General features: G+C 37.9%; 1 protein-coding gene across 1 annotated transcript; it reads left to right on the top strand.

Annotated features, from left to right (window-relative positions):
- The first annotated feature begins 10,109 nt into the window (after nucleotides 1-10,109).
- On the top strand, nucleotides 10,110-65,835 carry LOC139731181 (thyroid hormone receptor beta-like). The gene is made up of 9 exons (XM_071642410.1): nucleotides 10,110-10,200; nucleotides 10,997-11,047; nucleotides 35,479-35,594; nucleotides 36,840-36,981; nucleotides 53,575-53,788; nucleotides 60,448-60,565; nucleotides 63,426-63,684; nucleotides 64,262-64,389; nucleotides 65,713-65,835. The coding sequence occupies exons 1-9, from the start codon at nucleotides 10,110-10,112 to the stop codon at nucleotides 65,833-65,835; spliced, it is 1,242 nt and encodes a 413-aa protein (XP_071498511.1).
- Nucleotides 65,836-66,986: the final 1,151 nt, after the last annotated feature.

The following is a 66,986-nucleotide window of genomic DNA, read 5'->3' as shown; positions in this document are numbered from 1 at the left end:
TTGGCTCTGACGTCGCTTAATGATTGCGAGATCAAGACAGCGGGTAGAAGGTGCAAAACCCACAGTTTATTTATTGAAATGGGAGGGTATTTTATTTTATTACAAATGACATGTTGAAGTTTATGGATTGCTATTTATTGCTGTCAGGGTCGTGAAGTGAATATGGCCCATGCTTTTGTAATAACTACCAGGTATTAGCTATTCCAGTTTGTTGAAGAGTATTAAGATTTGAGGCATTACTGTGCTAAGAACCATCTTTTTCCTCTGGAAAGAATTGCAAAAATATGTCAATTATTGAGACACACAAATTGGTGCAGATGCACTGTTTGCCAAGAAAAATAGAACAAAATAAGGAAACCCCACCAAACATCAGAAGAAAAAATTTATGTAATTATATACTCTCGAGGAGCGAAGTACGAAATGTGGTTCTTTGTACTTTCACAGTGACCAAAGGAAGTTTTGTTTCTAAACTCCTCTAGTAAGATTGATTGGTCATGAATATTTGCTGTGTATTGTGCAGATCAACACAAAGTATTTTGCTACTGCAGCACGAGTGAAGCCAAGTTTTGTATGCAGATACCTGTTTCCAAAAAATATTACATTCCGTAATGTAGTCCATAATACGACATAAACTATGCAGGAGCAATGACTTTGCATTGTTCCCTACATCATATTTGTGTGGCAAAGTTTGTATTCTCTCCGTCAGAAACCTTGATGGATTATTGAACTACGCAAGTACGAGTGAGTAGGTGAAGTGCTGCAAAACAAGTTTTGTAGATGATAGAAATCTCTTCCACTACCAGTATGCATTTCCAAGTCATTTAATGTCATTTGAACCCTTCTTTTCATGAAGCCTATATTCTTTTAAGCACACCTACTGTGAATTTTCTTTAATGGTCATGAAAAAAATGTTTTGATTGGTAGTGCATTGGTACAGATGGATAATGTGTCAACGGTCTCTAACTTGTAAGTGTATTCTGCCAGACTGAAGACCATTTTTCAGATGGCTACATGTAGCATTCAGCAATGGCTATCACCAAAAACAAAACCAACAGCATATTCCAATCTGTGCATTAGCATCTCTATACCATTCATTGTTGAGGCATTTTAGCTTGTTCACTTGCAAATTATAAAATCCACTTGAGCTGTGCTCATGGAGGGCAATTTCCCTATACAGTGGAAACTCGATATAACGAGATGGTCAGGACCGAGTCATTTTCCTCGTTATAGCCGATATCTCGTTATATCAGTAGGCATAAAAGAAGGCATAAAATAAAGACATTAATTTGCACATGTGGGACTACCCATCATATTTCAATCAATACTGATAACTTGATATTGTGTGTGAGGGAATTACTCACCTTTATGGGTCAGAAGATGTTTTTCGCCAAGGAAATCCAATATCAAGAATGTGTCTCTTATTAATTGTAGATGTTTGAATTTGTAAATTTATATAGCTTGCGATTGTATCAATACAAGATCGTCTGTGGATTGGTACATGTATGTGGTTATCGTATGGGTGTGTGTTGTGTGGAAAGCTTGAATATGGTCTGCACAATGCTGTGTGTGCATGTGACACATTCTATATGTACATTATGACTGCGTGTGTGTGAAGACGGGGAATTCCCTAAGTAGAAGGCCAATAACAGCATCAGATTGCCTCACACCTGCTAAACGTCATGATGATGTCATGTATACATATAGCCGTCCCACTACATTTTCTGCGTGTATCAGTGTGCGTGCACACACGCACTTCACACGTACAACATGCAGTGCTAGCTGCGCTGGAGTGCTTAATGATTATGTGTGTACAAGACAGTTTTTGGCGCATGAAGCTTTACAATCTCGGAAGATGATAGCACAGGCGAAGTAAAGCTTTACCGAAGGCATTTTGCTTTACCTCGCTATAGCAGGTTTGATTTACTATGTTTTTCTTTGTTTGGAAGTCAAAAAATTTATCTCGTGATAGCAGTTATTTCGTTATAGCCGATCTCGCTATAAGAGTAGCATTTTACATAGACTTGTGTGGAAGGAAATTTGGGACCGAGAAAATTTCCTCGTTATAACCGATATCTCGTTATAGCAGTGTTCGTTATACCGAGTTTCCCCTGTATTAACCCTATCTATGCTAGGGACTTTGGACAGTGTGTACAACCCTATTGGGTTTTTCCGTGCTAATCGGCACTCTTACGTGCACAAAGGGTTATCGAGGGATAGTACACATTTACACAGTCTTGGCAGTTGGGAGTGTTGAGCACGTACTCTGTTGTATAGGTTGAGCCAGTGATGTACAGGATATCCTATAGGTATTATGCTCTTTCATTATACAATATATATGCAAGCCAATCAATTCTAATGCCCGATCTATTTTCTATTCTGTATTCTATGCAGGTGTCGTGTATGGAATCAGCTTCCTTTCTGTATACATGTAGGTGGAGTTAGCAATAACTGCCACATTTATGTAAATGTTGATGTATATTTTTGTGACAGAAATTCTACATATGATTATTGGTATAGTATATTTGTCATTCGTCCAGTGTGCCCATTTCCCTAATAGATTGATTACTTCTATGCAAATATATTTGATTATGCTAATGTAAATAGAATTCACGTATATATTGATTGAAAATGAAAAGGTGAATGTATCATATTCATATATTAGCATTCTTTCATCGGCAGGGCCGTATTATGAAACTAGGGAACAATTCACATTTTTTAAATCTTTTTTTTTTTCTTATTCTGATTGTACCTGTGAGAATAAAAACTGAGTTAGGATGCACTCCTGAAATGACACACTTTATCACTCTGCAGCACATTTGGGTACCAGGTAGGTTATCAAAGCAAGTCATAATGACAGTACAATTGTAATAGGTTTAGTACTACACATACTTATAATGTTCCTTGAAAGGGCCTGTGGAGACGTACGCTGTAGAACTATGATTGTCCTTTTTAAATTCTGTCAAAAGACTACTGATAATACCTTTGCATTCAGCAATAAGATTTACCACTAGCCTCAATAAAATGATAAGTGACCAATATTTTGCAATTGTCTCATGAAAAGAAAGGACCAAAACTTATTATAGTGTGATGTGGAGTTGATATGCAAAATTGAGAATTAGTCTTCATATGCTTGGATAACCTTAGTCTTCATTCTCCTTTGTCGGATGGGAATGTTTCAAGATACTTTTTTCTTCTCTTGAAGGGCGTAAACTCATCTTCAATCTTTCATTGACCTACGTTTCTATTTTTCTTTTTACAAGTTGATTACTTGGTAAGTACAATGATTGTGCAATATATGTGATATAACAATTCGTTTGTGGATTAGACGTCGGAATAAGTGAACTCATTCCAGAAACCATATGGAACACCGTTCTTGTGTGAACTGCAGAGGACACATACATACAATATTGATATTCTTGACTCGTGTAGATGAAGCTGTATATTATTATGTAGATAATGTGAGTTCTGCCGTCCGTCCTCTGACACTCCTGTTGAGTATATTCTTGCTTGGAACATGCTAATAAACACTGAATTTTGAATTACACTCCCTCTCTTTTTTGTTCATGACTTTCTTATTTTGGATGTCTTTTTAAAGGGATGGTATAGTTTTGGTTGAGATTGGGGCTTCAGGTTTCGGACATTTCCCAGTTATAATTCTAAGAGGAATTCAAAGTTTATTTGATGAAAATTGGTTTTGAAATGGCTGAGATAGTCAAAAACAAAGAGGTCATACAAAAAAAAAAAATGTGTTGCCTTTGTATATCTCGGCCATTTCGGAACCGATTTTCATTAAATAAACTTTGAATTTCTGTTAGAATTGTATGCTCTTTAACGTTTCATAGATGGTTTCTAATCATCTTGTAAAAAGTTAAAATCTGAATCCTCATCTCAACCAAACAATACCATCCCTTTAACCCTAACTAGGCTGGGCTATTTAGGTAGATGATGGAGGGGGGGGGGGGCCTCCCAGGCCCCCCCTCCAGATCTCGATCGCAACGAATATTGCCTATGACGTAATCTAAAATACCATGAAGTTAATATTTTTTTAATTGTCATTTATGCTAAATTATGCTAATTTATGCATAATGATGCATGAAATCAGACAATTTGGTGTAAATCACTAAATAAAGCTCAAAACAGGCACTTTTTTTTGTGAATAATATTTTTAGTGTCCTTAGCAAATGTAAGAGAAAAAAATTGTGCAATCAGACAAAATTTCTTTAGCATTTTATTGCTTTTTGAATTTCTTATGTATTTCTTTGTTTTTTTCGACTTTATGTTTTTCATTGTTTTTTCGATGAAATTTGTTGGCGACATTGTTCCGAACAAGAAAGTATGTTATTAATTGATTTTAATCAATAAAACACCAAAATAATCATGCTTTTATGAAATTTGCCTGTAAGCACAGTTTGCATTGAAATTGTACACGAATTCACGTATTTGAGCAATTTTTTGTCTGACATGCACGTACATATACATGCGCAACTTCGGAACCGCGCGCCCGGGCATCGCAAATTTGATGTCAAAAGATGCGGGAAACTCGAAAGAAAAAAGTCATGAAACGTCGCGGCGATAGCAGCTTTTCGCGATAGCGATACATCGCGCGGAACGTGGAGGGGGGGGGGGGCCTCATAGTGTCCCCCCTCCCACAGTAGGGAGAATTTTTGAAAATCTGTGTGTGAAAATGGCGTTTTCTTGCATCTAAAACATCACTAGTTTAAAAAAAGATAAGATTAAAAAGAAAAATGGTCCCCGGATTTTTTATTTATTTATTTTTTTTTTTTTTTTTGGGGGGGGGGGGTTGCAACCCCCCCCCCTCTAGATCCGCTTCTGACATTACTCTACTGAACATAACTATCCGCAGACTAATCTGACATCAATTTATAAAGAACTGTACTCCAAGATTATACCATAATATATGTTTTATTTGCGGAAATTAATCAGAAAAGTGCAAAAATCGGCCTCCAGGAGGGTTATACAGTTTAAAATATTTCCAGCACAGTTCAGTTCAGTTCAGTTCATTTTTTCTCCATCGCGACATAATCAATAACATATGCACGGTGTAAGTGAAAGTAGAGAATTTTAACATAAGTAGTCGATAAAAAGGGAATACACTATACTTTAGAAGGGGCTCATACAAATATAATAAGCATTACAGTGATAAATCAATCAGAGGACGGAGAAGGGTGACCCACCGAAGTAGATAGTGGGCCCCCAGTTGCAATATACAATGTACCTCCGAAAAAAAGGAAGATATCCATGGTCACCAAACCCAGTTGATATTGCTTGAAAAATTAGCCAAATTAAATATGAATACATACATAAGTTTGTATTGTTTCATAGGGGTGAATATACACCTGAATGAAACATCATACAGCTCTAATTTACCCTTGTGCTCATAATATTTGAGCATGGGATTGACCTTTGTTTTATCGATAGTATTTGTATAGGACATCATAACATACATTATCAAGAAAACATATGTTTAAATAAACACTTCTTTTCCGAAACAATTGCATCTCATAAGTATTTTTTGCAATAATTTTTTTCGTTGTTATACTTCCTAATGCTATATCTACACACAGATTTAAATCGAGGTAATATTTTTCTTACTTTACAATCATAAATTTCCTTTCTTACTAGCACAGGAATATAATTTAATGCCGAATTTGCCGATACCTGTCCAATAAAACCAAATATTATATACATTGTGAATAATTTTCCGCCGTAAATGTTTAATCCGCATTAGGCATAATCCATTATCCTATTTCAGCCCATAGTATATCAACATATTGACACTCACTCAAAAGATGTAGTAAAGTTTCAACGGTAAAAACAAAACCAAAACAAAACAAAACAAAAAAACATTTTTTTTTTTTTTTTTAAATCAACCAAATCAATCTTATTATGCGTCTGTCTATAATCAAAGGATGCTCAAAACAATCAGAGGGTTGCGGGAGACTCAACTCTCGGGACGACAACGCATAATTCCAAACTTCGATTCAATTATTGACATGATTCAACATCTTTCTAGATGGGAACATTGTTGAACATCTCATTTTTTTAGATCTTCTGATGATGAAGGCTTTTGAAATCCAAATGTCACTTTTTAATCAGCCCACCGACAATTCCCTCCCCCCTATTCAGGGTAACAGGAATCGCAGCAAGACCTCCATGGAAAACCAGCTATAGGCCAGTGCAGCTGAACATGGGTTATCCAGTCAACTTGTCATATGGAAAATGAAACCGACAAATGTACAAACAAACAATCAAACAAACAAACAAACAAACAAACAAACAAACAAACAAACAAACAAGTAAGCAAACAAACACAGGGATAAGCGAAAGCAGATTCATGAATGGTATAATGGACGTGGTTAGATTGACCTTTTCTAGACATAACATTATGGGATTATCATCACAGGACGCAAGGAGAGGACAAACAAGGAAAGGATAGATGAAATGTATATTATAGCAAGGAAGATGAAAAAGAAAAAAGAGGATGATGGAGCTGGTTACGGACAACAGCAAGTCGTAAAGCAGCCAGTGGTGACAAGGATACCCATCTCCTCGTGGAGCGGATTATAGGGTTGGCGATGACGAAGATGTTGACGTCACCTATGACGTAATAATGTTTGCAAACTCTCTTCTACCCATGTGTTTCTACGGTAAATGTTTTCCTAAAGCGTTTATGTATGGATTCAGCGAATGCGGAAATATTAGCGAAATTCGCAGTAAAAGGTTGATTGAACTCTGTGAATCTCTTCAAAAGTGATGACTTCTCGAAGGTTTGATGACCCCGGCCGTTCTGCCTCCGCCCATCGACCTCTTGATGAAAACTACAGCAATCTTTAGGTGACATCACCGGAGAAGATCGTTGTAAAGGAAATTATTTATAACAAGACTTTCGAAAAATTAACACCGTTTAGTGGGACCTTCAAAGAGCACATGCCCTATCCATTCTCGTCCAGAAGGCATGAAAATTGTTGCCATAACTTATTTTAACAGCGTGGCGAGGGGGTATACTTTCCATTAAAATAGAGAAAGAAAGAATATGAGAGAGAGAGAAAAAAATGAAAATATCAAAATTAGGGAGTAGTACGTTTATCATACGAAGCATTTTACAGCGTGATTGTAATGTAAACTAAAACATGTGCAGGAAATACGAACAAACCAAAGAAGCGAGGAAACAAATAAAGGTGCAACACTGTAAACACATCAACAAACATACACGACGTATAGGCCTACAGATCAAAGCATGATTGTTATGACTCGCATTCAGAAGATGGACATTGACGAGGTGAAACAATAGAGGGCAATATAGTGTTTGTGGACGCCGCGCGTGTGTGCAGTGTGGACCTTGGGAATTTGAAGAAGACCCCAGCTTATGATTGGTGTCATCACCATGGTTATGACGTTGACGACGACGACGACGACGATGATGATGATCATGACGATGGTGATGATGATGATAACGCTGTATGAAAGGGCTCGACACGAACATTTTTCTCTACTGGCCCGTTCTCTCCTGTGCCTCTTTGTTTAAATTCGGAATTTTTGTGGCCCGAAAAAGAAACGTACTGGTCCGAAATTGTAGGTAACATAACAATCGACTTTGAGCATAAGACCCGGTCGGGCCACCAAAAGATAACTCTTTTGGAAATTGTGTGGCAAAACACTGCATTAGTGACCCAAGGCCACTTCTAATGTCGAGCCCTGGTTCTGGTCACCATTATCATTATTAACATTTTTATTTTGCAAATGAAACCCAACTTTAGACCCAGCTTTAGTGGTTCGAAATAGCTCTAAGATGTGAGTTAGAGGTAGAAACAGTCAATGTAAAAATGTTTAAAAAATGTTAAGTATTGTTGAATATACAAAATGTGAACAGTAGCTGTGAAAAAATATTGTTTATAGAATAAACCGTCTATACAGTTATGGTTTCTTGAGAATGATAATACTGATATCTCCTTATATTTTAGGCTCTATTGCGAAATCTTTGTATGGTAGGATATTTGTGATACAACTGACCTCCACGAAAAGGTTTTGAATCACTGCTCCTAATGGTAACAATACCTTTAAAAGAGCAGCTTATCACAAGGGAAGGTCAGATTTTTCATCAAATATCATTACGTATGTTTATCGTGACGTCCCCCGCAACACAGAACATGTCGCGGAAGAGAAAATGCAGCAATTTTAATACATTTTATATCTAGATGAACCGTGGAGTTTGTTTTTCAAACTTGATTTTCGTTAGAAATCTTTATTCTACCAAAATCTCTTTTCTATTGTCATATTTTTGTTTGTACACTGTATTCTTGAAATGAAACGTTGCAGAAATAAATTGAAATAGAAATTAAGCTTTAGTTGGCGTCATCAGCGTCGCCATAGAACACAAATAAAAAGTCTTACTCAAATAATGTTGTTATAGATTAAAGTAATGATCAATTCATCGCAGGTCGTGGTTATAATGCTACTTTTCGCTGGCACAAAAATCTTGGCTCTTGTTTTCTAAAGCTTCAAAACTACACAACGGGTCTTGATATGTCGGCCTATTTCCTCTACTCAGATGAAATGCAATTAGGAGAGACATTTTTGTTGAAAACATTTTGCGGTAAATAGTTCTATGGTTCACTATTTGCGTCAGCAACGGATTTGAAGCCATCGTATCGAGTTCGTAGAGCGGAAATTCTCCTCTAGAGAAGTCACTAAAAGAAAAAAAAAAACTAGATGAAAGGAACATGCATGAGATGTTTGCAGATAATGGAAAAAGAAAGCGTTTAAGGTTTGATTCTAAGGACTTGTGCATTTTACTCTGGAAAATTCCATCGAATATGTGTATTGTACATAAGCCAGTTTGGGGTTAGTACGAATTTAATGACCTTTCTGGGTTTTTTTCTCTGTCAGTTAGGGGCACTTCACTCGTTTTCGGAGCGATATTTATTATAAGTTGTACGTAACAGTTTATGGGATCCATCAATCCTGTCCAAACAAAGAATGAACTTGATAGACCAGATGACAACAATGATCGGTCAACTGACACTTTGGGAAAGCATTCACTTTTTGCATTGAATGTACTAACAAATCTCTTTCTATTGATATTGCCAAATATCACTTTTGCTGTCAGGTGGATGTGCTGGCAAGCAGCATTTGTAAGGATTATATGAAAAATCATTACATCACAGATGTCTATCCCAGTGAATCTAAAAACAACATGTATGTTGTTACGAATGACCGTTTTTTCTGCTCATGCGCAAAGTGGAACTGCGAAATGGCTTATTACAATAATCCTACGACAGGCAGAAAGAAAACCAAGAAAGAAGGAATGACCTAAAGAAAGAAAGAAAGAAAGAAAGGAAGGGTGAGGAAGGAAGGAAGGAAGAAAGAAAGAATAATACATATGACGACACACATAAGAACATTAAAAAAAAACCAGATAAAAAGATATCGGGTCGATATAGGGCCCGCATCCATCTACATTATGTTCTTGCATGTATGACACTACTTCTAACATGAGCAAAATGTTTCCCAAGAAGGTTTCGATTGAAGTAGCTTCCTTCTAGATTTCTGTTTAATTTTGACTCTACTTCTGCGATGCTTGTAATATATTACATTACTGTTTTCTTTGATCTTTCATTATTATTATTTTTTACTACTCTATGATTGACCAATGCTGATGGTAATTTCATAATAGTAAGTTACCGATGTGCATTACTATGCGTATTGTTTTTAGCTTTATCATCACCACCATCATCATCATTGATCATCATCATCATCATCATCATCATCATCATTGTCGTCGTCATGAATGTCACGAAATGATTTTAGAAGGCAAGGAAATAAGGGAACAGAACTGTTCAAAAATAATCTTACTGAATTGGTATAAAACATAATCCGTCTCATCATCAAAATCGTGAAATGAAAAATACACCCCGGTAGTCCAACCATGGAGCTACTAGAGATTGTCCAACGTTGTGTTGTTCTACCCTCTATGAATCTTGGTGTCTGTATTAGTAGACTACGCATGTCCACGGTCAGCAAGAATACCAGATAGAGACTTGCGTAACATTGCATAATCACAAATTGACCTCATAACAACCCTTTCGGTCATGAGCGACGAAGCGATACAGAACATCGATATCTACGCGAGGTTCCCCGTTCTCTCTCAGAAGTCGTATCGGACTCCTACAATCGACACGGGTGCATAGTATTTCCGAAGGGACTGCGCTCAATGGTTTATGTTCTTATTTTGAAGATACATATCAGAAATATATTTGCTGCTACTTTTCGGGATTATTTTGGAGAAACATGATGTAATTTGTGACGTTTCTTTCTTTCGGAAGAAAGAATTTGTTCATGCCATCACTCTAGAGTAACATTCTTCCCCCTCTCACCCTTCAAGTGGATCAGTCCAGATCGGAGAGCGGCAGTGAGCTGGCGCATGGCTGCAGAATAGCATGCATACGATTCTCCAGTTTGATTGCGGCGAATCTCTGGTCAATTTTATAGTTGACGACACCACTATTGTGCTTATCTCCAAGACTAGCCACCTCATGTACTTAGCGGTCTGGGCACTGCTGCTGACCGCTCGAGTGGACGGACGGTTGATTGCCGGACAATTTGACCTGAAGAAAGAAAAGAGTATGGGGCTTGCAACTCGAGGATTTGGACTGTGATGGTGCAGAGCTTCAGCCCAGCGAGTGAAGCTTCTACGCTTTCCGAAACATCGCCGAGACCGTTCAGGAAAACTCGCTTTTTCATTTGTTTCAATGATCAGCACATATTTTATTGCATTTTAACTCGGCTTTGGACACCTCAGATATTATTATTTCGTTCTTGTAATCGTACTTATCGCATGAACAGCTCCTGGTTTGTCTCCAAAGATTAGAGTGGATTTTTGAACGATCCAACCTAAGATTCCCGCTTGGCTTGGGATTTCCTATTTCGCTTCTGAATTCTGCACCTTTCTTTTTACTGGACATTTCACCGTTTTTAGACGTGGTGAGCGGTTCTTCGTCGAGGCCAAAAATGTCCAAATTCAAACTAGGTAAGTTCATCCTCAACATATTTTTTTTTCTTCACATTTATTACATTTATGAAGATGTTCTCCATGCAGCGCGCTGTCCCACGGACCTGTGTTGAACATTACGCTGTTGTGATGTCAGTCAATGTTTTACGGCTTGTCCCCAACCAAGGTCTTTTCGCCCGCGCGTCCTTCGCCCAAACAAGACATGGCTATTGGGCGCGTGCCCGATTTGTTAGTCAGTCTGCATTTCGCGAAACAAAAGGTAGATTTGGTCTTCTGGAGTCCGCGTTTTATCTGGTTGACCAAGGCAATCAGTCTTGTCTGGAAAGTTATAAAATTACCTTGAATAAAATCTACCAAGCATGTTATGTTGGTTGGCCTGGGGCGGGATTGTGATGATGTGATGATGTTTGGCAGATGCGGTCTGAATACCAGTGCAATTACTTCAATGTTCAAGAGAAAGGAACTATTCTCACCATAGTCACATCAAACTGAAGCTGAGCATGTCCATGGCAACCACAGCACCATTTTATGTGCATTTGCAATGTTGTTTGTAAAATGGTAGAAGGAAACCATATAATTCCTGTGAATCAAGTATGAAAACATATACAAAGGTGCTTCATATTTATGTGTAAAAAAAGTTGGGTTTTGATTTGTGCAAGGTAAACCAAGGATGAAGTTGTGTCCATTAATTTCGAAATATGAATTTGAACATGCAAAGAGAAGTATATGATATATTACTATATGTCTCTCCCTCCATTGCATTTAATGCAATTTTGATGCAAACTTAAATGTTGATATTGATATTCAGGTATCAAAGTTTACTGGCAGGTATGTGCTGGTAGATGGTGAGGTAGGTGGTCAGGTGACAGTCACTAATCAGATTATTAGAACATCGGATTTATTCTGTCACATAAACTTTTACATGTTTAACAATACACACAGGCAAGCATGATAAAGTGCAATAGGAAACATGGTTACGCAAAATAAGACTTAGGGTATATACTTGAAGAGTTTGTTCGCAAAAACCGATAAGTCCATATTTGCCGAATGGAGATATTTGCGATTAAAGGTCAAGAAAAATAAAGATGATAATAAGAAAATTTTTGCTTCTTTTGACCATAACTTCAAAAATGTACCTTTATATGTAGTGACCAATATATCATTTAAAAGGTATTATTTTGTACTTTCATGACAGAGACCGTACTTCAAAATCTTCAAAAATGGACTTATTGGTTTTTGTGAACAAACTCTTCACTTGCAAGCATTCTTACAGTCATTGTCTTTCTTGGTGTTGCACTGTCACTTGTTCTTTCCCAGTCTATCCTGATGCTCTCCTTTAAAAAACTTTTTGTTCACATTTCGTGTAGGCTATTTAACTCTTTATGTGCCATGGTGGAAACCCCCTGTGTGCCACATTATTCTGAGACACCAACGAAGTAATGCGTTGAGAAAATATTCTGTTGTTCAAGTCTATAAAACTTTTACAGAATTCTGTTGAATTGCAGACAAAGTGAGCAAAGTTGTAGAGAAAATGCCAAGCTTTGCATTGATGTAAATTCTATGACAAATCTATAATTGTTTTTCTTTCAAATGCCCAGTAGCTACATTAATGTAAGTGTGTGACTTTTTGCACACAAAGTAGTGACAGAAACTTAGAATTTGCAAGGAAACTCAGTATGAAACACTGCTTCTTAGTCAATCACCAAATAAATATGCAAGCTATAGACGAGAGGAACGGAATCACGAGAAGCGCTTTCATTGTAATATGGCATTTGGCGATATATTGATCGGTTTGGGCGGGCTTGTGCGTTTGAGTGGAATATGCGAAGTTGGCACACCGTCGACTGAGTCGGATGTGCAAACGTGGCACATAAAGAGTGAACAATACTTACCATCGATTATACAGATTCAAATATTTACAGTGTTTTTTTTTCTATCCCTAACTCATATTTTAGAACTATTTTAAAGCACGAGTGCTGGGTTTTTGTTTCTTCTGCAAATGATAAATTATGTCTTTATCCCTCAGTTGCCTTGGGATATTTGAACAAGGGGCTTCGTAAAACAAGTAGAAGTAAGCAACAAGGCTACCATGTGAATTGCTTGTGACTGGACCATGAATTCTTACATAACTCCACTCAAACCGATATGGATGGATGGTTTGGTGGTGTGATCGGTGAATTCTGAGGCATTTTATTATTTTTTTGTGTGTGTTGAGGAATTTTATTTTCTGTTGCTCTTGATATGCCAATCTTTGTGAGTCTTAATCGGGTTTTGCCTGCAGTGCTTGGTTTAGTTATTAGTCTTTTGGCAATAAGATTGTTAAAGGGATGGTACATTATTGGTGGAGATGAGAATTGGGCTTTTAACTTTTTGCGAGATACCAAGAAAACACTTATGATATAGTACAGAGCATTCCATTTTAAGAGGAATTCAAAGTTTTTTTGATGGAAATTGGGTTTGGAATGACTGAAACATCAAAAAACAAAGTAAAACTAAGCGATCGTAATAAAGTGTGGGTCCCACACTTATTAGAATCACTCTTTTTGGATATCTCAGCCATTTCAAAACCAATTTTCATCAAATGTTGAATTCCTCATAGAATTACATGCTCTTTCATATTTTATCAGAGGTTTCTCATTATCTCACCAAAAAATGTTAGAAACCTGAAATTAGGTCTCAACCAAAACTGTACGATCCCTTTAACATCAAGAATGATTGTAGCGAAATTTTTATACACATATTAAAATTACGGATACATACTGTGACTTCTTCTTTTTCCTTTATCCTTTGTGTTTGTTGGTTTATTTTCAAGAATTCAACCATGATATCACTTACATGGGTGGTATCTAATATCCTTTTATGCTGTGCCACATTGAACGCAATATTTTCTATAGTAAAGGTACAGAAATTAAGAGAAAACATCATTGTACAGGTAGGCCATAAGTGATGAAAAGCCAAATGCCTATACATCTAATGGTGATCAGCATAGCAATGTAATGTTATTTTTTAGCTTATTGAAAGCATTGGGTAGTTTTTTTTCATGTGCAAATTACAGTGATAGAGACTGAGATTGCCATTCACATTCATTTGCATTCTTTCTGAATCAACTAGAGCATATTTGGTACAAGTAATGATAACAGTATGACATTAGGCAAACAACAATTTCTGTGACTAGGTAAGTTTCTAGGTAAATGGACTAGGTAAGTTTCTAGGTAAATGGCATGAATTTTCATGATTATGAGACCAGATTGTCAATAACTGTTTCTCCAAAGAAAAAAAAAAAATCCTTTTCACCAGCAATTCATGCTGCTGTAACTAGGCATCAAATCCCATGAAAGAGGTAGGGAAGAGTTGCCAAATACAATGTATTGAGAGTTGCAGGAGTTGATTTGGCGAGCATGACAATTTGGGTCTGAATTTGAAGACTAGGCATGTTTGCTTATTTCCCTGCGTGGTCATCAATGCAGAGGGGCCCCTTCAAGCAATAAAGGAAGACTGTCCGGTCCTCCAGAATAGACCTTAGCCATAGGGACAAGCCCAGGTCAAATGAAGTGTGTGCATTCAACAGCCAACTAATCCCTCCTCCCCTCCTCCCCTCCCCCCCCCCCCCCCCACCACCACCAGTTATGTAATGTTATGTAATAAGAAAAGTGGTGAACTCTGTAGAGGCAGGTGCAAGGCTGCAAGCATATCATTATTCTGTGAATATAGTTTGTGTGTGTGTGTGTGTGTGTGTGTGTGTGTGTGTGTGTGTGCATGGGGGGGGGGGTGGGTTGTGTGTTATTGTGTGTAAGGTGTGTGCATGAGTGAATGTATAAAGTAAGAGGATGGGAGAGGGGAGAGGGGGGGGGGGGGAGGGGATAGCTGTGTTTGTTCCACACATACCTCCAGAGTCCAGGGAATGGCTGGATGAAAATAGACAAAAAAGGAAATTCTCTTTTGAGTGGTCAAATAATAGGGTATGGGTCCATCATGGCCTTCGAATACAGCAGCTGCTAGCCTTGGATGGATGTGGGTAGGGAGGTGGTCTACCTCCCTCCTATGGGTGAGACCACCAATGAGGATGGTATGGATGGCTCTGGCCAGAAGATGGTGCACATTCTTGTAAAGCATACCCCACCCATTTCTCTCCATAAACAGACCATTTCCAGTTCCATTGAAGTTGAAAGAAGAAGAAAATGTCTGCACATATTGTGACCTCTTGATTTTTAATGTACATATTGCCAAACGTAGCTTCAGAGTTCTGCTCACAGGAATTAGGGTACCAGTATTCACATGATTATTATTATTTTTTTTCTTGCCAGAATAACACAGAGACGTTCATGAAGGACACTGTGATTATACCAGGGGAGCATGAAGATGCCATAGCTGATCACATAAAGATGTGATCAGACTAACGATTTACTGAAATAAACCAAAGAATGTTCTCCTGGCCTTATCATCATTACTTTTACTGGCAAATACCAACAGACATCTCTAGTCTTTTAAGTAGTATAGAAATGTATTGGAAGTCAATAAAGGCATACATCATGGTAAAGTAGAACCATTCTTTGGTACTTCATGCATTTGTAAGTTACTGCACTCCACACAAAATGACAGTTTACAAACTGCCTGTATATTGTAGTTTCAGATGTATGTATGCCTGTCTACCCATCAAGTACATTGTATGTCTGTAATTGTATGTTTGTGGTTGTATGTAAGTCTGTTCAATGGATGTAGGTCCTGTAGTGCATAGGCTATATATTTTTAAAATGATACACATTAAACACACATCGAATACACTCTGCAATGACCTTGGTGACCTGAAGATTCAACTCTCTTTCACTCCCTGTCTACTTGATCCTTGACCCCAAGCCCAGGTTACACCAACAATGGCCCAGACTGGATTTAATTAGTAAGATTAGCAGAAGCTGGTAGAAGCACCCTCCACACCCCCTCCTTTTTTTGTGTCAGAGGTGTGTGAGGACACCCTTTCCACAATCCTCTTTACCCCCCCTGGCATAATAAGATCAGATGCTCTTGAATCTTATGGGGGAGGTGATAACACAAAAGAGGGGAGGACTTGGGGAGACAACTGGAGTTCTTTGTTATGGCCAGGAGAAATTCTTCCTGACTCACCACCAACACCTTGTCTTAGGGCTGTTGGCTGTCGGAGGAAGCTTGCAGATTATGTAATCAATTTGCATATTAGACTGGAGAGGAAGGAAACCTCCCCCTACACCCAAGCCTAGCTTAGCCTCAAAAGCTGTGGCCAGCCAAGCAGAAGTTCAGGCGCATTGGGCTTTTGTGGCTGCATGGTTTCTAGAGCTGGCTGTCGATGCATAATTAATGAAGCTGCCATTATAGCGACCACAGTACACTTGTTCAAAGCGAATCCAGAGTGTTCATTGTGAGTGGCCATGGTCGACAGTAGTTTCATTACTACTACCAAATATTCTTGTCATTAAACAAACTGAGGCTGTGTTTCGTTTTTCAGATTTTGAAATACTGTAAAACGTGGAATGTTCGTGTGCATTTTAATGCAAATTTCGTGAAAGCCAAGGTTTGTGAAATAAAGATGCCTGCGAAAGTTCGTGTCCTCACATGCATTGAATGTTTAATAGAGGCAACTCGCGAAAATTTCATGCCGCAAAAGAGGCTATTGGCTCCAATTCGCGAAAATTTCATGCTGCGAAAATATCATGTTTTACAGTAATATCTTTCAAATTCCTTCCTGTCGTGCTTTACACCCGTATGCTGTCATGATGACTGTTTCATATGGAAATATCATGTTGAATTTGAACACTGAATTGCATTCACTCAGACTCTTGAAACTTAGTACCAAGATCCATGTTGGTCTTATCATGTCACAACTACAGCTCACAGCTTCTCATGCTGTATAGCTGGGCAGGCTGGTAGGCCCATGTTACTGTTTGTACTGACTGCTATAGTAGTTAGTACTACTGCTGTAAGTCTGCTTCTGAGATTGAGAAAAAACAAAACAATATCAATATTGAGAAAAAACAAAACAACACAAAACAAAGTAATTTTCTTGAAATGTAAAGAAGATACTTCTTTTTCTTTAAAAAAGAGTTGAAAAAAGGAACAAACAAACAGACCCACAAATCATTGGACAAAAGTTTGACACCAGTTTCAGACCCACAATTTTTTTTTTTTTTCTGCAGGAAAGATCTGCAATACCTGCTGTTGTACAGGCCTATGTGTGAAGTTGAAGCTGAGGCAAGTTGCTCCATTCTTTGCCATTCGGCTGTGGCATGTTCTCTGTCACAGTCTTCTATTTTGTGGGATGCTCCTGAATTTTTTCAGGATCTGTTCTTTTCTGCGCCCCAATTTGCTCTGCTGTTTTGCAGCACATATTGCGCAACTGGCTGAAGTTGAGATAATTATGTCATAGTGTGAGCTGATTAGGGTCTGACTTGTGGCAGCAGAGTAAAGGAACATGCACATACAAACGCTTTCATGGAAGTCATTATGTAACATGGAATTTAGAGGACAAAGGAGCGATGGAGAGAGAGAGATAGTAATAGAAAATGATCACCCCCGTGGGGCCATGGTTGACCTGAGTGAACCTTGCTCACCAAGGCCACAACTCCCAGCTAGTTCCCTCGCTGACCGGAATGTATACATGCAACATTTGCCAAGTAATGCTAGGTACTAAGCACACCAATGCACAAAAAGAAAACATTCGCATGAGTAAGATGACGCTGAGCAAAGTAGTCTCGTTTCCAAACAGTGTTTTCTTTTTTAAGCACCTGTTCGTGGCTGCTTGGACAGTAGAGTATTTCATACCATTCAAAGTATTGTGTTGCAAATTTGTGGGTATGAGAAAGTAGCTTTTTCCTTGAACTTATAAAGAAAAAAGCATCACACATTTATGTCACACCAAATGATTTACAAGTAGAAGAATTTCATAATCATTTTGATGGTCATCTCAAACCTACATGTACTTGAGTTGAATAATTTGTCCATGGCCATCAAAATATACATGTAGGCCTACTACTGGTTAATGTGGGGACATGCATCAATGACTGAGTGCTGTAGTGATTACAGGTCATTAATTGTGACTTGAAAAATTAAGTTAAGTTAATTATGGCAGATGTACTCTCTTATGACCTGTTGTTTACATCTATACACTTGAACAAAAACTATTGTTATTTTCCTTTCTTCGAAATCAGTTTCTTAGAGGTCATGTGAATTATGACAATTCTTGTGTGTGGAAAAAAAAATCTTGTGCAATTGTGATATGCATGGTGATGCTAATATTGGATAATCTCCTTGTTTTTTTTTTTTGCAATTATTTGCCTTGCACCAGGGTTTTAAGTGAAATACGAAATACAGATTATTGTCCAGTTGCCGTCCTCTCATAGCACTAATTCCAAATGAGCATGTTCAGGGTTTGCAATGTTTATGGTTTTGTAATCTGCAGTTTAGAGATATAGGCCTAAAGTACTTTTCTGGCAGTTGAGTGAGTTTTATCTTATAGTCTGCTGATGTATGAACAGTATCAAGTAAAATAAAAAAATTGCAGCATAATCTAAAAACCGACGAGTCCCGAGTGTGAATACACATGGTGTATGGCTTGATCCTACAATAGATACATGTATGTCAAGTGTTCTCAATGATATCACCTGCATGTAGGCCTACATGTATGTCATGACCTTATGTTTTCTCTGAATTGATAACATCCTGTGTTACATAATGTGTGTGACTTGTCATCAGGACAAACTGCTAGTGTGACAAATGCCATACCCCCCTCCCAATATCACCATTACCAACACCACCACTGCTAGTGTAGATACAAATAATAGGCTTACATGTAGGCCCTATATGTATACCATGTAACCTGGGAGGTGCTCACCTCCATGATGTAACTGGGGAGGGGATTTTCCAGCTTCTGTTTGGCTCAGAACTCACTGAATGCTCATATTATACCCATCCATGTGTTATGATATGGGTATAACCCAATGGCGGTGGAGTGAGGGCTTGCATTCTTTGATCACAGTACATTAACCCATTGAGGACGCGCGGACTGATTATGCTACAACATGCATTTTCCATAGACACCTGCCTGAGTACACTCGGGACTTGTCCTCAGTGGTATAGTCTTGGTTGCGGTGGGGCTTCCATTTTCCAACTATTTTGTGAAATAACGAGAAACTTCTCATGAAATATGAAAGATATTCAAAACAAAGCGATTCCAATAAAAGGTGGGACCTACCTTTTATTAGGATCTCTTTGTTTTACTTTTATTTTCATATGTCTCAGCCGTTTCAAGACCCAATTTTCATTGAATAAACTTTCAATTCCCCTTAAAATTGTTTGCTCTTTAACATTATCCTCATAAAGTGGTATCCAAGTGTCTCGCAAAAACTTAAAAACTAAATCACCACTACTATACCATCCCTTTAATCACGCTGCTTTGGAATTTCAGCATGTATTACAATCTGTTGACAATTTGTGTGCAGACCCAAGTGCCCTCTCTTTATTTGGCACTCTTATTTTCAGAAGAGAAAAAAGTGTGAAATAAACAAAAAGAGATAGAAGAAACACATTTTCTCCAAAATAATTGTACACCATGTACAATTGTAAGACTGCCATCTGTTTGTTTGACAGAATAATAATTTGTCCGTCTTGCTAGAGCTGCATGGAATAATCAAAGAGCAGGTTTTAATATCTAACAAAGTCAATTTGTCCATCAGCATCCAAAATTTCATAATGAATAGAAGCTGCTAAAAACTAGAACATCAAAGACAGCATACAACTGTAGATGAGAACGAATAGGTATTTGGGCCAGAAAAAGTGGAAAGTTGCATTAATTGTGAATGTGCCATTAATATCATATACAAATAATGTATTTGCATAGAACAAGCCAGCAGCTAGAATTGCTGCTGTATTGACCTGTAAACAACAGGAAATGGATCCTTTCATAAATTAGGCCTACATATTGTAGGACCCTATGCCACATACACGTGTATCTTCAGTCTTGAGGACAAGAAGATTCTCTCTGGAAGTATTGTGAACATTGTCCCAGCACATCTGATTGTAGATTCCCTTCCGAAATGAAGCCTCTGAAAACATTATAATGTATGAAGAGATAAATGGTAAAAATAATACTGACAGTCATTGTCACTTAAAGGGCAAAAATTAAGTTTGAGACTTTATCAGAGATATGTAAACTGTTATTTTTTTTCTTCAGTATATTTCATGGCTCTGTTTTGCCCAAATATACTGCAGATTTCATGAAAATACTGGAGGTTCTTATTCTTCAAATTGTATTACGGCCTACTATGCCTTACACATTTCTATTGCATTGTGTGGAAACTACTAGATTTTTTTTTTCACTGAAAATATGCTTTTTCAGTCATCAGAGTTGTGAAATGCTGTTTTCAAGGTTGACATCCTTGCTTTTTTTTTCTTTGATAATTGTTCCCATATTGGCAGAACACTACCAAGTTAATATTCTGTGCAGTTTTGCTATGCATATCTTGAGATGCGTGTCCTCCTGCTGTTAAACTCCCCTGGACCTTTTATGACATCATTATTGTAATGACCTGAATGTTATGTAACATTGGATAATGGTGGGGAAAGTGGATGCCAAGATGCTGGTAAGCCTGGCATGCTGATGAGCACAAGAAGAATGCTTCATTTGGTACCCTCATTCTGAAGGCTATTGTCATCATTACGCCCAATTCACTTATCAGGCTTGTAATACCGAACCAAAAGAAAGTTTGACCTGCACATCAGGTCGATATTATAGTATAAGCCTTGTAAGGGTGTTCATAGGGCAGATGAAAGGTTCAGCGATTGGCAACCTGGTTTTGATTGCTATAGCAATTTTGACTTCCTTCATGAGAGGTGGTATTTTGCACCCCAAATAGCACGTGGGCCCTGGTTCATAAAAGATGTTAGGATGACAACTCTTGCTGGAATGGCAACTTCCAATAGCAACAGCCAATCAGGAAGCTGGATTCTTGATTACCATGACAATTGCTATTCCAGCAAGAGTTGTTATCGTATCAACCTTTTATGAAATGAGGTCCTGGAGGGTCTCTTACAGTTCAAACCTTAGTTTGCTGGGGAAGATTTAAATCTTTAAAAGTGCTAACCTTCCAGTGCTAAACTAGAATCATTGAAGTTTAAAACTTTGAGTTATTAAACTGTAAGATAAGAAATTTTGTCTGAACCTACACTGAAATGATATGTTGCAGTTAAGTGACATTCAAAGGACAGGGGGGTGTTTCATAAAGCTGTTCATAAAGTTACGAACAACTTACGAGCGACTGGTAATCAGTTCTGATGTGCTATACTTATCAGAATTTCCATAATTCAGCACAAGAACTGATCACCAGTCGCTCGTAAAATGTTCGTAACTTTACAAACATCTTTATGAAACAGGGCCCAGGTGGAGTTTGTTCAAATGTTATTTGTCCACGTGTGGTGTTTCAGAAAGATTTTTTCCTCATATTCAGTGATAATGCATGTAGGTACCTACAATGTACATGGTAGATGTATTCCTCTCTGTCATGTAATTTGTCATTCTAATGATTTCTTTCTTTTGTTTCCCATATTTGCTTTATCTTTCCTACAGGAGAGAGCCATGAAAAAAGTGAGTAAAAGTTTGGTATGTTTGTCTTGCCTGTCTTTTATGTTCATGCCTTGTATAACACATTTTTCCTTTGTCTTTCTGTCAGGCTATCTGTTGTGAAACTGTAAAACTGTTTGTTTGTATGTCATCTCACTGAGTAGAGTAACTGCGTCAGTAAGCGGCCGTGCAGCCGTTCGCGGCAGGTACAACATACACGGTAATATACAGCTAAACACAGCATTGCACTGTTCCATGCACACTACACATATACTAACACACTAGCAATCAACAAAAACCAACCGATAAAATGGGCACGATCTCTGACGAAAGTGAAATTTTCTCACCTAAATGACAACATATAGCATCCAAAATGAAATTTTCGGTATTTCTTAACATAACAGTTAAGAAACAATGGTCCAAGAAACTGGATTTTTCGTCTTTTTCTCGATGTTCATGGATTTTGAAAACATATCCTCACGTAAAATAGAATTTTCGCGAGCCGATGTGGGCCGCCATTTTTTTCGGAAAGTGGATGTTACCATCGAAAAAAATGAGAAAAACACGAGAAAGACATCAACAACACCGCCAGAATTGCGATCTCGTTTGCGGCCAATGCATGTGCGCACGCTATTTTCACGTGCTTTCGCAATGGGAATTGGCGCTTACGCAATGTTCGCGAGACATGTGAAGGCGTTCAGCTAAAGATCGCGGAGCACGCGCGTATTGCATAGGGATTGTACATCGTGCCGCAAGCAGAATTACTACGTCGCATATCGCCCTTATCGGCGAAAATTGTGCTGGGTTTTGCCCTGGTAAATCATGAAAACTGCGTTGGTCAATGGTAAATTTCTTTCATGAAAACAATTGCGTTAATGAATAATCTTGTCTATGATATATGAAATGGTTGAAAATAATTTGCCTGATTTGTTTACAAGTTGGAAAAACTCCTAACAATGCTTAAACTGCCGCAAACGGGATATTTTACTCTAGGCCTAATTAATGTCTACAATATTGTACCTTTGTGAATGGTTGTACTGTAGATATTTAAAAAAGGATACAACTTTTGGACAGTTTGGGGCAGGTGATACTGGAATAAATTAGGATAGTTATGAGAAATGAATAATTCATGTTGACAACAGATAACCTAATGCCTAAACTGTTACTAAAAAGACAGTCAATGTGAAAAATTATGCTTTGATATCTTGTAATTTTGTTAGATATTTTTATACAAACAACATCTGTAAGGTTTTAAAAGTAAAACAAAAACGAGAAGCAGAGTATTGATTGTTTAACAAGTTCATTTTTAATATTGATTGCTATTATCTTCAAGGTGGGTTAACTTTGGTAATTCAATTTCAGAAAGGATCTATACCGAATGATCTGTCCTAGTAAAGTAAAATTGAATGTCTGACATTATAATGTAATTGTGTAGGGCTTTATACTGTACATACAAAGACTGCAAATCTGTCAGTTAGGAAGAGTAGCCAATCGGCCTATTAAGTCCTCATGCACAGAGTGAAATATAATATTGAAATGCATGTTTCTCTCCGTTACCATGCCTGTTGTATTGTAGGCCAGTGTAAGTTTCATTCCCATTGTCTCTTTCTCTGCCAGTTTTGTAATAACAGTCAGCTTTCCTTTACTTTTCTTTCATCCTTTCTACTTCGACTTTCCTCTTGTTATGTATACCAGTTTAAGAACAAAATGAAAGGTCATGCATACCTGACATGATAGTGAATATACAAATTTGTACCTTGTTACAGGGCATTAGCTTAAATTGATTGTATAGTTTTGGTTCAGACCTAACATCAGGTTTCTAACATTTTCTGGTGAGATAATGAGAAACCTCACATGAAATATGAAAGAGTATGTAATTCCAAGAGGAATTCAAGGTTTATTTGATGAAAATTTGTTTTGAAGTGGCTGAAATAGCAAAATAAAACCAAAAACCATAAAACTTCATTTTTGGGTGTTTCAGCCATCGTAAAATTGCTTTTTATCTAATAAGCTTAGAATAGCTCTTAGAATGACATGCTCTGTATTATTTCATAAGTGGTATCTTGGTATCTCACAAAAAGTTAAAGGCCTAATCCTCACCTCCACCAACACTATAGGCCCTAATGCATGGTTCTACAAGCCCACTTGCCCCCCCCCCCCCTTTAATGTGGTTGAATGCCATGGTGGTCATTCCCCTCACAATAAAAAGAACTGAAAAAAAAAACAAATACAAGAAAGAGAGAAAAAAAAAAGGTACAATGTAGGATACAAAGATATGACACAGAACAGTGCAACTGTGTGCAACCATACACAAATGTATCTCTGTCTTGCAGATGTGTCCCCTAGCTCCACCACATCCACAATTGTGATAAATTTTTAAGTCAAGCTCGTCATTTCCACATAATGAGGTCATTGACTTTCCAAGAACATTGTCTGGTGCATGTATTTCCGAGAAATGCCAGTGTGTGTGTGTGTGTGTGTGTGTGTGTGTGTGTGTGTGTGTTTGTGTGTGTACCACTATGACTATACAAAGTTGTGCATGGTTAGGACATTGTATATTGTGTGAGGCCTTTTGATAAATACACATAAAAAGATATAAAGTTCCTTTGTTTACACAAGTGAAGTGTGGGTGTGAATCCAAATGTGTGTTTCTCTTTGAAGTACAGTAGCTTGCATGTTTGATTTCTTTGGCATATGAGTCACTTTAGAAATAATACCTGTCTCACAACAGAAAATGAGAATCAAGTTATGAAAATAAAGAAGAGGAGTTGTGCAGGAAAGTGAGGTGGCGTGGAATTGATCAAGACATGGATTGTAATATCCATTTTGTTCTTATTATTGATCCTAATGAGAACTTTCATATACAGTCATTACTTTTGGTACTTATTGCAGAAATCTGTATGTGGAGAATCAAAAGTTTGGTCACACATTTCAGCAAAATTGTGAGGAGTGCAATAGGGCAAAGTAAAAAAAGAAAGTAGTTTCTCGTCCGGGTTTTTTGAGCAAGGCGATGAGGGAGGTCCTTACTACTTGATATCTTACTATTTTTTCGAGGATTGTCAAAATGAAAGTAATATGTGTTTCTCGTCCGGTAATTCTGAGAAAGGTAACGAGAGAGGGCTTTACTATTTTCTATATCCAATTTATGAAATGAAATATCACTGGTAGCTGTGTTAAATGAGAGACCAGGTCCCAAGTGTATGTCTTGCCTGCACTCTATGCATTTTCAAACAAATAGATATACTGTATGTACCATACTTGAAATGAAACTTCATGCATGCAAAAATAAACATTTGCTTTTTCTTTCCACTACGCGACTACAGATGTCAAAGGAAAATGACCATCTTATTACTGGTATTTAGTGTTGTAATGGCATTTCTGATACCAGTGTACTTGCAATTCTGATGTATTGTGCTATTAATTGAAACAGGTATAAAACATGTCTTTCAACAAATGTACAACTGAAATAAATTCCATGATATTCAAAACACTGCTTTATTTATCATTGGTGTTTGTGACTTTTTGTGTCCACACAGCTGGTATGTACAGTATCTGCATTTCTTCACAGTACAATTGTAGCACATTCAACTGGAAACTGGCTTGTACAATTGCAGATGGATGTCAAAATTATACTGATATGGCATTATAGCATTAAACATTTAAAGATGTTTCTTCATGTTCTAAAAAGACATTTGATAATCACTCATCATTTTGATGATGAATGATTGCATACCACACTACAGATGATACGACTCACGGCCGTGTCCGTGAATTTACATCGTAAAGAAAAGTATCCCGCAGAAATACGAGACAAACCAGAATCCGTGGAAAAGTTATTTATTTTGTAGATACACCCATTTAATAATTCTACATTTGCTGGAAAAGCACATTCATTTTTTCTTCAAAATAGAACAATACATCGCCGTCAGATGCAACGTTACAGAGCAGAGTGTACGGGCCTCTACACATTCGAATGTGTTCATGCGTGCTTTGCAGACAGCTGACAGAGTGGGGATGGGGACCCTGGACAGCTACAGACACGCACACTTTGCCAATATATGGTGTGGCACGGCCACTGCACTGGCACCGTACCTTCCGACACTGCACACACATGCACATAGTCACAATGACATGAAAATGTATCATACAAACTCGATACAATCCTCACAAGCATTTGTACAGTACAATTCATCCGCTTAAAATATGAGAAACGGGGAAAAATACGAACAATGCGCGAAATATGCGTAGAATATCAGCGATTGATCGCAAAAATGTTGCCGTTATCGCGTTCACGACTTACCGAGTGCGCTGTACATCACAGCTAGCCCAGGCCCACCCGCCGCGCCGCGCCCATCCAACTACAGTTCGACTGCTTTGTGGGTCATTACTTCTTGCCGAGCTCGCAGTGTGAAATGCATGCGTTACATACGCACTACAGAAGCTATACAGCTGTACTACAGCTAAGTAGAGGACGCAAGGCGTAATTAGAAATGAGACATCTCGATTGGTAGGTGAATTGTCAATTTTTTTCTTTTTTCGGCGGCCGAAAAAATAGTAAATATCAAAAAAGTTGATGCGGCAACTGAAAATCGATGCGGGCGGGGAGCGGGCTGGGACGAGAATTTTGAATTTCTTGGTATTTTCAGCGCCATTTTGAAAATAGTAAATAGTAAAAAAATCGATGCGGTGGCCAAAATCAATGCGCGCGAGGACGAGAAACTGGTTTGTTTTTTTACTTGGCCTAGTCCTCAAGTTACTTACTTGGTGCATCAAAGAAAGTTATCTAAGATTGTGGATCAGATTGAAAAGAAATTTTTATAAAAAGAGAAAATACCATGGGGAGAGACTAATTTTCCTTGAATGATGACAGAAACAGTTTTTTTTTTTCTAGATTTTCAGCAATATCTGGTCTACAGATATTGAAGGATGTAGGCCTACATGCAGATGTAGGCCTACATGCACAGGGTGCCGTTCGTTATTCCGAAGGCTCGTAATTCCGAAGATTCGTTATTCCGAAGGTTCGTTAATCCGAAACACACAAATAGAGGTTTGTTAATGCGAAAATGAAAAAGGGTTTGTTAATCCGAACATTTGTGACGTTATTCTGAAGGTTCGTAAATTCGAAAATGAAATAGGGTTCGCTATTCCGAAGGCTCGTTTATCCGAAAATGAAATAGGGTTCATTATTCCGAAGGTTCGTTTATCTGAAAATGAAATAGGATTCATTATTCCGAAGGTTCGTCGATCCGAAATGATATAGGCCCTAGGATCCGTAACAAACCTACGGAATAAAGAGCTTTGTTTCATTTTGGGATGAACAAACCTTCGGAATAACAAACCTTATTTCATTTTCGGATGAATGAACCTTCTGAATAACAAACCTCATCACATTTTCGGATTAACGAACCTTCGGAATAACGAACCTTTGGAATAATGAACCTTCGGAATAACGAACCTTTGGAATAACGAGCTGTAACCACATGCACATACCACTCCTGAGTGTTTGTGAATTGTCTACTTTAATGGATGCCATTGAGTGGTTACATTATGGGTGATTTCTCCTTTGTATCACACATCAAACTCACTGTTTTAATATTCTTTAAACTGACATGTGTACCGGTAGTATTAGTCTACTAGTAGCCTATAGTCATAGTCAAACATCTACTGATAGCTTGAATTACTTCGTCTCCATTTCCATTTACCATATTAAAGTAAATGTCTCCGAGATAGAATGGAGCAGTACTGCTCTTTTTGCAAAATGTGTAGTAGCTATCGTGATTCTAGCAGTTTAAGATGAAATGTCTTTTCTCATGAATAATGATGATGTGACAAGAGACCATTTGTAACTTTGAAGATAGAACTAGAAGGAATCATTCTATATTTTCAATTATTCCTGGCAAATCTGTTGGTTGGTAACCTCACTTTCTGGATGCTCAACACCAGATGCTGCAGCATCTTGTTGGTATGGGAAGAGATTAACAAGGATGACGACCACTTATTTGACCTTTGATTGAAGTTAAATGAGTATTAACATGGGGAAAGTTGTGCATGTGATACCTTTTGTTTCTGAATAATTATCAGAATTTAGATATTGCAAAACAAAGTGACAATTCTGTATCAATGAAATGATGTATTCAGTGTAGTTGTGAGAGTATTCACATTTAAGTTATTCATTTTAATAGTTGTCATCTACCTCTCAAGAGGTTTACCATCTAACAATTTTCTCACCTGATATATAGTCCTAGTAGAGACAGGAAATCTACTGGCATCTGTACCCTTTTCAACATGCACCATTCCATATCCAATGGTGCTCAGTTCATTTTGATGGAGGCCCCTGTCCAGTAATGGAGTTTATTATGTAATATTACATCACTTGGGCAAACAGCAGATGCAGAAGTCCCCCAGGCAGGGCTTTTGTTTAAATGTCATCTCCCCTGACCTGTACAGGCCTTCTATACAGCAAGCCAGGACATTCGCCCCCAGTGATGATATGATGTCTGTGGGTGTCCGTCTACTTTAGCTGGAAGCTGGCGGCTTGACCAGTGCCCTAATCATGGCCACTGAGGACATGGTCGCGGACAGGAATTTGTGGGGGCTTCTTGTGTCAACTCATCATGCCTGAGTGCTCTCTAGGCTCTGCTTTCAGACCCTTTTGCTGTTTTTTGTGCCTCTCTGCATCAAAGGTTGCCAGAGGCATTATGCTTTGGGGTTTTACATCTGTTCCTGGTCTTGTTACCATGTTTTTGAGAAAAATTGTAACCCAGTAAATTTTCTTTTGTATCTGACTTACAAGATTGCAAAGGTCAATTCTCAAGGTCAGTATTCATTCCAGATCACTGCATGCTTAAAAAATGGAAATGGTTGGCCATCGTCATAATTGCAGATAGAATGAATGCTTGAAAACGTGTAGGCTTCCAATCAGAGTCAATTCTAAGCAGCAGTCATATTGTGCTATTTTTTTTTTTTTTGGTGACACCAGATCATAGCTTTGTGGTAAAATCAACCACTTCTTGTATAGTAAAATATCTTGACAGTTAATTCAGCCTAATTCGCCCTAATCGGCCTATTCGCCCTAATTCACTCTTGCTAACTAGATTATAAATGTCTACCATGTATATGCACCTCCATTTTTCATCTAATGATTTGTCATTTCCTTCATTTTATATTAAATTTCACACCTGCGGGATGATGAAATTACAAGCGGATCCCGAAAGGCTGATTTTGTATTTGTGTAAGGACCTAACGAGGGAAAAGTCGGCCTCAGTCTGTGACATAGTTTGAGGTTAGCTGTTGCCTTACCACATTATTGGAGACATCCACATATTGTAGCTAGCTACTGAATCATTTGCAGGCATTGCACCAGCAAATACTGTAAAACCCGAAATTTTTCTGTGCATGAAAATTTTGTGAGGGGCCACGATTCACAGAAGTGAAACGCACACAAACAGTTTTGGCTACACAATGCATTACACGTATACTATACATGTTGTGTAGGCCTACTTTTAATTCTTTTGTGGTTGGCAGTTTGCAAAAGTTTCTGATGCTAAAAAGGTCATCAGCTACAATTGGCGAAAGTTTCATGCTGCATCATGCACATGTTTCTGGTTTTATACAGTATGGTGTTATTGTTGGAAACACCTGAAACCATTTGATGTTTGTCTATATTTTTGTTGCATCTTCATTGGCTATGTGGCAAATGATTCCTTTTTTTCATCTTTTCTCGTATTTTGAAAATGCTGCAACATTTCCCTACATTAGGGTGTGTGTTTGTGTGTAAGTTTTTCGCCTTTGCCAAAGTGCTGTATGAGTCAAGTGTTCTCTTATAGGGAGCGTGTACACCTGTTGCACTCTTGGAAGTGGCTACCTTTGTGTATCATTTAGTTCCACTTATCCCTGCTGAAGAGTAATTCTCAAACTTTTAACAACTGGAACATAAATGAAAAGACTCTTGCCAATCCCCATTAAAAAAAATCACTAAAATTGTTTATTACGTCTATTTTCCCTATTTAGTTGACGATATGGTTGACATAGTGAGCTTATCAGAATGCTAGTAATGGATTTTTGTAATCAACCTTTTCTTGGACTTGTAACTTGTATCACAATAAATCAGAAAGCCAACAGCTGTGTCTAACAGTCTGCCTTTCACCCATTGAGAACAGTTTGAATCTGCTACAACACGCATTTCCCAAAGATGCTTGCGCGAGTAGGCTCAGGACTTCAAGTTTGAAGTTCAGGTTTCAAGTTTATTCAAAGTTTCCACAATACAAAAACTACATAAGAACAATAATATGTAACAAGGAATACATTGTTGAATATATGCGATTAAAACAATTTTTGCAGAATATTTGAATATAAATTGACAATGCATGTAGATGCATATAGATGTACAGCTGTAAAGTGGAGGGGTCTTAGAAAAGCAAACTTGTATAATAAGACCCCTGAAAAGGCAAGTTAAGACATGTAATATAACAACTCACTACTATATACGAACATATTAAAGCCATAGAATAATTCTAGTGGAATCCCTCAAGAAGCACAGCAACCACACCCCAGAGACCAAAGAAATTGACACCAAATTTATTGCCCCCCCCCCCCTCGAGTCATTGGGTTAATATAAGAAACACTTGTGACAGTGTGACAATGAGAACTGAAACTGTCCGAGATTTGATTTGAATACCGGGGTATGTATTTTCAAGTTTGACATGTACAAAGTGTAGGTCCCCTACAATATTAAATTGCTTGGATAGATTCTTGAAGTCCATCATGAAAGTCTGTAGTCATATCTTTACTGCATGGAGCAGTGAATGGCATTTGCGTGTACGAACAGAGTATCATGTGTTGCATATTATACCATTTTGAAGGCTAAAATGGAGAATCAAATTATGACCTCAAGAGATTTAGGTGAAGAACAGATTGTCTACCAGAGGAAAAAAAAAGCTTTAATGATCCTGACCTTTGTCAGATAAAGATGATCTAACCATTACATAACAACTGAATCTTCAGGAAACACCAGACAGACTTCGTTGTGGAATTATACAGACTAACTTGTGCCATGGTGTGATAGCCAAGTCTTTTGCACACTACATATACAGCCAGGGCTTTATTTTGCACACCAACTACAACATAAGGTGTTGCCTTTTGCTTGAAATAGGGCTGATTAATTTATTGGAATGGGTCAATTCCTTCAGAATTTGGTATACAATGCCTTTATCATTGTCAGTTGAATTTTTCACTGTGTAACATTACTATTGCAGAAATGGCAACAGGATTGCTTTTTCAGATAAAAGGGCTTTCAGACTCTTCTCGCCTACAAAACGATAAAATTGCGAGATATAGCAGATACATCCTGGGTCTATCTGCATATGCACAAGTTCTGCACTTTGATTGTGACTCAGAAATAATGTAATGATCTAGATTTAGATTCTTCTTCCTTTAAAAGACTTAAAACATTGTGAGGTGAGAAGTACATTGTAGTTTAAGGACAAAATCTGACCAGACCTTGCACAACTGTGTGCATCAGACAGTTAAAATCACAGACATTTATTCCTGAAAAGCAAGTTGAATGTGAAAGCATCAGCAAGATAGAAATAAACCAAGGTCTCACACTATCATAATGTTGATCTACCCAAACAAGGATTCTAACCAAATTTCTTTAAGGTTTTTTCATTGAGTGTTTATAATGTAGAAGACACATACAGCTGTAAGCTTACTCATTATTGTCTTTGGAATAATCTCAGATTCTGTACAGGTGTATTAGCTTTGATGATAAAGTTGGTGGCAAAAGTCGGGTTGAAGGAAAAGTTTATCAAGAGTTTCGTTTCAATCCAAATAGGTCTTGCTTGGATGAAGGGCTAAAACAACTTCCTTTTCAATGAGCCATGACCCCTTCTAGATCTCCTTCTATATTTGTGACTTCAGGGATTGATGAGTTTTTTCTTGTCTTTTGTGGTCCTCTTCATTCCTAACCTTCTACCTTCCCTTTCTTTATTTTTGACTGGTTCTTTTTTTTTTTATTTGCAATGTTTCGATAGAAAAGATGATATTCTAAGGAAAGTGACACTAGTGCTCAACGGTGGCGAGTTGCATTATGGGATTGAAATCATGTTTTTTATTTTATTTTATTTTTTTGTGCATAGCATTCACATGTACCACACAGGGTAAATTATTGTGAGAGTCCCCCCCCCCCCCCCCCCCCCCCCCAAAAAAAAAAAAATGCACCGAGATGCGCATGGTAAAAGTTATGCCCTATTTTTCATTTTATTTATTTTGTGTGTGTCTGTGTCTGTGTCCACACACAAGAATTAAAAAAAAAAAAATGGAAAGCAAAATCTGACAAGGTCTTCATGTGTTGCCAGCATATGTTGTGCTCTTCTTTTTTTTCTCTCTCTTCTTCTTCTCCATCTTCATCTCTCTTTTTTCTGGAAGGATTTGCTTTAACTGTACTTGTTCAAGCAAGTGACAGGATGTTTAGGAATTCTTTTTACATGAATATACAGGTGTAGTTCAGAGCCATAATTATCCGATATGTGGGATGTAAATCTTCGTTTAAACGCAGGTTGCAAGGCCTCGTGAGGAGTTTGAAAGATTGAGGAGGAGAAAAACAACTCAAAACTACACGTACATAAGCACTTGGAGAGCACATACCGCCACCAGACAGCTCATTTCCACATAATTAATATGCTAGAAATGACCCTACTTATATATTTCCCATTGTAATAAAGAATAATTTCTAGTTGTCAACACGTAAGCCTCCTGCTGTGCCTAGAGTGTGCTCTCATCAGTGCTCATACGTGTAATATGTGCACCTCAAATATGTGTAGTTTTAAATTTTCTGAATTATAGGTCCCATATCTGCCATATAGGCCTAAAGAATCCCTCAAAAAAAAATAGTTCTTGGATCTAGAAAGCAATCCAGACCACTACCAAAATTTAATCATCTGTTTTTTGTGTCATGAGCAACTTTCCCTGTAAATTTCAGCCAAACTCACTTTCAGAATTTTGAGTTATTTTGCAAACCACACAATTCCCCCCCCCCCCCAAAAAAAATACTCTCCTTGATGGAGGTAACAAGAGTAGCAAGGAGTTATGGATCAGAAGTTGACTAAATTAATGATTTAACATATTCTTAAAGGAAACCTGAAGCATTTTAACTCAAACAAGTTCTTGCTAAATGCTTCCACTGAAGAATGTTCATTATGTTTGTTTCACAGAATACGATAACTTCACACAAACATTTTATACTTTTCCACCAGAAAATTTTGCTGAGAAACCATTGTTGAATACCATAAGGTCTGACCACAATGTCCACTGCACCCAGTGGTCAAGACCTTAGAGAGGATGGAGTCTAGGCACAAGTGACCACTATGATCTGGCAAAAATCCAAGAAAACAGTAATTTTGATATCAAGGGAACCCCCTGAGGTGCAAGCAAACTGGCAATAAACAAGTTCTGTATTATATTGTCCATTTCCAGGAAATATCATTGCGTTGATTGTGCTTTGATTTCGAGAAAAAAAAAAGAGGGGGAAAAAGAAAAAAGAAAGAACTTTCAGGAAAGGAGACATCCAATTTCGTAGAATGTGTCCCTAAAGTGTAATCAGTATAACACTGACTCATGTGTTTCCCCGCCTACATGCACGTTTTGATGACCGGGCGGTGAGCGGTCAGTGGAAGACATACAATAGAAATTTTGCTGCTGTTTAGTCTTTACTTTCAGTCCCAGATAGCATCTAGAAGAGGAAGTCTGCAAAGTTATAGATATCAGAAATGTATTTCCCCTTTTAAGCAAGTCACTTTAGGAGCATTTTGTCCAAACTTGTGTGCTATTTTTTGTATCCTGTAGATAGCGTAAGTAAAAAGAATGAAAGGAAAATCATTCATTCTTGCTGAAGATTGTGTTCTTGTGATGTAAGAGGCGCAGTGTTTCATTATAGTTGCCGGACAGCTTTCACCAATAGGCGTACATGTATGCCACAATGTTTCCAACTGATGGATAGGGCCCTACTGCCTTCTGTAAAATGAGGAATGTTAGCATGCATTTTAATTTCGCGAATTTCGCAAGCGCCAAGATTCACGAAATTAAAATGTACGCGAAAGTTCTTGTCAATACAATATGCATTGAATGCCAGTGGCAGTTTGCGAGAATTTCATGCGGAAAAAAAGGCCGTCGGCTCCAATTTGCGAAATATTCATGCCGCGAATATAGGCCTATCATGTTTTACAGTAGATATATCATTGGCAATAGGTCCATTCACATTTACTGTGAAAAAGTGTGGCATTTGAGTATTTGAAATTCTGCAGTATTTTGTGTGGTATTTCATACCCCGCGTTCACATTGCTCCCTGCGACGCGGGGAAAGTCCCGAGCTGTGGGACTTTCTCCTCGAAAACCATAATGTGAACGCTCGCTGGGACTTGTCCCCTCGTCCCCATGAAGCAAGTCGTGTACGGGGACAAGATTTGGAGGGGAGGGTGACCTTGGGGCGCAATTGATAGCGTCCACCTGTGGTCATCAAATGTGCACATACGCTATGCCTGGTTTCAAGTGGCAGAGCTCGAAAATGCTCCCGCAGCTCGGGGACAGATGAGATATCAGTGTGAACGGTCAGTCGTAAAATAGACAAGATCGCGTTGCGGGGACCAATGTGAACGCGGGGACTATGTTAAAATTACCACAAATACCTTGCTATATACCTTGTGCAACACTGTGGTATTTAAGGTGGTAATTCAATCTTTGCATGAAATACGATGTGAATCATTTCAAGATATACCACTACTGCACTGTGGTTTAAATTTTTCATGTGAACTAACACACTTTATAATCTTCTCCCTGTAAAGAGATGTGCATATGTGCAGGGCTTATACCTCAGGAGAGGTGTACTTTTGGGACTGAAATGCCATCGTATTTCATGATCGAGAACTGTACCAATTGAAATACCGTGGTATCTATTACAATGGTATTTTGCCAATGAGAACAGTGACTGCAAATGACTGTGGTATTTAATGCCATGGTAATTCCATTGTGAATGCACCTAGGGTAACTTGCCCTGTTATATTTGTGGAGGTTGGGAATATCTTGATGAAGGACATAGCCATGGCAAGCATCTGACCTAGAAGAATCTCTTGTCTCAACTTTCTAAACATATCTTCACTCTGATAAACAAATGGGGTCAGGCATTATGCAACATTATATAACAAGAAGTGACTGTGTTTGTCCCTTACCTATGCCATGGCGGGTGACATGGCTTCTGACTCCCTGGGGTGAAATCATGGGTGCATTCATCAACTCACTTCTGGCATAGAATTAAGCTTTCCAACTCACTTTCAGGGAGCTTTTGTCTGATATTTTTATGGAAAGGTGTTCTGATTATGGGGTCAGAGAGGCATTTGCAAATGCGCTTTAATATTGGGTATTGAAACATGTTTCAAACATGGGAAAGAGGATAAATGTAGCCTTAGAAGGAAGAACAGAGAGAACAGATTGTTATCAAACCCTCTATCCACATTTACGTGATAATTGCAAAATGTAATTGCAAAATGTAATTGCATTATTTTGTATTCCATGTGCTGGGCAAGAGCTTGTCTGTAGATAGAGTTGGTGCATGATAGCTTTTTCACTGTAGGTGTTTTGTTACTTTCATTATTTTAATAATTTCTGGCATCACTTTTATCATTATGGATGTTGTTATCAGTATTAAACTCATATCCAAGTACAAGTTGTATGTTGTGACCACATCTATGGCAATTTGGTAAAAGAATCAGTCAATAAGTTTGTAAGCTGCACAGGTTACAGGTCATTAGATAAATTGATTTTTTTTTAAATTTCTATGACATAATTTTTCCTATCTTCTTTTGTTTGTTTATTTTTAGAGTCACCATACATTCCAAGCTATATGGACCTTAGCAACGGTCCAGAGCCATGCGTGGTGTGTGGAGATGCTGCAACGGGATACCACTACAGGTGTATGACTTGCGAGGGATGCAAGGTAGGTCTCTTCCAAAAATCAGAAAATTTTTCTTGAGGCTTTTTGGCTGCAAAAATATCTTGTATGGCATAGTGAAAGCACATGAGTGTACCAAAGTACTTGACATGCACTTACACGTAGATTGAGTATGTTCTTAATACACTAATGTGTGTAGCGGCGGAAGATGCAGTTTTCAATGGCCCTTTATTGATAGTGAAAGATCAAGCTCGACTCTTCCTTGTTGAACGTGTAAAGGTCAAGTCATTCAAAGAATGTGAGCTTATACCATAAATCAAACAAACCCTAATTGCAGAGAATCTCTACATACACTGTACAAGCTAAGTTTCCTCTACTGTGACAGTTTGCTCTTAATTTGTTTTTACGTTATTTTGATCAGTTGCTAATCGTATTCTCATTTACAAAAGTTTTGTCTCATGCAAGTGTAGACCTATATTGTATTTTCAGAGTAAATGCCCTGATAAGCTAAAAAAGTGGGATAGGTTAAACACAAATAAAAAGTGCAACTTTTGAAAATACATATGTGACCGTGCACCTCAAAACGAACATAAAGTCGCACACACTGATTTTGCGTGAGGACTGAAAATAAGTGAAATGGGTCAACCCAGCCGAACTTGACTTTTTCATATTTTCGAAAGAGCGGGTCTTCTTTTACATTATGCTAAGATTTGGTATCATAAAACAGGCAGGAAAGTGTGTTTTTTTAGCAGTTTATCTCGAACATTTTTGGTAGAATAGTGTGATTAGGTGTGTCTTTAGAATCCCTTTTTCATTTCTGAAAAACCTTGTCCACACTCTTCACTTTCGACTCTAATAACTTTTGAAAGGATAGTGTACTGCTTTGAAAGTTGGCATTAGTTATGGACAGAATGTGTTAATGAGGCATGCTTAATTTCACTTTAGTCTGATAATCCCTTCATTGTTGTTACTCTGGTGGTTTACTTCCTGTTTTTTGTCCCATTCATCGCACAGCCAGCACGGTTTGGTAAAGATTAAGCGCTTGAATAGACACTGTACTTCAGAGCCTCTTTTCTCAGTTCACACTTTTCCTGAGTTTGTGTGTTCATTCCAATAATTTAGATAGGTTAGGAGAGTCCATTTGATTTGAGTTATAGTACATCATTTTAAAGCTTAAAGTCTGCTCTTTCAGAATATGGTCTTAACTAAAAATTCATGTCTGGCGACTTTTTGTTTGTTTTGAGGTGCAGGGTCACATATGATCTGACAAAACTGTTTTGTCCTCCGCAGGGATTCTTCCGGAGAACCATTCAGAAGAAGCTGAGTTACTACTGCAAGTGGAACGAGGAGTGTATCATCGATAAGACAACAAGGAATCAGTGTCAGCAGTGTAGATACAAGAAGTGCCTGGCTGTAGGCATGGCCCCAGATCGTAAGTAAAATGGCGAAAAGATTATACAGTCAACCCTCGACGTTGCATATGAAAGTAGAATAATTGTCTAATTCAAAGGTCTTTCAAGTTCCCTTCTCTTTATATTCTACTAATTTTAATCTCTCGTGAGTCAGATTTTTTCTAAGTTAAAGCCCAAACAAAGTTCTGGTACGCCTGCAAAAGTTGTCAAATTTCGCTCCTAAATGTGAACGTATGCTTAGGAAATGTGCAGAATAACGATGTTATTACAAGATATTCGTTGGGTAACGACGAAAATGCGAAATATTAACAAAAAAGGTCCAGTCTCAGTACTTACCCGAACGGGGTCAGGCTAAACTCGGACTCGGGGATAACTCGGCTTCGCTTTGACGGCGGGATGAGTTGTAATGGTTGTCCCTCTGATTGTACAGTGTTGTCCTATGGGAGCGGCCTGTATAAACTAGCACTTCGTGTTCTGGCTACTCGCTAGCAGTAATGGTCCGAGTTGTTACAACGCGCGCATCAAAAACCTCTTTTGCGCACATGCAAAATTAGTGTGCGCCTATCAAGCACCTCTAAAACAATCAAAGGCGCTTGATAAACAACAGCAAAAACTCCAAAGACCGCGCGTCTCAGCAACTGAGGACAGCGCTGTCATTTTTGTTTTGTTTTGTACAGGATTACGTTAGCACGCACTTTCCTGTCCATTCAGTTAGGCCTCATTTGGTATTATGCAGTGGCCAGTAGAATGTGGCGATCACTTACTGCGTGTGAATTGTCTGAAGTAGGGTCGAATTTTTCCCGAGACCGAGTTAGTCTGGAGTCTTCTGGAATAAAAGTTGGTTTTCCTACTATTATTATTTTTCTCAAAATACTCCAAACCGACTCATCATTCCGGCAAACCGTGTCAGCCAGGTAAGTTTCTTAGTGGACTCTTTCGATATATTGCAAGCAAAAATGAAATGGTGCTAGACGGGTTCTCAAGCACTTACCGAAACTTAGTTTTCACTTTAAAGCTATTTCTTCAGTCCAAATAGATTCGACTTAGACAATGTTGACTGTACGACATTCAGCTACAGCAAAATGCTATTCTCTCTCTTTTCCTGTCCTTGCATGTATAATGAAGCATTACATATATTGGAAGATTTGAAAAAGAATAAGTACTAGCATCTTTTATAATATATCCAAAATACAGATGAAATGACGAGTTTGATAGCAAAAGGAGTTAACTCCTTTCATGTCAATTTGAGGTATTTGCAGTTGAAACTGCTTGAAAACAAAGAAAATGATAAAATATGTGGTTTCTTGTTTAATCATAACTTGAAGAACATTCCTTGTTAAAGGATAAGTTCACCTTTATAGACATGTGGGTTGAGTGACTGCAGCAATATTAGTAGAACACATCAGTGAGAGTTTGAGCAAAATCGGACAATCCGTTCAAAAGTTATGAATTTTTGAAGTTTCTGCTCAGTCACGGCTGGATGAAAAGACTACTATAGCTTGTGATGTCACATGAGTACAACGATATAAAGAAAGAATAAAGAAAATTCAACATATTTCCATTTTTCTTGCATAACAAGAGAACACTCGACTTCTCTCTTTCACAAGGCAGGGGGAATAGTATTACCCTTATACACACATCAGTAGCAAATCGAAGAACTGTGCACTTTATTCAAAAAATAAAGTTTTGTGAAATTCTCTTTTTATTTTCCTTATATAGTTGTACGCATGTGACATCATACACTGTAGTAGTCTTCTCTTCCAGCAGTGACTGCGCAGATACTTTAAATATTCGTAACTTTTGAACGGATTGTCCAATTTTCCTCAAACTTTCACTGATGTGTTCTACTAATATTGCTGCATTCTCTCAATCCTTATGTATATGAAGGTGGACTTGTCCTTTAAGGTAGCCTGTGAGGCATCACTGGAAAGGTTTGTATTTTTTCTCTGATTGATGATTGACTCACTCTAAAAGGCTTAAAGGGATCGTATAGTTTTGGTTGAGACCTAATTTCAGGTTTCTAGCATTTTTTTTGGTGAGATAATGAGAAGTCTGATGAAACATGAAAGAGCATGTAATTCTATGAGGAATTCAAAGTTTATTCGATGAAAATTGGCTTTGAAATGGCTGAGATATCCAAAAAAGAGCGATTCTAATAAAGTGTGGGACCCACACTTTATTACGTTCGCTTTTTTTTACTTTGTTTTTGGATGTTTCAGTCATTCCAAACCCGATTTTCATCAAATAAACTTTAAATTCCTCATAAAATGGTGTGCTCTGTACTATATCAGAAGTGTTCTCTTGGTATCTCGCAAAAAGTTAAAAGCCCAATTCTCATCTCCACCAATACTGTACCATCCCTTTAATGGTGCTTCACCCAGTTTGCTATCAAACTCTTCAAATGTCAGTAAATCTGTAATGAAAGCAAAGGTGTGGATAGCATGTTGCATACTTTGTGTATGTATGCACACATACACAGTGATGCCTGAATGCATGATATTGGATATGATAATGGTTGGGTGTTCATCACACCGACCACCTAACGTTTTTCTATCACTAGAAACGTGAAAAATCTAACAATTTGCCTGAAATTTTACTCACGTGTGGAGAAAATACTCCGGATTCACAAGCGCACACTGAAAATGCGATCTGAGGTATGCGCTCTAGATGGCGGCTTTGAACGCGTGGGGTGTCATTTTTTCCGCACTCAGTTGCCCTGTACATTTCAACCGACCACCCGGACAATACGTATAAAGCACACTTAAATGCGTTTTTTCGACAAGCTGCTGTTTTTTTATAGCCGTCATTTTTCTCCAATAATATTTGAATATATTTTTAATCCTTCGATATTACTTTTGAAGGACTGTTTGATGAATTTGAATTGATTTTCATTAGGAAACTTTTCATCGTAATTGAAATAAATTAGATGAGTCGGTTTGTTTTTTCACATTCATTTCTCATTTCTGCTTCAACTCGTACGGTCGTAGTGGACGACAAAATAATTATATGTCATGTACATGTGTACATGTGTAACGTGTGTGCGTGATCGTACAAGCGGCAGAGTTTGAGAGAGTGGCATAATGACAATTTTGCGGTCTAAATCGTCAAATTTATTACAGAAGGATACTCTACATCTAACAACGAGTCAGCGAATGTAGGCCTAGTTATATGTAGTTACATGTTAAATCTTATTCGATTTTGCTAAATTTCGGTAATTTAGAGGGAATACTTATTTGTTTTCGCCTCATTTTACTCGGTAGCGTAGCCCAGTGAAGAATAGAACACCGTTGCACGTAGTCACATGCGTACATTTTCTTTCTGTACGCGCAATGCCATTATAGAGCGCGGTTGGTTGATATGGACCCGGTCGGTGTGTTGAACACCTACCATACTCTTAAAACATACAGACACATGGATGAAGAGCAAAGCAAATCTTGATGAAATGGGTCCAAATAGTGGAAATCTCAAAGTAAGAAGATATAAAGATTCAGATAACATATGGTAGGATCCTGTATCTACCTCTTTAACAATGTATGAGTTTGTACTAGTGTTTCATTTTTTTTTTTAAGGGGGGGGGGTTGGAGAACAATCATAAATAAATTAAAGTTTTTCAGTAAACAGTCTATCATAATTGAGGTATGCAGAGACTTTTAATGTGGGGTGGTTGCTGGTGCCGCTTTTATCAAGAAGAGCTCTTCAAAAGAAAGAAAATAAAAACCACACACACACACACAAGCAAACAAACAAACAAACAGAAAACCAAAAAAGAATTGGTGTCCTTGATGTCCTTGAGTAACCTTCTTTGATTCAGCTGGAATAAAAGGGAAGAAGGATTTCACTAATCCCTTCAGTAAGGTCACCTTGAGGACACATGCTCAGCTTCCTTTGTCATCCACTGCGCAAATAATGAAGAAACTCTTCTTTTCTCTGCTATTCTTCTGTGTGTGTCTCCTTTTTCCTTCTCACACTCCCAAGATCGTTAGTATTTTACCAGGGAGTAGAGAGAAGAGACACTCTCTATAATCTAAAAAATATCGGGTGAAAATTTTCACTCCTATACGAGTGAATACAAAAAAGAGTGAATTTAGAGTGAAATTGGGGTGAATTTTGAGTGAAAATGTTCATTTTCACTCGTTTTAGAGTGACCTCAGGGATCACTCCAAAATCTTCGAGTGATCCTTGAGGTCACTCCAAAATGAGTGAAAATGAACATTTTCACTCAAAATTCACTCCAATTTCACTCTAAATTCACTCTTTTTTGTATTCACTCCTTTAAGAGTGAATATTTTCACTCGATTTTTTTTTTTAGAGAGCAGAGTATATCTTCAAAGCAAAACCAAAAACATAAACAAACTGAAAAAAAGGGAGGAAGATAATATATATAATGTAGAAGGAGATGAATGGAAGGAGTACATGATGTAGAGAAGGAGCAAAAAAAAAAAAAAGAAAGAAAAGTACTGAAGAGTGTAAACTTGAAACTTGGTTGCCAATAGCTGTTGGTACCGGATATGACGAATTAAAAAAAAAAAGGATTAGAAAAAAGTCCATCCGATTGTAGACACAAATCAGTTGGCACATTCTTCTGGTGTACTTGAAAATATGGTTAGCTTTTTTTTTCCACATTGCAATACCAGTGATAGTGATGTAACATTGTGATGTAGAAGGTATATGATTAGCATGAAAAATGTTTAATGTTATTTCATTCATATAGGTTCAGTAGGGCAGCTGAATTCTTGTGACTACTGGAACATTGTGAAGTCTTTGAACATATCGTCACAAGTCATTAGAAGTAGGAGTTTCTTGATGTGCCATATTTCTGTACACATTGGCGTTATCATATGTGACTGGCGACAACGGTTTCAGGCAAAAGTCGGGAAATTTGAAAATTCATTTATTCACTGAATCACATTGCCCATTTCCTAAGCTTCGCATTGATATAAAACACTTGTATTCTTTGGCACCATAAGTGGGCATAGAAAGAGAAATAAAATGCACTTTTTAAGTTGTTAGCCTGACAAAATTGCGAGAAAACAGGCTTTGAAGATTCACCTCTTTCTCAAAGACAATGTCCGAGCGGCGATGCGAGGGGATAATCACCCATCCGTACGCGGTGCCAATCGATGTTAAGCTCCGCCTCTAGCAACCACTTCGCCTTCTGATTGACTCACTGAGAGAGTCAAATTTCCCGGGCACCTTCCTCGGAGCTCAGCGTATGGAGCCGAAAAACAGTGCATTTCGCTCGGGTTTGTTTACCAGTACGTCTTTCAAGATGGCGAATACGATAATTGCACGTATGGTGTACATGTACATGTGTATGGTGCATGCATTACGCAAAAATGGCATCCACACGCAGGAGCGGTGGCGAATCCACACATTTACAAACCGCGTTTTCGTGGTTGATTTGTCTTTATCATTGGCGACCCGTTTGAAGGCAGAAAAATGCTAGTGCTGGCAAGGGTCACGCTTCCTGTTTGTTTTGCTTTTACAAGACATGCATACATGTATGTTGCCTTGTTCAGTGGTGCTAATTAAATTAAAGCAAACAAACAAACAAACACGACTCGTTAGTTTGGTGTGATCTTGACGTGTAGTATTTGAATATAATTGGTCACATGTGACCGCTCCTTTCCTCTCATCTACCTTCCATTGAGTCGGTCTGCTGTCATAATTTTACTACCTGTGCAAGTAGACAATTGATTTGAGAATATCTAGTTTTCTTTTCACACGATTATGTCATGCTACAGTGAACGTGATTTTTGTTTCACTGCCATTGTCGAACATTGCGGTAGAATAGTTTGGATAGAAAGCCAAACGAAGAGCATGCACGTACTACAGAGCGACCGTATATAAACCACTACACGTATAGCAAGAACAATGGAGCATATACAACGTAATCGTGCACACGTGCATTCCCCAAACGCTGCAACTGGTGTCTCCGAAAGCCGAATCATGTAAATGTATGCGACACACCAGCCAATCACATGCGAGACCCTGCGCTGTAGCAACACTGGGGATATTGGCACGGCGTTCGAAAGAAGCTCGAAACTGATGAGAGCGATCCAACATAGGGTGCTTAAAATTCCATTTTCGGTAGGAAAAGCTTAGTCTTATGCTATGAAATTTAGTGCAGATGTAGAAAACATATCAAAGATTCGATTTCTGCAAAAAAAATGGTCAAAATCTTTGTATCCCGCCTAGGAGGGAATTTACTCTTGCGACTTTTGCCTGAAACCGCTGTCGCGGGTCACATATATTTTTTTTAATAGCTATCAATTTTATGCAGCTCTCCTTAATTGTTCCACATCAGATTCTGTCTTGCCTTGTTCATATCAAGCTCTATAGTGTACTAAAGATTGGCACTTATTTTCATGGCTCTGCCGTGAAGTGTCGCCGGAGGCATTAATTATCATTGAAATCGCTGAAGTGTTTTCAGTGAATGTAATATTTCTTTGTGGAGCCAAAGCTGAACGCTAAAACTGATAAACTCAACTTGTTATGCATTCTCTTTTGACCCCCCCCCCCAACAAAGAAATGAAAGGAACTACCTAGTATGTTGAGGGTTTAACATACGTGATGACATTTTCAAAAATCAATGCTACAATTCTCTAGTTTGATAGAGTGAGAGATAGATAGAGGGGAAGAACGAGAGAGAAATTAGATGCAATGCTCGGCTAGCTGATGTCTTTGATATTTGTAGCGGGAGATGAAAAGGGGGAAGAGTAGGGGCAATTAGATGGGGATTAGCAGCGTATTGAACCACATTGAGGCATGAGGTCATGAAAATGTAACACAACAGTTGTCCCCCTCCCCCTCAAGCTTTTGTTGGTCGATTGTTGTTGATGTTTTGGACTGGTGGTGGTGGGAGGGGGTGGGGGGGGGGGGAGCTGACATTAGGAAAAGAAATTCTGAAAGCACAGGCTGTCAGAATCCTGACAGGTATCTTTGTGTGGGTCTACAAGGAGTCTCTAATAAGGTGAGGTCAATAACTGGACCTTCAAAGGGATGTGAGAAGAATTAGAAAATAACGGCACTCACTAGAAAAGTAGAAACCTTAAGGAACTGATCATGTGGCATTAGGTTAAGTGTTTCTCAAAGTTGCTGATCCTGAGGAAAAGATGATTTGCAAAAGTGAAAACACATAACGGGTGCAAACATTATTCATTGCAGAAGTCCTTCTAGGTGCACAAACCTTATGTGACTGCCAGCCACTGCAGAACATGACAGCACTACTTTAAAAAAACAAAACAAAAAACAAAAAAACAAAAACAAACCCCCCCCCCCCAAAAAAAAAAAAAAACAGTTCTTGTTCTTGTTCCCGAAGCCATGAGGAACACAGGCAAAATGTGATCAAATTAGAAAGTTTGGCATATACAGCAGCTGCATAGGCTAAAGCATTTGGTAAAAATGTGGTAAAAACCAAATTTTCCTTTCTTTGATTTTTTAGGTCTCACAGAGGAAAACATTTTCCATAGAGATACATGTTAAAAGTTACACATTTTAGAAATCTTTTCTATTTCATAACTATAAAAGTAAACCACTGTGATTTATGTCAGTTCGGAAGAGGGGGGGGGGGGTGGATATTGTATTCTTGATTTCTGCTCATAGAACCTTGGTGTAGTTCACCACTCAAATTAGATGTGTTTTCTAAATCTGTGCAGAAACAATGTTGTACCCAATAAATGTAGAAGAAAGTTTCAGTTTCTAAAAAGGTGTATTTTTAACAGAAATACGACCTATAATTAACCATACCTATTTCTTAAGAGGCTGCTATGGCTCATCGTTTATTATCAATTTTCTACTATTTATTTTAATGTCATGATATGCCGATGATAATGATAATGATGACAACAACAACTACATCAACAACAATGATGATAATAACAGCAACAATAACAGTAATGATAATGTCTTCTTTATCCAGGGTAGCCTCTTCAGTGTTGCCACTGCTCTACCAGAAAGCCCTGCCATTTTTATTACCTTGTGTCTTGCAAAGTACCCATTTATACACTAGGGTTGAGAGGGACATGGTGGATGTATCAAATTGGATGTAATTATGATATAAGTTCACAACTTTTGTCTTTCACACTTCAAACATAGTTTGAGTGCAATGCACACTTATACTGAAATTGACAATTTTAAAGCCTACATGTACCTACTTTTGCTTGGTTTTCTGTATGAGACCACTTCTGATATTTTGGAGAATAAAAAGGAGAGAAAAATTGAGAAAGGACAGATTTAGAATACAATTAAGATATATTTATGTCACTGTCATCAAAGACGGGAGCAGAGTACTCATCTTTAAAGGCATAATTTACCATTTAAGATGTGAGTTTGGGATAGAAACAACCACTGTAAAAAATTTGAATATGTATATCAATGTTAAGTATGGTGAAATAGACAAAATGTGAACAATAGTTATGATAAAAATGTGTCCAGACTAAACCATCTACAGTTATGGTTTAATGAGAAAAATTCTGATTTCCTGATATCTTGGGCTTCATTGCAAAAATGTTATATGGTAGGATGTTTTTTGATACAACAGACCTACACATATATGCATCAAAATAATGTGATATCTTGAACATTTTTAAAATCACTATTCCCAAAGGTAAACAGGACCTCTTATGTACAGTCAAGCCCCACCTAGGTGGGTATTTGCAAGAAATGATAGTGGGATTAGATAGATAGGGGCCACCAAAAAAAAAAATACATTCCGATATATTTTTGATATTTTTGTTTGTGCAAACAAACATTCTCTGTGGAGACAAGTGGCAGGCGGTGAGTATTAAAAGGACACAGGTATTGTTATTGTATGGATCCATTTTTATCATCTTTTTACTTCTGAGTTGAAAATTGAACAAACATATTTTGATGTCCTTCTGGTGCTCAGCCAAGTATTAAGGTGGCTGAATCTTCTGAGCGAAATGTTCATTTATCATTATGATAAATTGAATTTTCATTGTATTGAAGTGCCTTGAAGGTTTTATGCGTAGAGTATGATATGATAAAAAAAGAAGATTGCAAAATGGGAAAGTAGTAGAGGTGATTTTTTTTTGGGGGGGGTTAGATTTTCCCAGTAGGTGGATATTCTGAGACAGTATGTTTAAAAAAAAATCAACAAAAGAAAACTTTTGAAGGAGGAACTTCAAAGGAGGCAGTAGTAATCATCAACACTTTTGTCCAAGCTAAACTTTTGCAGATCAAGAGAAGATGCAACATCCATTCAAAAGCATTCGCCTTGCCTCACTCGATCAGATGGGATGACCTTTTGCGATCAATAATTGCTTTCAGGGATTTGCTGGCCACACCTTTTATTGGTAGTCCCGCACTGTCACAAACACGGCCCAGTGTTTGAAGTCGCCGCCTGGGAGCTGTCTTTAATGTCGTTTTAAGTCAAACGTGAGGTCACAGAGAGTCCCAATGTTGCCGGTCCTTTTGAGGACGACGTCCTCAGAAGGTGAGGACAAAAGGTGATCTGTCTGGATGATGAAGATTCTTGGCCAAACCAAGAATGAATGAGATTATCTTGAGTGGTTCTCAAGGAAGAAAAAAATCATGCAGTATGTTTGGAGTTAGTTAAGTATGATCTCCTTGAAGATATGAAGGGAAAGATCGAATTAAGTTTGTTGTCCTCTGAAATTTTCATAGAATTTCATAAAATTATCATAGAATATTATTGTCTTCCTACATAACCATTTGCTGGAAATCAGTTTTTCCTGAACTAAACTCATTTTGTATTAATTAGATAGATATATAAGCAACCAGAATAAATGTGTTCAAAAGTATTGAAGACCTTATTTGATTCATACGGACACTCAACTCACAATTGACACATTGTACATGTATATCAACTGCTCTGTTTGTCTATACACACATAGTATACATTATAGACACACTATACACAGGATCGGGCCTATGGCAAGGCTTAACACTAACTTTTTCTGTTCGTGGCCCAACGGTGAAATTCAGTGGCCTAGTTGGACCATCAAAGTCTCTCCTTTCTTTAATAAAAAGTGGTGTTCCAACATTTATTTCTGGTCTGCGGCCCTGGGCCACTGCCAGGGCTGCACAATAATCCTTTTTTTGTGTTTTTTTTTTTTGTATTGCACCGACAGACAAGTTGGACCAGTAGGTACCCAGTTTCTTCATTTTTTACTAGTCTGTTTCTGAAAAATTTATTGGTCCAACAGTGATTTTGACTGGTTCGGACCGTTAGACCAGTGCCAGTGTGCAGCGTTGGCTAAAGTCTATCCCTACATGTGGTTAGGCTTATCTACTAGATAGCTTGATAAGAACGACTCTGTAGAGTACATAATGTAGTAAGTTTCGTTATTTGCCGGTAGTTTAAAGGTACTGTTTACCATTGGGAGCAGTGATTAAAGAAATGTTTGAGTTATCACATTTGATGCATATGTGTAGGTCAGTTGTATCATAAAACATTCTGCTATATAAAAAATTCACAATAAATCATTTTAAGCTGCAAGGAGATATCAGTAGCTCTCTCTATAAGCCATAACCGTTGACAGTTTGTTCTAAAAGCAATTTTACTAAAACTGTTGTTCATATCTTTTTATAATCAACAATGCATAACATTAATTGTACTGATTATTATTTTTTTTAATGATGATAGTTTCTATCCCTAACTCATACTTCAAAACTATTTTAAAGCACTAAAGCCTGGTTTTTGTTTCATCTGCAAAGTTAATGGTAAATATTGCCTTTCAATGCCCATGTGAATGCAGCAACTGCTTATAAATCACAACCCACAGCTGTATTCCATGTTAAAGGGATTGTATAGTTTTGGTTGATACTTAACTTCCGGTTTTCATCATTTTTTGGTGAGATAGTGAGAAACCTCTTATGAAATATGAAAGAGCATGTAATCCCATGAGGATTTCAACATTTATTTGATGAAAATTTATTTTGAAATGGCTGAGATAGATCCAAAACAGAGCGATCGTAATAAGTGTGGGACCCACATTTTATTCCGATGTTGTTGTTTTTATTACTTTGTTTTTGGATGTTTCAGCTATTTCAAACCCGAATTTCATCAAATAAACTTTGAATTCCTCTTAAAATGGTATGCTCTGTACTATTTCTTAAGTGTTTTCTTGGTATCTCGCAAAAAAAGTTTAAGCCCAATTTTCATCTCCACCAATACTGTACCATCCCTTTGTAAGCATGGCCCCTGTGAGCACTGAATGACTTCCAGTAAATGAACAACTCAACTTGCTGGCATGCTATTAAACACCAAGAGCATGAACCTGTGCCACAGACACAGCTTGTTATCAACAACAGCGTCAGTGGCATTTTCTGGATCTCACCTCAACATTCTGCACGACTGCATTGGCTGCAGGAGACAAAAGTAAATTGTAATGGGTACCCTTTGCTATTAGGTTTTGTGATAAAGTGCAGCTTACTGGAAGCTAATGAGTAGTGCCATGTATGAAAACCACTGCGTAAACACAACTTCTAGTTATAGCCCTTTCTGTACCAGAAACTTTGGGCAGTCTGTGGGATGATGTATGAGCTTTTTTGTGTCAATCAGCACAAAAAGTATACAAGGGGTTAAGGAGCAATTTCACACATGTATTATCATTGATTGAGAGACATTCTGCATGCATGCAGCCATAGATGACTGAGTGATACTTCTGTTACCATTACTTTAAAGTGGTAATTTGACAAATCTTTTCATACTTTTATTGAGAGTTGAATTTCAGTCAATACTAATTATATTGTGGCTGCGTGAAGATTTTTGTATAAATGTTGGATGATAAAATATGATTAACAAAGATTATTTTGATACTAGTAGGATAGTCATTTTTCTACAATTTGTAGGCCATTGTGCTGTCAGCAGGTTTTTTATTTATTTTTTTCTTTAAATTCATTGTGTGTTTTATACTTGTCACTGTCAGGAATATTAAAGTTAGCTAAATGATATCTTATGTTTTAGCCTTTTAAGAAATACTTTTTCTTACATTAGCTTTAATGTTACTCTTGCTTAATAAAAAAACCCCATGGAAGTGGGAATGAATATCATAATGATTTCAAACAACTCGGAGTTGTAGAGCTTTTCTCTAAAAGGACCTCTGAGCCAGAGGATGCAGGTTTCATAATGGGATTACTTCAAAAAAAAAATCAACACCTAATCTTGAGAGATCATATACATTAACATATTGAAGATATTTGTCTTATTTTTAAACTAAGAACAAAATCATTGAGACAGGAGGCTTCTTTAATTTCATTCAGACCATTACAGCGCTCCTCATTTAAATCAATACTGCGGGAGTTTTTAGCCTGATGGACTTAGCCGAAGGTGATCTATTTCCTTGAATGAGCCTTGTATAATGACCAGGAAAGGAATGGAGCTATTGCAGGCTGCTGGCTTACCTCTACACCCACAGAATCCTTGCAATGAATGAATGAATGAATGAATGAATGGCGGGCGATTGCCAAAGCAAGGCCAGACGGTGTCCTGAAAGGATTAAAATCTTGAGGACAAGACAAAGAAAGGGAAGGCCGCTCGTAAGCTACTATTACCCTGCTAAGGGTTATTTGTTTTTTAACTTTTTTAAAAACCAAGCGGCCATCTTTCTCCCACTCACTCCCTACTGCTTGCCCCTCTCCCATTTCTTGTTCTTCGTGAATTTCATACCTGACCATTCTCTATGTGTTATCTCCTGTAGTTTGTCTTTCAGCAAGGAAAATTTGATCAAAATTGGATGAAAACCAGGAAGTTATGAAATTGTGATAGGTTTTGCTACTCGTTGCAAAACAGTTCTCCATACTTGTATAAATGTACAAATGAGTGAATTGATGATGTCATAACCTCACAATAATCCACTCATCATGGTAAAAAACAAGTGATTAGAATTAAGTTTTTCTGCTTTAAAGGCGTAAGTCATCATGTTATTCCTGGCTGAACAACTTCAAAATAATGATCAGTCAGATATAATGGCATAATAGAATTGTTGAATGGGGCGTAATTGCGTTTGAACCCCCCCCCCATGAAGAAAATTGAAATTTTTTAGATTTTGCACACAAATGACAAATGACAATTTGTGAGGAGATGACATCATCAAACTGAAACTCAAAAAATCACATATTTGCATAATTCTTTACGCTTTTTTGTCAGGTAAGTTTTATCTGGTCTAGAATTCTTCTTAATAATGTAGTGAAGTCATTGTGAAGAATGGTTTCATTTTCACCAATATTCAGTCCAGTATCTGTCATTCCATTTTTACAGTCCCCCCCCCCTCCCTCCAACTAGACAGGATGAATGCTCCCCCTTCCTCTACACCTGCAAATATTCTGATCTACTCTTTAAGACTTTAAGTCATTTTAAGAAGCATTTGAGAAGATGGTCTCATGGTCAGACTTTTCTTTAATGAAAAGAAATCAATTATAGCATCGTTCTTTTTTTCTTCATCAAAATTTGGGAGAGAAGAGGACACTGTGAAAGGAAAATATCGCCAAGGATGCCAGTGACAAAAGAGCCTGTCCTCCCTCGATCCTCCCTTGGCCCTGAGTGGGTATAGAGGATGAGCACACGTGTCAATAAAAGCCCATCACAGAATGGGCGAGGCTCCACTCCCCATCCTACTCCGCCCCTATTGTCCCACCGGACAATTACAAGAATCGGGGAGAACAATCGGGAGGGTGTTTACATGTAGGTTGTCCTCGCTCCTTCAATGTGCTCGACTTCACTTGTTTTCCTCCCCTCATCACGTCGTTCGTAAAGGTTCGTCTTCGGCAGATCCTCATTTGAAAAGGATGGATCACAATGCTCTCCTTGAAGGCCAAGTGAAAGTAAAGGCATCTGAGGGCATCCACTCCTGTCTCGTGGTTTTGGGTCCGCTCTATTTTTCTGCCCCCCCCCCCCCTTCCACTGTACATATTGGGGAACATCACCCTACAGTGTTTGAAGCAACCAGGATCAAGTTTAACATGAAAAGAAACAACAAATATGACTATAACAGGACTTGACACTCCTTTTTTTTCTGATGGCCAGTTAGGGCCACTTAGATATTTAAATCTGAAATTTTTGCCAGAAATAAAAGCATATATTGTATAACTATATAACTAAATAAGAATCACAGGGCAGTATAAATTGATGTGCCCTCCAGAAAAAATTATCATTTCGCATTATCAAGAAAAACAGTGCTATACCTGAAAGTCAATCAATTTACCTGTTTCTAAGTATTACTATTGTTTGATTCAAATATCATTATTCAGTGAAAATCGATCACTTGTCTTTGTGTTTATTCTTGTATGGAAGAGGAATGCAGAAGTAAAATGTAATAGCTCTAATCAAAATCGAATCAAAAAAATTAATTTCTCTCATTCTGCCAAAGAGACCATCTAATCATGTGACATAATAAATAGAATTTTTGCTCCTCTGTTGTGGACAAGTATCTGCCCCTTTGGGACACGTTGGATTTATCCCTGGACTTCATTTTATGGTACATGTTGGGTAAGATCTCCGACGTGGCATTGCTATTGTTCATATGGAGTGAATGAGTTTTGCCAAATTGTAGTCCACTTTATTTGCAGAAGAATTTGGTTCTTGAGGTCAGCACCTCTCTTTTACATGACAAGTAAATGACAAATTAAAAGGAAGACAGAAAGATAGATTGATATAGAGGTAAAGAGATAGAGAGGGAGAGAGATAAAGAAAGAGAGAAAGATATAGTGGGAGGGAAGAGTAAGACAGGGTTGGTCAAATAAAGATTCTTCAGTAGTGGTACTAGAGCTCATCATCGAGTCAAAGCGATAATTTGCTTTGTTTGCTGGTGACAGCAAGGGGAGCACCAACCTTCCCCATCAACGGGGCTTGTTCCATTAATCTTTAATAAGCACTGCCACCTTGTGAATGTCACAATCCATTGTTGCTACAGTCACGTTCGTAGAGAGAGCTTTTGCTGTGTGTGATTTAAAGACCACCTAAAAGTTTTTTTTTGAGGGACACACCCCTTATGATTGAGGAGAAAAAAAAATATGCAGTAAAATTAGATGTGCAATTCATATTAATGAATCAAACCTTCTGTTGGGATTACATGTATGTGCAACAAAACATGAGTTTGCTTACATTGTACTTTGTATGCCAAAGGGGTAAATGAGTCTATGTTTACAAAGTATCCTGCCAAATGAAGAACACTTTTTTTTTTTTGTAGAAAATTGAGTGTGAAGTTTAGATTTTCCTAAGTGTGTGGTCAGTTCATTTTCAGTGAGTCCTGTACTCAGGTGAATTGAGAGTACTCAGTGCCATTATGTGACCCAGCATCTCAAACCCACAAAAACTCACATGGATGGATTTTCCATAGGCCTGCAAATGCAGTGTCAGTCGGGTGTTTTTGGATTTGGACAGTATACTATACCCCTTTTAATAGACAGAGTTATGCACCTTTTTCTATCTAACTTAAGAGTGTAGAAGCATGAACTATTGCTGTGGCATTATAGCTGTTTTTTACCATCTTTTGTTTCCTTCAGTATGAAATTGATATTCTCCATTTCTAACACATGAGGTGTGTGTGAAAGGTGTGCATTGTATTAAAAAGAGCTCTCTAGAAATTTTGAAAACAGTCAAAAGTTACTTTGATACTTTGACATTGCTTAGAACAGAAAGTTGTTAATAAGTAAACCAATTTTAATGATAATCTGATAATCACTTTGTGGTGGTTAGTGTGGAGATTGGAAATCCTTAATTTCTTTTTTGTTCCTCAGGCACACAGTTACTTAGTTCATTTGAATATTCTTTTTTTCAAGTGATGCCCCTTTTCCCAAAGAGTATGATTCCTGCTTGTTTTATTTGCCATTGTTTGTTTTGGTGGGATAGAACAGCTAATTTATATGAATTATAATATCATTTTTACTCTGAATCTCTGCCAGAATTATTATTCTTCATCTGAGGGTAATCTGCCTCCTCCAGTCCTGAGGATTCTTGCAGATATCAATTTTGTTCATCCAGTTTACCAGGATTTCACCCTGCTCTTTAAAAAAAGTAGAGTGGATGCTTTTACATACATAGGATATAGCTCTCCTACCCATGGGACCAATGGCTTTTTGAAAGTCTTTTCAGAAAGACTTAGCAATGAGGACGATGTGCCTTGCCAGAAGGCACTACTGGTATTTTGGGATTCAAACCTCATATGTGGAAACCAGTGATCTTCTGGGCATGGTCTGCAAGGCTCAGCAATAACTGCTTCCCATCGCCCCCCCCCCCCCCCCCCCCCCCGAAAAGAAAACAAAAATAAGTTATTAAGTGACTTGTTGGTTTTTGTAATGCAAGATCACATATCACTGTTGGGGCAACAAAACCTCCCATCTCAAAAATTAATATCAAATTTTCAGGAGAGCAAAAACATGGCAGCCAAAGCACTAATAACAAATGTTATTGCCTTTTCTTTGACATACCATGGTGGCTTCAGTTTTTTTTTTTTAGGGGGGTAAGACAACTAGGATTTGTACAGGACATTCCTCGTAACTAATTATCTGACAATTTATCCAAAATAATGTTTTTCACCAAGATTTGAGATACAAGGTCTTGTTCCCCCCCCCATTCCACCCCCAGTGGTGATATGACATTTATTTGTCTTCATACTTTGGTTTCCCAGTGGTACTGAACGAGAGCCAGCGAAAGGCGAAGCGTCAGCTGATCCAGGAGAACCGGGAGAAGCGGAGCCGAGAGGAGATGCTGCGACAGAACGGGATGGTGGCCGGGAGCCAGCTGACGGCCCACGAGGAGGGCCTCATTAGGGCCATCGTGGTGGCCCACAAACAGACCAGCCACATGTACCGACGGGAGTCCAGCTCTGAGGATGAGGTATAGTGAATTACGTCTGGTTTATATAACTGCGTAATCTCTCTCTCTCTCTCTCTCTCTCTCTCTCTCTCTCTCTCTCTCGCTATCATATGAATATACAAACATATGTGACCGTGCATCACAAAACCAACAAAAAGTCGCATGCACTGATTTTGTGTGAGGACGGAAAACAGGTGAAATGGACCAACCTAGCCAATTTTGACTTTTTCATATTTTCTAAAAGAGCAAGTCTTCTTCTACATTGTGCTAAAATTTGGGATCATAAAACGAACAGGAAAGTGTGTTTTTAGCAGTTTATCTGAACACTTTTTGTTTATGATAGTGTGATTAGGCGTGTCTTTAGAATCCCCTTTTCATTTCTTAAAAACCCTGTACACAATCTTCACTTTCAACTCTAATAACTTAGAAAGGATGATGCTACTGCTCTGAAAGTTGGCATTAATCATGAATAGAATGTGGTGATAAAACATACTAAATTTCAGCTTAATCTGATAATCCCTTCATTGTTGTTACTCCCTTGGTTTACATCCTGTTTTTTGTCCCATTCATTGCACAGCTAGAACGGCTTGGTAAAGATTAAGCGCTTGAATAGACCCTTTACTACAGAGCCTCTTTTCTCAGTTCACACTTTTCCTGAGTGTGTGCTTACTTTCCAATATTTAGGTAGGTTAGGAGAGTCCATTTGAATTGAGTTATACATCATTTTAAAGCTGATAGTCTGCTCTTTCAGAATCTGCCCTTAACTAAAAATGCATGTCTGGCGACTTTTTGTTGGCTTTGTGTTGCAGGGTCACATATTATATAGCGGTATGATGCTGATATCTTTATCAAAGGCTTTTGTCATCTTGAGAATGATGAAATAATTGTGACAATGAAGACAATAGATGCATTCAATTTTACGGTTTGACTTTACAGTTTCATTTCTTCTAAATGCACACCCACATGTCTAAGAATTCTAAAAACATATTAAAATCAGTCGAATACTGAATGATATCGTTCGGTGAAATGTGCAGTCAAGAAGTCATCAGTTCTCTTTTCCCAGATGCCCAGATCCCAAACAAAATTTACCACAATCTATCAATGCCTTTACTTTTCATATTTTTATTGGAGAGAGAGAGAGAGAGAGAGAGAGAGAGAGAGAGAGAGAGAGAGAAAAGCAAGAGAAAGAGCAATAAAGATTGAGGGATGGAGGGGGATGGAGAGAAGAATGAGATAAAAAGAGTGGAAGAGAGCAAAGAGAATGGAAATTTGACATCAAACATGAGAAGCTAAACGCCATTTCGCTCTTTCAAACTTTGCTTTAGTTGGGGCATACCAAACTGAATTCACATCTACTGAAGAAAACACTCACAGTTTAACCAGCCTGGTTAATAGTAGAGACTATTTTGAGCATTTTTAGGCATTGCCCAGACTGTGCAGCACTGTTTTGACAGTACAATTCAGTTTACTGTATTAACTGTTATTTTTGCAAGGGTTTAATTCTTCATGAATTTCAAGAATCATTGTCGATTTGCAATTGTAACAGCTTGTGAAAATGTTGCCATGTGCAAGGATGACAGTGCACTTATGATAACCTTTGATTTTCCTCAAACTCTCACTGATGCTTTCTACTAACATTGCTGCATTCACAAAACCCACATGTCTGTGAAAGACTGCACTGTCAGATGATGTTTGCACGCATAAATCAAAGAACGACAACACTCAAATGAAACCAGTTTTGAGAATTATGCTATCACTGTCAAGGAATCTTGTAAACATAATGAGAGGCACTAGTTGAAATTATGGATTCCAAGATGACAGGAATCACTATTTTCTGAAGGGCACAGCCTTGAAAAAAAAAAGGCTTGTCTAGTCATAAAAGAAGCCATAATTTTACTTTAGCCTCAAAATAGCGCATGATATATTTGTTTTATATCCTCGAACAAATCTTTTGCAAAGTTAAATAATATTACTCCTATGTCAGTAACAAGTTGAAGGAATGTGTACTTTTCATAAAACATGAAATTTTATGGAATTCCCTCAATATCTCGTCCGTGTCACTACACACATGATGTCACCAACTGTAGTAGTGTTCATTGGCTGTGCTGAAACTTTAAGAATTCATTGCTGTTTATCAGATTGCCCGATTTTCTTCAAACTTTGCTGATGCGTCCTACTGATATTGCTGTATTCACTCAGTTTACATGTGATATTCAGATTTCACAGTGCAGGACATTCCAATGAGAAAGTTACGTGTACCTCTACACATTCTCTGTTGCCCATTATCATGGCAAATGTTTACATTTGAGAGGTTTCTATAGTTGCCCTCTGACATTCAATAAAGATGGGGAGGGAGATCAGATGGTATAATGACCAACTGACTCCAGTGTGATAGGTAAGACCTTGAATTCAGTGGAATTCAATTCAAAACTAGAAAAACACTCAAGAGAGTGGAGACCCCCTGCCAAGGAGCTCATTTCAACACACACACGCATGTGCTGAAAATGGTCCTATTTCCCAATGATAAAGAATCCTTTTTAGTGTTTCTATCTTAACCTCCTGTTGCATGTCACATGCATGCTCAATTCATGTATACGTCCCTCTGTATGTGTAGCTTGAATTCCAACATTTGTTTGCCCTGTTTGCCACGATAAAGAATCCTTCAAAAGACTTTTAAAAATTCCTGGATCCAGACGGTGATCCAGATCACTACCAAAATGTAATCATGTGTTCCTAGCGTCACTATCAACTTCTCTCGTAAATTTCATCCAAATCATTTTCACGACCTTTTGAGGTATGTTGCGAGCAGACAAACAAACCAACACAGGCAAGAACACAAACTCCTTGGTGGAGGTAATAAGGATTCTTTTGGCGCTTTGTACATTATGCTCAGATGAGAAATGGACAGATGTATAAACCCTGACGAGATTTATCTTTTGAGTGAAAGATGGTTATATAAAAATAAATCCAGGAACGCTTGAGTGAACTATAAGCAAGTGACTCCAAAGATGTTACCATTCAAATATCTGTAGGCATCTAAAGAATCTATTGTTGCATTGCAACCGTGGTTTTACTCGCATTGCACTGCATATTAAAATGTAATGCAGACCAATAATATGCCATTGTAGGATCTTTACTTCAGTATGTGTTTGGAGAAATATGAAAATATATATTAATCTGTAACAAAGTCTTTAGATTCTAGATCCATTGAGAAAGAATATATGGGGGGGGGGAGGGCTATTTATGTGATAGACAACAGGGGAGTTTAATGCACATTCTTTGATCAAAGATGGCTTCTTTGGAATGGCACAAGAACATCTCGCAAAACAGTTTTGATAGTTGCTTGTGGTCAATCCTTTTTATAGGCCTATATTATTTCTCTCACCCATAGTTCTCTTATGCTTCTTTTGAAATCAGTGCTTAGATCCAGGATAATTCTTACCCCTCTGTTGGTAAATTCTCCAGCAGGTTTACAGTCACAAGTTAGATATTTCTGCAATATCTGTGGAGAGGTTGTTGTTGTTCTCTAAACTCATCAATCTATCAACTGATGCAATGTGTGTGTGTGTGTGTGTGTGTGTGTGTGTGTGACATAAGTCATGACCAAGGTTTGCATTATGGTCTGCCAGAAACAATAATTCCAAGGCAACAGAACGAGAAAGTGCAATCATCCCTGAAATTTGGCAGAACAATTTCTAGAAACTGACTAAGACCCACTGGTGGTGTTTCCATACAACTGTTGTGTTGCCAATTTGATTTGTCATCGGTACACAGATGAATGGCGGTATGAAGGGCTTGGTAGTCTATTTTGTACAGCCTCTCTTCTTTTTTTATACAAGAAACTTTTTTTTTTTGGGGGGGGGGGGGGGAGTGGAAATTTTCAAATCCAATAGATAATCACAGCCTTTTCCTTGATATACTTTACCAAGCTGCTCACTGAAGAAAGTTGATGTTCATTCTAACGCCCTCCAGCCCCTCCTAATAAAAGAGAATGATTGTTGGAGTTGATATAGGCTATACAAGTACATTATTTTGGTGTGCTTACACACGTATATATGCCTATATACAAGTCTACAATATTATGTTTGTATAAATTGAATACATACACACATTTACAATTGTAAGTTGTATGTTTTTTTTAGCTTAGTCAGTATACTCAGTGCATGAAATTAAAAGCCAACTTATGCATCCCAAAGAATGTGGGTGATTTGAAGGTATGATTTCACTGTCCTTTTCTCCAGATTAATGCACATATGAGTTCCAATTCCCTCTTTCACAATATGAATACTCCTGGAAAAAGGCAGAGAAACTTGAAAAGAAAAAAAAAAGGAAATGGCATCTTTGGATGGGCATTTAATAAGAAAACAGTGCTTTGAAATTGACAATTGACATGATTGCATGTGCTTCAAATGAAATCTTGAATATAAAACTACATTGTACTTCCAAAAAAATAAAATAATGGTATTTCTGTTAATATTCACTATGTGAAGCATGTTGTGCTGAATATCATTGAGTCTTGTTGGGAGACTACATGTAACGACCAATGATGGGGAGGAATTCCTGGACTGGCCAGTTCAGGCCAAGGACTTGTGACAAGTGGCTGTGCCAATAAAATGTCATAAATCATATCACATGACTCCCTCAGTCCATTTATGTTGTTGGTTCACATACCAGCAGAGTATTGATATTTACAGTAGCCTGCCACTTAAACGGGACACAGCAGGAGTAAGACCTAGCTGTGTATAGCAATGACGCAAATGGACACTGTTCGAAGGAAATCCGAAACTTGGTCATCCATGTACCAATACTACATGATGATAAATTCATAGGCCATCATCACGTTATACATGTAACTTTCACACGCACAGATGGCAACAATCCTCGAGCCTCTTCTTAGTGAGCCCTCTGTCATTTCATGTGGCTTGGGTACTCTAAAATCAGAAACATTTGCAGCATAAAACTTTTGTGAATTGGAGTCAATATGGCATTTTTTATGGTGTGAAACTTTGATGGATTGCCTCTGGCAGTCAATGCATTGTGTAGACAAAAACTTTCACTTTCACTTTTGCAAATCTTGGCCCGCAAAAATTTCTGGTTTTACAGTACACTGTGTTTTTGTTTGAAACTTCAGTAGCTTGTAACAGTTGAAAAGGGACCGGCAAGGGATGAGCATTCAACCAAGTGGCATCAATGATCAATGATCTATGATCTATGATCAATGATCTTTTCAAACTTGGATCTGCCTTATCTCACTAAACTATGCATCAATGAATAATTTGCAAAGCACATGCATGTTAAATTATGGTAATCTGCCAGCTGCCTGTGGAGTGTGGATCATAGGTCCAGGGTGCAATATAACCCAAGCTGGGGCTTTCCTGAAAGGCTAAAGGCTAAAGCGGTGTCTTAACAGAGCCTTTCAAACTAGAGTTACCATGACAATGTCCAGGTGGTGTTCAGGTAATCTTTTTTTTTTTTACTCTGTTGCTCGAACATTGCAGCAATAACTTTTGCCAAATTCTACCCTGGCCAGCTAGGGTAATCACTGCAACATTTTCCCCGACAATCCGTGTATTAGAACCCAACCGCATTAACATTCCTTTGATACACTGAACACACACATGCACAAATATTGCAGACAGAGAATGATTGACATTGATCTTGCACCGATCATGTGTGAGGAATATAACCACTGATCCCTGTGTTGTAGGTCCTAGTTGACTTTTGTTACCCACTGATTGAATTGTTCTTCATTAGGGAAGTTGGTTTACAAGGATTCAAAGTTTCTGTTTTGTTCAAAACTTTGCTGACATATAAATTCTCTCTAATGGATGTCTCTTCAAAATTATGTGCCATGGAAATAATTCTGTGATGTATTAGCATCTCATTCAGATGGTGCGTGCCCACTGGCCCCCTCCTTTATTGGGCTCCCATTATAAAGGGTGGTTACTGCACCTCATAAAATTTATCACTGCCTGCCCAAAGCACCAGCCTCTATGGGATATGGCAGTGAATGCAGTGAGCAGTTTTCCTGGAGATGGACATCAGTAGTTTAATTGAGGTGTCCAGAAAGCATAGAGGTTTTGTTTTTCAAAACAAAATGATAAGAATGTTAGTAGAGGCATTACAATTATATGGATAGTCACACCATATGTTTAGATATTTCTATCAAAATATTAAGCATTTTTAGAATACTGAAAGAGGTTTTCACTGTAAAAAGTCACTGACTAACTTCATAGACTAAGCATGTGAAGAGCATGTGAAGACTTAAGAGTGTTACACATGTACAAAAAAAGTAAATAGGCCTATAGGTGTAGGCCTTCATAATATGAAGACTTTGTTCGCAAAAAACGATAAGTCCATTTTGGAAGATTTTGAAATACGGCCTCTGTCATAAAGTACAAAATAATACCTTTTAAATGATATTGGTCACTACATATAAAGGTACATTTTTGAAGTTATGGTCAAAAGAAGCTAAAATTTTCTTATTTAGCAGTTCAAGGATTGTTTAGGGAGAGTTGTGGGCAGCTAATTGCTTGAAGGAGCAAAAGAAAGATAATTATGTGTATTGGTCAATAAACTTTATTTGACCGATTTACATGCAGGTCCCTATGTGGTTTGTCATAGGTTTTGATACACAAACTAGTCTTTCGTCTTTTTCAATCAACATATTTTCACAGAGCTGTAGCAGTGAGCCTGAAAACAAGAAACAGAAGCTGGAGGATGACAAACCCCTAGCAGAAATCATGGCGCCCTCTATAGTCAAGGTGGTGGAATTTGCCAAGAGAATACCGGGTTTCACAGAGGTAAGTCGTGCAAGTGATCAGACAGGTACATGTATATGTTTTTATGCCTCCGCCACGAAGTGGTGCCGGAGGCATTATGTTTTTGGGTTGTCCGTCCGTCCGTCCGTCCGTCCGTCCGTCTTTCCGTCCGTCCGTCCTTCCGTCCGTAATGAATTTTGTGGACAACGTAACTAAAGAACCTTTTGAGGTATCCTAATGAAACTTGGCATGTATGTGTATTAGGGGGTGAAGCTGTGCCTATCAACTTTTGGGTGCACGTGCTCAAGGTCAAAGGTCAAAAGGTCAAGGTCAAATACGTAAAATTTCACTATTTCCACCATAACTATGCAATGCTTGAAGATATTTTCTTGAAACTTAGTGTATACATGTATTACCCACTTAAGATTCTCTGGTGAAAGTTTGGGGTCATGAGGTCAAAGGTCAAAGGTCAAAAGGTCAAGTAAAAATATTAAAACTTCACTTTTTTCTCCGTATCTTGGAAATTGTTCAAGGTATCTTCATGGAACATAGTATATATACATATACTGACTGGCAGTGATTATCTAGAGAATTTAGGGTTCATGGGTCAAAGATCAGGGGTCAAAGGTCAAGGGCAACACTTCGAAATGTTACTATTTCCCTCATATTTATGCAATGCCAGCAGGATTATTTCTTCTTTTTTTTTACACTTGGTGTATGCATGTATAACCTAATTGAGATTCTCTGGAAACTTTCTTTTTTCTTCTTTTTTTTTGTTTGCCTCAAAGGTCAAAAGGTCAAAGATCAAGGGAAAGTGCTGAACTAACTTTTTCCTCCATATCTCAGAAGTGGCTCAAGTTATCTTGAAACTTACTACATATTTATGTATGTTGTGCCTGACAGTGATTATCCTATGAATTTTAGGGTCAAAGGCCAGATGAAAATGGTAACAATGAACTTTTCAATACAGAAATTGCACAGAAATTGCACTTTTTCTCCATACCTTGAAAATTACTCAATGCATTATAAACTTATGAATGGGTCAAAGTCAAGTTAAAGTCCTTAAATCCCCAAATACATGCTCTCCTATTCATCCAATTAAACCTACAAATGTAGGTCAAGGAAGGTGAATATTCAACATATTTGTGACAAACTTGTCATTTTAATATTTTGCCAATTTTGTGAAAACGTAATCACACATTGTCTACATGTACTATAGACCTATTAGGAGAATCATGCATTATGGCGGAGGCATACCAGTCGCCTTAGCGACATTTCTAGTTGTTTGTTGTTTTTGTTTTACTCCGTATCATGATGATGATGATTAGTATGTTATTATCGTTTCTATTATCATTACTATTATTACTATTATTATTATAATCATAAGCACAACTGTTATAATTACTTGTACTACTGCAGTAGACATAGTAGGCCTACTATGAAAATACAATCACTCTTACATCTTTTCCTCAAAGAAATTCAAATATACCATAATTTTATGCATACAGCGAATCATATCAAAATCATATCATTTAGTAATATATTGGTGTGTGGGATATACAAATGTACACGAATCATGCTTGATTTTGCATAAAACAGCTGGAATAAGGATGATTTGCTGGTAATCGTTCCATATGTGTGTGAGAAAGCTGATAAAGCCAGCTGGGGCAGCACCCTCATTGCTCACTGAAAAGCAAATCAGCCAGTAGATGGCGCTGTTTATTGTGGCCCAATTGCTTGAGATTGGTTTTGTCTTGGTGCAATCACTTGGCAAACTTTGAGTGTATATTTGCTTATGACCAGAAGTCAAAGTGATGGGGTTGCAGCACTGTGTTATTCAAAAAAAGAAGCCACTGTTTAGAATGAAGTTTATCTGGCATAAAAAGAATGATTGGACAGGCTGTCTTATAATCTTCTTCACTGAATTTTATCTTTGTTTCTATTCTACCCTTGTCCTTTGTGTTAATATGAAATGTCTGTCATCTTTCTTAGTTTATATACCCCTCATCTCCCTGTCTCCCTTTTTGTCATGTTTTCTTAGCTTTCATAGATATTTCTGAGACATCTACACCTGATTTTTGTGTATTTCATCTCTCCTTCCTCTAACAGAGACAAAAGACATTCTCTTTGTGTCCACATTTATTTTTTTTTTCTATTCATATGTACAATGTGTTCAGTCGTGACTGACTTGTAACGTTCAGAATTGCATGTCCCTCCAAAGGCCTTCTTTCAAAAAAAATATTGCAAAGCTTTAGAATTTGACTTGATTTGAGCAGAAGGAAATGTGCATCATGTTTGTGTGCATTCAACAAATGCAGATGGGTTTATCTTCTGGTTATAACTTTTTTTAAATTTTTCTGCTGTTGTTGAGTGAATGCAAATACAAACTTTGTATCTCCAGGGCTTCTTCCTGCTTTGATTATGATACTATATATTCTGATGTTGTGTCTGTATGATACAAGTAAATCATTTGACTCACTCTCCAGTTGTATATAACTTAAATGATAGTTGGTGTGTGTAACTCATGTTTGTGTGTTCCATGTATTTTCATGATACATATAAATCCATGTTAAACTCCAGAGCACCTTTGGAAAGAAGTTTTGTACAACTGAGGATTTTCCATTTTATGGACAGTAAATGAAATAAAATAAATGAATGAAATGAAATGAAATGAAATGAAATGAAATGAAATGAAATGAAATGAAATGAAATGAAATGAAATGAAATGAAATGAAATGAAATGAAATGAAATGAAATGAAATGAAATGAAATGAAATGAAATGAAATGAAATGAAATGAAATGAAATGAAATGAAATGAAATGAACAGGCCAACCCTGCAGGATAATATAATGAAAAAAAAAAATAAAAGAATACATAATCTCTCCCCGCCCCCTTCTTCAGCTTCACCATGATGACCAAGTCCTACTGCTAAAGACCTGCTGCATGGAGATCATGTGCTTGCGCATCGCCCAGAAGTTTGACCCTGGCAGCGAGAAGCTCCTCCTCTCCAACGGCCTGCGGGTCGGCAAGGAGGAGCTGGAGCACGGCGTCCTTAGCGAGCTCATCGAGCCCATCTTTGACTTTGCCGTCAGCATGGCCCGCCTGCAGCTGACCGAGACTGAGATGGCCCTCCTGGCGGCTGTCCTTCTCATTGCTGGTGGTGAGTGTCCAGAGTAGAGCAGTGAGCAAAGGGTTAAAAGACCTATGCCAGGGCCCGACACTAATTTCTTTCTGTGGTGGGCCTTTTGGACCATTAGAATCTTTACTTTTAAAATTTTGGTAGCCTGAAAAAAGAAATATATTATAATGCATGTGCAAGCCTCAAATGCGCTCAGCTTGAACTCCCAAGTTCATTGACCCGGCCGACATGCTAAAACAAAATAAATCCTTTTTAAAAGTCCATAAAAATATACCGATCACTACAAAAATTTGATAATCTGTTCCGTTCCTTGTGTCATCAACTTTTCCTGCAAGTTTCATTCAAATCAGTTACACAACTTTTTGAGTTATTTGAACACAGACAGACAAACAAACAAACAAACAAACAGACCTCTGCAAGTGAAACATAACCTCCTTTCTTGGTCAAGGTACATGTACTGATAATAGTTTGAAAAGTGTTTTCCGTCAGTAGCCATGTCATTAAGAAAACCCTGGAGGTGTAGTTTCGACAGCCAGATCTTGCCTCTATCTGTGAAATCTTCACATTTTTGTGTGTTCCTTTCATACGCAATACCCAGATCGCCCTGGTCTGAAGGAGCCCAAGCTTGTGGAGACTCTACAAGACAGCCTTCTGACCGCCTTCCAACATTTCATCAACGAGACAAGACCAAAGACTCCAGTCCACTGGGCGAAAATCCTTATGAAGGTACCTTATTTCTTGCTACTGGGGCATGTTCAATTTGCAGTTAGAAATAAAGGCCTGAATCTCTGTGATAAATGACTTTAATTCCTAGTGGTTGTACTTTTTACAGATATTTCCCATAACTATTTCCAAGAAGTCATTGTATGAATCAAGCCCTCTTCAAGTGCAAGCTTTTGGTGATTAACAATGATATAAGCTATTAGCGATAATATACTGTACTGTGTATTCTGAGAGTAAACTGTGAAGCACGTGGAACTACATTGTAAGTGAAGAAGGTAATGAAACTGCGAACACATTTCAATATTTTACAGAGACATGAACATGTAACATAAACCCCTCTTTAATACTGTGGCTCAGACATTTTAGATATTGAACAAGTAAACTTGTCATTAATTGATCATTTTGACTGTAAGTATGTCGATGTATACTAATGTGTCAGTGGAATTGTTGATTATTTACTTGGATTTGTATGTGTATTATATAAATGAGTGTATGTGTATACTTGTGAGTATAGGGTATCTTTGTTTGGAGGAGGAGGAGGAGGAGGGGAAGGGGCTGGGGGCTGGGGGCTGGGGGCTGGGGGCTGGGGAGTGGGGGCTGGGGCAGAGATTAATTATCTCTTTTCTTCTAATAGTTGAACTTATGGCTTCCTGTCACATGTGTGGTCTCCAAAAATACATATCTCTGATAGGATTTCATGGATGTAAAGGTCAGATGTAGTGGTACAACTGTATACTGTAAAACCAGAATATATTCATGGTATGAAACTTGTGCGAATTGGAGTGAATAGCCCTTTTTCGCAGCGTTAATTTTTTGCAAATGGCTAGCCATAAAAAAAAAATTGATAGCACACAGCATAGAATTGACTGTGTAGTCAAAAACATTCGTGCACATTTTACTTTTGCGAATTGCAGCTCGGTGCCAAATTTTGCAAAAGTTTCATGCATGCAGATATTTCTTGTTGTACAGAATGAACATGATCAGGTAATTGGGCAGCTCCCATTCCTCTTGTATGAATTTGTCTTCATCCGTGATATAACAAGGAAATTTCATTGGTTCCCAAGAAGCTTGTTATAATAAGCAGTGGCGGATCCAAAGGGGGGTGCAACCGGTGCATGCCCCGCTTTATGTTTCTTTAAAAACAAAAGAAATAAAAAGAAAAGAGTGAAATGAAAACCAGAAGTGGCACCAGAAATATTAGTTGCGCCCCCCTTTACAGAATTCCTGGACCCGCCCCTGATAAGGGTCCCCCAAAATGAATGTATAGAAATCTCCCATCTGAGGTTTGCTTCATTTTGACCTCTCTGTGACCTCTCTGTTCCCCAGATTACTGACCTTAGGACGATAAGCGCCAGACATGCCGAACACATCATGTGCATCAAACTGGACCGGCCCAACGAAATCCCACAGCTCTTCCTGGAGATGTTCGATGACAACGCCCTCGTCTGACCAGCGGTGTCCTGCATGTCCACAACAAAAGAAGCAAAACAAAGAGAACAAGAAGTTCAAAAATAAACAAACAACAGAAAAAGCATTGCAGAATTCTTAGCATTGCATGCTAAGTCTTCTCTTAGGGAATCTCAGGAATAACAAGTAAAACAATGGAAGTGTGTTTTTTTTTTTCTCAAGTGACTTCAGGGATGAATGCAACCTCTCGAAAACAATGATGCCAGAAGCCATAGGAATAGATCCAAGCATCCAGTGAAACAAATGAGATGTCAGAGGATAGGAAAGCCATCCCTCACCAGCACTCATCGAAAGTCCTTCGGTGGTCGATGTTCTTCCGCTGGCAATTCGCAAAACTGAGAAAGCGGTCTGTCCATCCCATGAAACATCCTAGCGGATTCGCAGCCAACAAAGGAATTTGGCTTATAATGGAATAAGATCTAACTAGGTTGGAAATTTGTGCCAGGGCAGGCTGGGTTCATGCTGACCATTATATCGCGATGTCAATTTTGAAATTTGGTAAACCGTGAGCTAGGGTATCGTCTCAAGCTCTCGGCAGTATTCAAGATTTCATCAAATGACAGTGCAACAAGATACGAAGTCTGTGGTACAACATACACAGTTCTTGGTGGCACAAACTACAAAGTCTGAAGGGAGCTGCCCACAGTAGCTGTGGGAATGCTTCTGCCAAGTTATTGGAAGTATGCTGATACGAATTCATTTCTTCTTTAAGTGATTGTTTCACTTTTGTATTGGTTTACTTCCCACACATTTTATGAGTGCTGGTCATATACTGGCTAATTCTACCACCATGCGCATTCATCTCTTCTTGTAACTCAGGAATGTACAGTGTTTTCGATGTATTTCAGTATTTACTGGTTTCTTTTACCCACATTTCACAAAAGAAAGAAGACCCCAAGCTTTTGGGGCTAATTTTTCTCTCTTTTCATTTCCCTCAAAGCCTTCTTTTCTTTTTCATTATCTTTTCTACACTCGTGTTCTGTTCCTTTTATCTTTCAATTACCCTTTTTCTTAGACCACTCTCTCAAACTAAGAAGGAAGGAATACCAAAAAAAGCGGATTACAGGACTTAACTTGCCATTAGTATGGGCCGAATTATTGTTATATAAAAAACCATACATGGCTTGCCAGTG

This window comes from Diadema antillarum, unplaced genomic scaffold (assembly GCF_040938485.1).
Source record: "Diadema antillarum isolate AM-2024a unplaced genomic scaffold, OU_Dant_1.0 scf00000000, whole genome shotgun sequence".
In the NCBI taxonomy this organism is placed as follows: domain Eukaryota; kingdom Metazoa; phylum Echinodermata; class Echinoidea; order Diadematoida; family Diadematidae; genus Diadema; species Diadema antillarum.
Note: the sequence above shows the minus strand (reverse complement) of the source record. Positions and strands in the feature narration are given on the sequence as shown.

Excerpts from the sequence above, each read along its gene's own strand:
- LOC139731181 (XM_071642410.1), top strand. The coding sequence starts at position 10,110 with ATGAGCGACGAAGCGATACAGAACATCGATATCTACGCGAGGTTCCCC. Across the intron at positions 10,201-10,996 it reads GACTCCTACAATCGACACGG|ACGTGGTGAGCGGTTCTTCG; the intron begins GTGCATAGTATT and ends CACCGTTTTTAG. Across the intron at positions 36,982-53,574 it reads TGTAGGCATGGCCCCAGATC|TGGTACTGAACGAGAGCCAG; the intron begins GTAAGTAAAATG and ends TTGGTTTCCCAG.